The sequence below is a fragment of the Rutilus rutilus genome (genome assembly GCF_951802725.1).
Source record: "Rutilus rutilus genome assembly, chromosome: 16".
NCBI lineage: Eukaryota > Metazoa > Chordata > Actinopteri > Cypriniformes > Leuciscidae > Rutilus > Rutilus rutilus.
This window is the reverse complement of record NC_140224.1, coordinates 24,118,559-24,181,745: the sequence shown is the minus strand read 5'-3', so window position 1 is coordinate 24,181,745 and position 63,187 is coordinate 24,118,559. Positions and strand designations below refer to the sequence as shown.

The 63,187-nt window shown below is 39.1% G+C and overlaps 1 protein-coding gene across 4 annotated transcripts; it reads right to left on the bottom strand.

Annotated features, from left to right (window-relative positions):
* Positions 1–8,425: 8,425 nt before the first annotated feature.
* Positions 8,426–41,251, bottom strand: ppm1bb (protein phosphatase, Mg2+/Mn2+ dependent, 1Bb). 4 transcript variants are annotated; one of them, XM_084433681.1, is made up of 6 exons: positions 40,680–41,251; positions 16,781–17,626; positions 14,681–14,798; positions 14,066–14,177; positions 13,292–13,349; positions 8,426–9,304 (listed from the first exon to the last, which is right to left on the bottom strand). In XM_084433681.1, the coding sequence occupies exons 2-6, from the start codon at positions 17,609–17,611 to the stop codon at positions 9,275–9,277; spliced, it is 1,149 nt and encodes a 382-aa protein (XP_084289807.1). In that variant the 5' UTR covers positions 17,612–17,626; positions 40,680–41,251; the 3' UTR covers positions 8,426–9,274. The 4 variants fall into 4 exon arrangements, with proteins under 4 accessions (XP_084289807.1, XP_084289808.1, XP_084289805.1 ...); XM_084433682.1 differs by lacking the exon at positions 40,680–41,251 and adding an exon at positions 28,080–28,217; XM_084433679.1 differs by lacking the exon at positions 8,426–9,304 and adding an exon at positions 10,515–12,662 and having other exon boundaries at positions 40,680–41,043.
* Positions 41,252–63,187: the final 21,936 nt, after the last annotated feature.

Below are 63,187 nucleotides of genomic sequence, written 5' to 3'. Positions count from 1 at the left end.
TAAATATTCCATTCAAATTAATGGAGTTAAACACTTAAACATGAAATCATTACTTAGAAGTTACAACATTTTTTATATTCAAATTCAGTCAATAGAAATATTTGTTGTGGATGCGATGTTTTTGAACACTTTTCCTGTGGCGTGCTGTTTTAATGTTTTAACCACATAGATAATTGCTTATCATGATAATACCAGATTGTCTGAGAAAATAGTTTCGTGCAAATAATGCCCAAGGCCTATCTGTTTCCATTAAAAAATATAAATCAATTAAAAATACAATTCGGCCAGTGGAAAAGATTGAGAAAAACTTTCTCTGAAATGTATTTTACACTATTTGATTTATGTATTCAAAAACAAGGCAAGGATAGGCAACTACATGATTTTTTATAATGTAATGTGCCTTGTAGGCTACGTTAAACGTTATCACGTGGATGAATAATCATATGCAAATGATATGCAGATGAGGATCTGCATAGTAAAACGTACTTGGTTACTTACGTAACCTCGGTTCCCTTAGAGATAAGGGAACGAGTACTGCGTTGCAAACGCTGTGGGAAAACTCCTTTTCTCGAGAATATTGAAGCCTTTATTTTAAAACGCATTGCTGCAGCATAAGCGAGAGCATCAAGCTCGCGCGAGCTAGCTGATAGGCTGTGCTGCAGGCAACTGCACGAACCAATGGCGAGAGAGCAGAAGCGCGCGAACCAATCAGAGAGCTTGGCGCCCTGCCATACTCGAGCGCGCCAAATAGGGCGTGGCAGGAGAGTATAAATACAGAGAAATCTCGCCATAAAACAGGTCTAATCGACTGAACGAAAATACCTGATGTTCGAGAATAGCACGGCAGGGCAACGCAGTACTCGTTCCCTTATCTCTAAGGGAACCGAGGTTACGTAAGTAACCAAGTACGTTCCCTTACGAGAACGTTCTCTCGTACTGCGTTGCAAACGCTGTGGGAACACTTTTTAAAACGCCGTGCTAAGTCTCGTGACTACTCTAATCCAGGGATCCCGGGATAGAAAGAGTAGCCAGAATACCACAGACCAGAACATCGGGCCTAAAGATATATAGCGTGTACATAGACTAGGGCAAAAAGGCCAGCCTATGTAAAGTTCCCTTACAACTTAGAGAACTAACCTGGATCCAGAGAGCCAGGGTTAGATGGAGAGAACTCGTGCTTGTAAAGCCGGGATCTCTAAGTTATAAAATCTTGCAAATGTGGACGGAGCTGACCAGCCTGCCGCCGCACAAATGTCTTCAATAGGGACACCACTAGTCCAAGCCCACGAGGAGGCGATGCCTCTCGTAGAGTGAGCCCTGACACCTATGGGGCAGGAGAGGCCCAGTGAGGTGTATGCAAGAGCAATAACATCAACTATCCATCTGGATAGCGTGAGTTTCGTGACCGGCAACCCCTTGGTTCGGCCCCCGAAACAGACAAAGAGCTGTTCAGACTGTCTAAATGAGGCTGAACGCTCCAAGTAAATTCTCAACGCTCTAACAGGGCAGAGCGTGTGAGCATCACTGTCTTCCCCCGAAGCTGGGAGAGCTGACAGCGAAATTACCTGTGCTCTGAACGGAGTAGAGAGCACTTTAGGCACATAACCGTGTCTTGGCTTTAAAAGGACTTTAGAGTCGTTAGGGCCAAACTCAAGACAGGAAGCGCTTATGGAAAGCGCGTGTAAGTCCCCTACTCTTTTGACTGACGCCAGTGCCAGTAAAAGAGCGGTTTTCAGGGAAAGGGATTTTAGGTCCGTTGACCTTAAAGGTTCAAAGGGAGGTCCCTTCAGGGCCCGTAGAACCAGTGAAAGATCCCAGGCCGGCACTGAGGGCGGCCGAGGCGGGTTGAGCCTCCTAGCTCCTTTAAGGAAGCGAACAATAAGGTCGCATTTTCCCAAAGAAGAGCCAGCCACCAGAACGTGAAAAGCCGCGATGGCTGCCACGTATACTTTGAGTGTTGACGGGGAACGTCCCGCGTCCAGCATCTCTTGGAGAAAGGAAAGAACCATTGGCACTTCACAAGTGTACGGGTCGAGGTTTCGAGCCTGACACCAGCTGGAAAACACTGACCATTTAAGGTGGTAGAGACGTCTAGTAGACGGAGCTCTAGCCTCCAGAATAGTATTCAGGACGCCCTCTGGGAGGTCCTGGGGTAGCCGTTGAGTGGCCAAGCATGAAGGGCCCACAAGTCGGGACGGGGGTGCCAGATCCTTCTGTTCGCTTGAGCCAATAAGTCGCTCCTCAGAGGAATTGGCCAAGGGTCTGAAACAGACAGCTGCATCAACTCTGGGAACCAAGATCGGGACCGCCAGAGAGGAGCTATCAGGAGGGTCGCACACCCCGTGTTCCTGATCCGTTCGATGACCTGAGGTAACATCGAGACCGGAGGAAACGCGTAAAGGGGACGATTGGGCCAGTCGTGGGCCAGCGCGTCCCTTTTCTTCGAAAAGAAGATTGGGCAGTGACAGTTGTCTTCTGAGGCGAAGAGGTCTACCTCTGCCTGCCCGAAGACTTCCCATAATAGGAGAACTGTCTGGGGGTGGAGTGACCATTCCTCTGGGGGAACGTTGCCCCGAGAGAGCATGTCTGCTCCTATATTCAACGTGCCCGGCACGTGAGCTGCTCTGAGCGAGCGCAGATTGGTCTGAGCCCATAGTAGCAGCTGAGTCGCTATGGCGAACAGATTGCGGGATCTGAGGCCGCCCTGGCGATTTATGTAGGACACCTCCGACATGTTGTCCGTCCGGACCAAGACATGGTGTCCTGCCAGGTGTGGAAGGAAGGTTTTTAGGGCTAGAAAAACTGCTCTCATCTCGAGGCAGTTTATGTGTAGGCGTTTCTCCGAGCTCGACCAGAGGCCGGAGGCAGGCCTGCCCTCGTACAGGGCTCCCCAACCTGAGTTGGAGGCGTCTGTCGAAATGACCCTCCTTTCTGAGACCACTCCCATGCTTACGCCCTGCTGATACCAGCTGGCGTTCATCCAGGGGGCCAGTGCTAGGATGCAATGCTGGTCCACCCTGATATTCAAGATACCTGAACGCCAAGCGTGAGGGGGCACCCGAGGTGCTAGCCACAGCTGAAGAGGACGCATGCGCAGTAGGCCTAGTTGGAGTACTGAAGCTGCCGAAGACATAAGGCCCAAAATCCTCTGATACGTTCGAAGGGGTACATAAGCGCCCTTCGTGAACGACGCGGCGAGCCGCTGGATCGAGAGAGCACGGGTTGATGTGGGCCATGCTCTCATAAGTACGGAGTCTAGAACTGTTCCCAGGAACGTGATACGTTGACTGGGCGACAGAATACTCTTGGAGAAGTTCACCCTGAGCCCCAGGCATTCCAGATGACTGAGAAGCCAGGCTTTGTGAGTATTGGACTCCGCCTCTGACTGAGTCAAAATGAGCCAGTCGTCGAGGTAGTTCAGGATGCGCATTCCCCGCTGTCTTAGGGGGGAGAGAGCCGCATCCATGCATTTCGTGAACGTACGAGGTGCCAGTGCCAGTCCAAAAGGTAGAACTGTGTACTGGTATGTCTGCCCCTCGAAGGCGAATCTCAAGAATGGCCTGTGGTGGGGGTTCACTTGTATGTGAAAGTACGCGTCTTTTAGATCCACTGAGAAGAACCAATCGCCTGGGCGAATTTGCGCCAGGATGTGTTTGGTTGTAAGCATTCTGAACGGCCGTGTCATGAGGGCTTTGTTCAGATGTCTGAGATCTAAAATGGGTCTTAAGCCGCCGTCCTTCTTCGGAACGAGGAAGTAACGGCTGTAAAACCCTGACTCGCTTAGTGCGGCGGGAACTCTCTCGATAGCCCCCTTTGCCAGCAGACCCTGTACTTCGGTGCGGAGGACGTGGGACAATGTGCTCCTTACCGAAGTTTGAATAACAGCTCGAAAGCGTGGTGGTCTGCGGGAGAACTGAAGCGAGTAACCGCGCTTTATAATGTTCATTACCCACTCTGAGACTCCGGGTATGGCCTGCCACGCCATAGCCCGATGAACCAGAGGTATAATCATGTCTGAAGACTGAGCGCCTGGAGACGGGGGCTCGACTAGACATGAAAGTGAAATTTTGCTCGATTTGTGCTTTTTGTGGGTCGCTGTTAAAACAGCGTTTGTGTGCAGAGGTGCATGAAGAATAACAGGCCCTATTTCTGCATTTAAAACCACTCCAGCCGCCTGAGCTGAAGAGGGGGCTGTGAGAAGCGTTCGAGCGATCTTCGGGGCTGGTCCGGCCGCGGCGGGACATGAACCCCTCTTCCTGTCGGTTAGGACGGCTTCTTAGGCTCGTGGTCGAGCGTGAGCTTCGGCCTGGGCCCCTGGCGCTTGGGGAACGGGTACCGTTTCGCCGGCTTTAGGTGCTGACCGGTTTCAGCCGCTGGGCGGGGCTGGTGAACCTGAGGCACTGACTTTTCTGGCCGCGGCGCGCTCTTGGGGCGCCGTGAAGCCGAGCTGGAGCGTTTGGGGAGAAAGTGCTTCATAGCACTTGAAGCCTTCTGTGCTTCAGTGAAACGCTCCGCGAAGCCGTTAACAGATGGGCCGAAGAGACCAGATGTGGAGATCGGAGAATCCAAGAAGGCGGTTCTATCTGCGTCCTTGATCTCCGTCAAGTTGAGCCACAGGTGGCGCTCAAGCACAATCAAACTGGCCATACTGCGGCCGAGGGCTTGTGCGGTGGTCTTCGTGGCCCGAAGCGCCAAATCTGAAGCACTACGGAGGTCTTTCAGGGTGTCCGGGAAAGGGCCTGACTCATCCATGGAGCGGAGGAGCTTTGCTTGGAACGCCTGAAGTGTAGCCATGGCGTGAATCCCCGAAGCAGCTTGGCCAGCGGCGGTATAGGCGCGGGCGGCCAAAGCTGAGGTAGCCCTGCAAGGCTTAGAAGGCAGCGCCATTTTGGACCTCCAACTGCCTGCAGTGGGAGGGCACAAATGAACGGCGACCGCTTCCTCGATGGGGGGAAGAGACACGTAGCCCTTCTCTTCAGCGCCGTCGACAGAGGAGAGAGTATGAGAAGCTGAAGAGCGCGTTCGCGCTGAAAAGGGCGCGCGCCAGCTTTTAGTGAGCTCCTCGTGAACCTCCGGCAGAAAGGGGGCGGCGCGCTGACGGGGGGCCTGTTGGCGGCCCGGCAGGTACCACTCGTCGAGGCGGCCTCTCGTAGGTTCAGCTGGGGAAAGCCAGTTGAGTCCTAGTTCGTCGACAGCGCGAGACATGACACGGAAAAGTTCGGCGTCAATGCTCGCACGTGCGTCAGGACGATCACACAGAGAGGAGGGGGTGGGGTCCGCAGAGCCCGACCATTCCTCGCTCTCAGATGCCGCCACAGAAACTGCGTCATCATCCTCCGCGGATCCGCCAAAGGAAACGAGTCCCACCGCTTCGAGAGAGGGGCGTTGATCGCTCCTCGCGAACAGAACCGGAGATGGGGGGGAGGGAGAAGCACGCGGGGAGAGACCCGGCGTGAGCTCTTCAACCTCACCGCTTTCAGGGATCCTCTGATCTCGTCGCTTCTTCCTACGGGGCTCGTGGGGCGCCGAAGACGGAAGTGAAGCGGGTTCACCCTCTGAAGTAGCGAGGGTGAAACGTGACCGGAGAACCGCCATGGTCATGCTGTCACAGTGTGGACAGCCGCCTTTAGTGAGCGCTGACTCGGTGTGCTCAGGACCGAGGCAGACAGCACACAGTGTGTGTCTATCAGACACGTGCAGGGAAACCCCGCAGGAATCACAAACGGGCATTTGAATCAACGCCGTTTGCGCGCTGTGAAAACAGCGATTTGCTCTTTTGTGAGATAGCAAAAAAGGATACTCGTCGGATGCCACAGGGAAACGCTCAGCCGGCGATGCAATGAAGATCTGCCAAGACGCGAAGCTGTTCCGCTGAAGGGCTTTTCCACGACGAGCGGCTTCTCTCTGGAGATTTCAGCGAAGAGGTGAGTCTCGAAGCTGAAGGAGATTAGATCTGTTTTATGGCGAGATTTCTCTGTATTTATACTCTCCTGCCACGCCCTATTTGGCGCGCTCGAGTATGGCAGGGCGCCAAGCTCTCTGATTGGTTCGCGCGCTTCTGCTCTCTCGCCATTGGTTCGTGCAGTTGCCTGCAGCACAGCCTATCAGCTAGCTCGCGCGAGCTTGATGCTCTCGCTTATGCTGCAGCAATGCGTTTTAAAATAAAGGCTTCAATATTCTCGAGAAAAGGAGTTTTCCCACAGCGTTTGCAACGCAGTACGAGAGAACGTTCTCGTAAGGGAACTAGGCGTTGTAAGCTCCATATATGGTTATTTCGGGGTTGAGACGCATGTGCGCACAATCTTCCGCTGACTGGGATTTATAAAGTGAATTCTGCGCAGGTTCTGGCGTACGAACGGTTTTATAAGTCTGAATATTTTTTTGCGTACGCCTTTTTTGGCTTTCGGGCGCACGTACACTTTTAGTAAGGTTCCTACGCACAGTTTTATAAATGAGACCCCTGGTCAGAGTCCATATTTGAAACCTATAGCGAATATTTGGTCTCACAATAAACTCAAACGAACTGGGAGACATGTGTGTGATTTCATTTAATTTTTTTGCCCAGGAGATGCATTTGTTGAAGCCACCAGCCTATATTCTTCCAATTTATTTATTTTAATTATGTTCAACAGCACAATTCCAGGTGAAAAACATAATTCTGCAAAGAATTCTCCACCAATCAGGGAATCACAAACTAATAGTGACAAAAGACCTCTTAAGCACTCCCTACACTCTCAAATATTTGTGTATATATGCATATTTTGCATTAAACAAACATTGTCAAGTGTAGTTTTCTTTCTTTCTTTCATTAAAGCCGCAAAGCAGACTTTCACCTTTGTCTTCTAATCAGATTTTTGAATAGTTTTTTGCTTCAAGTTTGCAATGTTATGAATCACTTGGTAGCTGGTTGGTTTGGCTGATAGCTTACCTCTTCAAAAAAGACTTTTCAAATATCCCAATGGGAAAATACTTCAGGAACCAAGGCCGCAGAAAACGTAGAACACTGTTGCACTCAACGACAGCTAATGAATCGGAAGTCTCGCTCTTTCATAGAAAACAGCTTCTGCATTGAAAATAAGGTGGCTAGAGGGTTCCTGAGAGGAGAAAAAACACAGTAATTTCACTTTCACTGAATGATTCATGGTGTGAATCCTTCATTCCCTTCCTGAAATAGAGCGAGATAACATTTTAAACACAAGCAAGTCTTTGTGTTAACATCAAACTTTAGCAATCCTTTATTGAGGAGAACAGATCATATTCACTGTTTGCTACTGAAACATCACAACATCATACTGGGGACGTTCATTACATGGGCTTGTCGGGTGGTTAGAAAGAATCAGAGAGAAATAGAGGAAGGACGTGAGAGCAAGAGAATTTGATCACACTCTCCAAAATACAAGGGACAGTAGTTTCCCCCTCCGGTGAAACCCTCTCTTCTCAAGCCATCAGACTTGGAATAAATAAAATACTTTGTTTCGATTCTAATTATTCAACAATAATTGTTGATATACACAATGCAAATGAATGTCCTTGAGCACTCACAGCACAAAATATATCTCTTTACCATCTCAAACTGGAAACAGACTTGATCTATTCATCTTAAAATTAAGCTTTCCAGCATATGGCTACAAATTATGTGTACCAGAAGAGGGGAAAACTGCAAAAATATATATACATACATAAACAATCATCTCATAAAATTCAATTACACACTCATTTTAAAGCTACACACCAGAGCAGGTGAAGTCGATGAATAAACAACAAAAAAGGGAGGAAGAAAAGAAGGCCTCCAAAGCAGGTCTGTCTGAGTGCAGAAAAAAAACGTACGTGAAGTAAATGGAGTAAGAACGTGAACGTATACGATGAAGCTGATCAAACGATAAATGTACATATGAAAGTGTTATGCATGAGCATGTACAAATGGGTGCGTGAAGGTATATGTGTATCAGTGTGAATAAGGGGTACATTCATCCATAGCCGACTGTCCTGTAAGTACACCCTTACAGCATGGTTCACCTTTTTACAGGCACGGTTCAAAAACAATCCTACATTAAGGATTACCAAAAAAAAAATTACAAAAAAAAATTAAAAATCAGAACCACTCATAATGAATATTCAAGTACCTATCAGCCAGTCTGAGGAGAGAGCGTCCCCTCCCACTCTTTCACTCTGCTGTTAAAGGAGAAAAAAAAAATATATAGCTATATACACATACATATTTCTGCAGTTTCACTTTAGAAATACTCTACCTTCTCATAGTTTCTCTTTCATATAGTTTTTAGTATTTTTTGTTTTTCGAAAGCAAATGTGAGTGCAATCAAACAATACCAATTACGCCATATAATCTGTAATAAAAAGAAGAAATTAAAAATGCTGAGTCAAAATGATAGAGGGGGAAACTATTCTAAATTCAAGAAATTTGTTAAGAGAAAACCACAAACCAGAACTCAAGCTGATGGGAGAAACTCGGCAGGGAGAGAGCTGGGGATGAAGAGTACGGAGCAGAAGACGAGTTCAGTTTTTTTATGTACGGTCTCTGCGGCGACTAAAAGGAAGTCACCGTGAAAAGTTCCTCCAAATAAAGTTCTCTCCAATCAGGGTTTGCCATAATCTCCTGCCGTCAAAATGAGTGTCCTTTTATTTATTTTTTTACATTTTCGTGTTAAACAGCAAGCACCAAAATGAATGACACAAGAAGAAATTCGCCTCTGCCCCCAAAAAGAGAAAAAGAAAAATCCACAACAGATACATTATATTTCAGTGGCTGCTGTCCAGCTGGTCGGGTGAGAGTCGCAGGGTTGAAGTAGAGGGTGGCAGAGATCATGCCTCCAAAAAAGCTGCACATGCGTGGTGTGAAGGGGTTAAAAGTGAGCCTTCTGAACGAGGGTCCCTGTCCCCCCTCAGAGCTCGCTGGCCCCGTCCTCCTCCAGCTGAGTTCATGCCTCCAAATTAGCATCCAGCAACTTTTCCTCAAGCAGTCTCGTCGCTGCTCGTAACCGACACAGATTTCAGGAGGGGGGGATGGGGAGGGGAGTAAAAATAAATCTCTCTACCGGTACAATGCAGTTCTAAAAAAAAAAAAAAAAAAAAAATCATCTTAACATTTTTGTAGTTTTCTCATCTTTAAAAACAAGCGTATGTATTCCCAGACTCGTCGTTTAACATTTCCTATGACGCTCTCCGAATCGAAACCAAAAAAAGTGTGCGAGCAAGGGTTTTCTTGTGTGAACTGAGGACATTCTCATGTGGATTCAGAAGCCGTCGGCTGCTCCGGCTACCAGGGGTCGTCCAGGTCACCTCCGCTCTGAAACAGGGGAGAAAACAAGAACGGGAAAGAAATGAGCAAACAGAGTCAAATTAAAAGGGTAGAGCACTCGCTAGTGAGAATCGGGGAAGTAAAAGAAACAGAATGAAACGTGTGAGGATGTGAAAGACAAGAACAGGAGAGAAAGGAAGATTTATTAATGTTTGAATTCCATGTAATGGAAACACGATTACCCACCAAAGTAGTTTTACATACTTCTGATAGAAAATACACTACTGTTCAAAAGTTTAAGGTCAGTCATTTTATTTTATTTTTATTATTACAAGGATGCATTAAACTGATCAAAAGTGACAGTATAGACATTTATAATGTTAAAATTAATCCATTTCAAATGAATCCCGTTCTTTGGAAAAGTTCATTAATCAAAAACACCTGAAAACTTTAAACTTTCCACAAAAACAATTACCATAAGTTGATAGCAAATGTTTCTTCAGCACCAAATCAGCATATTAGAATGATTTATTAGAAGGATCATAAAAACTTGACCAATGAGATCTGCCATTACATTTTAAAACATTCAAATAGAAAACACATTTTAAATTGTAATAAAATGTCATAGTATTACTGTTCGATCAAATAAATGCACCCTTGGTGAGTATAAGAGACTTCTTTCAAAGCATTAACAAATCTTACAGACCTCAAACTTTTCAACAGTAAGTGTAGGTGCCTTCTAACCTACAGGTGACTCCAATGTAGGCAGAGGGCAAAAAAAAAACACACAAAACAAAAACATAAAAACTGCATAAAACCAAAATAGGTGTAGTAGATTTCATTCATTACAAAAAAACCTCAAACATAATACACATAATAATGATAAAAGCTAATGAAAATGTAAAACAACCACAAACAAATGGGTGGAAAAAGACCTGCCAGGCCCAGCCAGCATTTTTAATTTTTTTTAATTTAAAGATGCATTTTCATCTGAAAAGAAAACTTATTTTCCCCCAGCCTAAAGACTGATTTATGCACATTTGAAGCTCACTTACCTCAAGCCTCAAACTTCCACTGAGCTCATGAGTAAGAACATTAGCCATATAGGAGTACATACGGAAATATCGAAGTATGAATGATAGTTAATAGTGCACAAGTTCTTACAAGAGCCATAAAAAGCATTCATGTGATTGTATCTGCATTCTGCGTCACAGAATGAGAAATTATGACATTTAATAATGGCAGCCAAGACAGATATCAATAGTTGAATTTGATTTATTTTGTTCAAAGAACTTCAGAGTGAAACAAAACAAATATAAACCTTTGCCCTGGAAATACTGCTCTATGGACAATTAAGTAAAGCTCTTTGATACTGCTGAGGGGGTATATTAGTAACATGAGTTTAATATAACAATGGCAGCATTATGCATGCACTTACCCTAACTGTTAAGAAGATTACACAGTTTGTATTATGCATTAACTTCCAAATCAACAACGCAATCAGCTTCAAATTGCTTGATAAATCAGCCAAAGAAAACACATCACAAAAGCAGTTTGGAACAGATTTCTTGCGATATGACACACAATCCATGTGGACAGAATTCAGCTTGCTTTCCAAAAACCTGGGTCATAAGAATAAGGTAAGTGCAATAAGAAGCACTGTGCAAATACTGCAGAGTACAGACATTCATGTATGATCATGTAGCAGCGTTGCCTAACTTGTAGATTGCAGTAAGTTAGATTGCACTCCTATAGGTAATGCAGTCCACTTTAACAAATGACTTTTATATTGCAAATGTAAAGTCATTGACTGAATAGAACAGCACAACAGGAGAAACGAGAGTTCGCGAGAACATGTGATTGTGTAAGCTTCTGTAATCTCATATGGTCCATGCTTATAAAGCCAGTGCATTTCCATGTTGTGCTTTTTCCTCAAGGACACACCTGGATAACTGTGAACACTCAAAGAGCAGACACAGGACAATCATATTCAAGAGGTCAGCTCAAGTTATCAACCGATATGAAAGAGATATGGAGAGAGTAGATATACACACACACACACACAGCATTAGAGATCCATTTTAAATGGTGAAAGAATTGCTTTTGAGCAGTTAATCATTTTGCATAATAGGATTTCAAACATTTGATTCATACACACACACACACTAGATAAAGAGCACAAATAAAGCTGTACCTGATGTTTACTACAGTACGTTAATATCCTATAACTATGATCAACCACGAGACAACCCAGGAAAAGGAGTACACATGCATCGCATGGCACGAGAGCAAACAGTTGTGTGTATTCTTGGCACAACCCAGATTGTCCAGTTAAACCATTCCCTCTTACAACTACTTGCATATTAAACTCTTTGGGTGTGAAACAGTGATGGTCAAATCATTCAGGTGTGTGACACAGTTTTCATATCTCCTTAAAGGGACAGTTCACCCAAAAATGTAATCTCATTTAGTCACCTTCAAGTCATTATAAACCTGTATAACTTTTTCTTCTGCAGAACACAAAAAAAGATATTTTCAAGAATATTTTTACTCTATGCAATGAAAGTCAAAGGGATCCAAAAACATGACTTTCATTGTGTGGACAAAACAAAACAAAAAAACAACAATTAAACTAGACAAAACTAAAAACCAAGACATTTTCCAAAATATGGTCCATAGAAAAAAAAATCATTTGGAATGACATGAGAGTGAGTAAAGAAACAATTTTCACATTAAGATGAACTATCCCTTCAACAGATTACTCATCCAGGTCTAATTTTAAAAACACTAGGCTAAGTGCAGAGATACCAGAAAGTGCTTACTGCAGACAGAGCTGGGATATGCCAAGGTTAACCTCACTTGCAGTTGCAGAGCAGGTTTTTAGTGATAAGAATTTTGCGCAAAACTTCCTCTGTAAGCGACTTTTACTGTGAGCAATGCTCACTAAACAAAAAACACCCAAAGAGCTATTTCAAATCCATAAAGACAACCAAAAACCTGCACTGAAACTGCTCTAAGGAGGAACATTGCCGGAAGCAACCTAGCAATGTGGGGAAAAGGGTTTGATAGCAGGGCTGGGTTTAGTGGGTCCTAATCAGGGCCATGCAGTGGGGGCGTCAGAGAGCTTGTCCAGAGATGGTGACGTGGCGGCTTCGTCCTGTCCCTCCTCAGAGCTGAGGGGTTCAGTGGCCGGGGACGGTGGGGGTGAGCGAGGTTCCTCCTGAGGGTCGGTCCGTGTCGTGGCACCTGTCCCGCAGGACAGCCGGTAACTGGAGAGCGCCTGCTCCAGCACGTGGCGGTATTCGCCTCGGTGGCTTAGCCGGAACTGTCGTAGCGCATCCAGCAGTTGGGCGGCAGCAGAGCCGCCTTCTTCCTCCTCACCGCCGGCTGCTCCCCCCTGGCTGTCCTGGTGCAAGACGCCAGTGTCAGTGGACAGAGCAGGTTAAGAGACCCCGCTTAGAGCGGGCCACCTGCCCATGACCTTACAACTGGCCTTTCATTTAGAAAGAAGCACGCTTGAGGAGCGACAAAATAAGCTGTAAGTGGTGGCGAATGTGTGTTCGTCTGTGTGTGCGTGCGAGTGTACAAAAGATGCAGGAGCTTGTCAACACGGGTCTTTTCTCACAAGTCTTAGGAGCAATAAACTTGCTGAAGTAGCATTACCAAGATGCGACCACACAAATACAAACGGTTACAGAGTGGCACAAGCACAGACGGACAAACAAAGCCAAGGCCAGCAAAAAAGCCTTGCATTTACATCTTAAATGCAGAGGCAGTGCTCTTAAAGATAGTGGTGTTTGGATGTTTAACCTGCTCTATATATAAAGCTATCGCTGAGTACCAGTTACACTTGCCTAAGTACGACATTTGCCAATCACTTACTAAATGTATCATTCAAAATATTTGCTGGTGTCTGCATTAAAAGTATTATAAGATGATGAGTAAATGAATGGACTTAAGTCTAAGCAAGAAGACTCAAGTGACCTTTTGTTTTGAATTCTTATAAGAACAAAAAAGTAAGGAAAAAACACTCACCCCATCTTCTTCTCTGTGTGGGTTTAGCCTGTTGTAAACAGCTTCAATTACACTACGTCTGGAAGAGAAGAGAAAAGAGACAGATTAGACAGAACTCTAAAAACCCCAAGGAAGACTCTGACAGGAAAATATTATTTGGTTTACAGCAAAACCTCAGATGTTTAAATTTAGAATAAATCACTATTCACATATTGTTAAGACATTACGCATTCCTATATATTGATATTTCATTTACAGCTGTATTCTCACACCAAGAATCAACATCTTAAGGTAATTTCCACATTAAAATAATTTGATATACTAGGTTATATAATTATATAACAGCAACACTAGAAAATATTTTCACATTTAATGTTTAATTAATATAAAATTCTGGATGATACCAATAGGCCTATAATTACTTTCATGTTATGGACAACAATTGATAGATGGTTCAAATTAAAACTATACTATTGTGTCTAAATCAATGAGAAAAACTGTAAAAACGTAACTTTTATAATTTAGACATTACAACATTTACCATATGTCTAACATATGTTTACAATAAGAAAAACGGATAATCATTTAGACATTTGCTCGAGATTAAGGCTTAAAGTATTCATCTAAATGCAGAAACCGAAACAAAAGAGAAAAGAAAAACAAAGATCTTGGAACAAAATCATGCATAAATACCGCATCACCAAGTGTCTGCTGATTCCCACCCCTAATACAAAAGTAGGGCAATTACAAAACGGCTCTGATCAGCAGAAATGTTACTAAATTTTGGATCCGTACTTGCTAGCGAGACCACCTCCTGGTGGCAGGTTGGGGATGCTCTCAGGGCGAAGGTTATGCATGATGTGGCTTAGATCTGGGATGCCTTCCTCCCCTGACTTCTCCATGATTTCTGCAGAGAAAGACAATTACATTACACATGTGGGATAATGGAAGAGTGTGATAATGGAAGCCTGGAGCATTTATTCCACAATGACTACTGCTGTGAAAACAGTGTAGGCATTGGATCAGCCATCCCACTTATAGACAGAGTGTGAGAAAAATAACATCCAGCTGGAGAAAGAACGCCAAACAGGTTTCATCACAGCTGTCCTGACAACATCTCTAGTGGAAAATACAAGAATTCTTTCAGAATTAATATATTCCCCATCCAGAAAAGTTCCTACGAGCCTCCAGACTGTTCAGAACATGCCAGGAAGTTGACAGAGAAGAAACAGAGGGAGAAGAGGAGGACTGCAATCTAAACAGAACTTACACGGAGAGCGTTTTCAAACCACATGGCAGACACTAAGGTCTTGGCATTAGGACTTTTTGAATTAAAAGATGGCCATTTCCACAACGCTCGATGGACAATGCAGAAAACTGGCTGACAAATAAACAGGTGCCACCTCTTACCTTCCACACGAGCCTCCAGGAACTTGTCCAACTCGGCCTCTCTCTTGACAGCCTCCTCTGATACCTTCGGTGCATTGGGGAAACATACTAGAACAACACTCATGTTGTCTCGGCTTCCCTGGTAAGAAAAAAAAAAGAAAAAAAGATTGTAGGTTAAAGAAAAGACAGTTCACTGGACAAAAGTCCAACCTGTTGAGCAAGTGTTTATAACATCACAAGCTTCTATTGTAAACCACTATAAATCTAGACCGCTTCCAATTTTGCCAATATTTACCTCAGATGGAAATTTGTGACATCTATTCATACTCAGACACTAAGCAGACCATCGTAGAGAAACATCTTTCAATTGAAGGGGGGGGCTTAGTTTCCAATGTATATATGAGCCATACATCATGAAAATGTATGAAGAAGGTTACAGACTAATACGGAAAGCCCTGACATCGACTTGAGCAAATCCATGCCAGATCCAGAGCTGTGACATCACTCACAAGGTCCCTGGCTCTGTCTGATCATCTGGAAAGCTGGTGTCAACAAAGGCAGAGGGCTGAAGTGTTTTTTTTTTTTTTTAAAGGGTATTGGAGGGGTTTTGGATTCTTGAATGCCATGAGACAAAAAAAATAAATAAAAAAATGCTACGCTTAAATGCAGCATGGAAAAGGGGAGTGGGGATTGTTTTTATAAAATCATGAATTACACACAGCTGGTTTGTCTAATGAGACTAGCAGGACTAGCGATTATGTAAAGACTCAATGATTCAACTTCATAAAGCTGTACAACTAATGAAAAACAGAACAAATAGACTAAAAAGGTACGAAATTACGGCAAAAAGATTTAAAAGGAAGAAAAAAAATTCAACCAAAAATGCCATTTACTCTATTTGACACGAAGCAAACAGCGCAAACCATGATGAAATTCAAGGACAGCTTGAGCCATAACCATCATGAACTCTAATATGCACTGATCCCTCTCTGCTACATAAATACATACACACACAGTCTCAGGGTGCTATTTTTCGACATTCACTTTGCCCACGAACATGTTTAGTGCAATATATTCTTAGTGCAATATTTACATTTGACTACAAACTGTTTATTTTTGTAATATACGTTTAATATGTGTCATATGTAATATTGTTTTTGTTGGTTGTATAATTTTTCTGGCACCAAGGGAAGCACTTACTAATTTCTTCATACGCGAGTATAATGACAATAAAGGCTTTCTATTCTATTCTATTCTATTCTATTCTATTCTATTCTATTCTATTCTATTCTATTCTATTCTGTCCAATTTGTAAACAAATGACTGATTGCCAACAGTTTTTTTTAAGTCAGTCAAAAAGATTCAAGTAACAGCTTTGAACTTGCTTGCAAGTTGGCAGTTTGAATAACAGCGAAAAACCATGATGTCCGATTAGAGAAAAAAAATGACTTGTCTGAACAGTTAAAAAAGATAGTCAGTGCATTATTCAGAGCCACAACCGACCAATTAGAAATTAAATTAACATTAACATGAGACTTACAAATAATGTATACTGGCTGGTCATATGACAATGTGTAATTAAAAACATACACAACATTGTTTTGCTGTAAAAATGAAATGGTATTTATTAATTAATGAACACCTACTCATGGATTACCCTGCTTATACCATGGTCACCTTGCCAGCAGTGACAAACAGAGCTAGTGTAAGTTACCTGCATCTGTGCAGAGTTTCTCTACTAACAATGAAGCTGTGAGTTTAATTGCTTCAAAAACAGCAACGTTACTGAAACAATATTATTTAGCAATTCAGTAGTGAAGCTACTTTGGTCACGGGACAGTATTGACAAACAAGTATTTGTGCTCCTAAATGTTTTTGTGTGTGTGCAGTGCGATCTCCCATCTCTGTGCGCGAGTGCAATTAAGGTTAACACACACTTACCAACCAAAAATATATATATAAAAAAAAAAAACAAGCATTCAGATCATGGTATGAAATGAAATATTTCATAAAAAATAGTTATTGTAAGTTTAAATCGAAACAAGGTGTTATATTCTTCTAAAACAGTCATTTTTGTATGGCACTAATCATCACTAGAGACATCTGTTGTGATCTCCTCACCTTATGTAAACAGGTGTCCACCACAGAGTTGCAGATCTTCTCCAAATCATCCCACACCTCCAGCCGAGAGCGTACAAAATCACACAGCTCCTCATTAGTCATCACATCCCAGATACCGTCGCAGGCGAGCACCACAAATTCATCCTCTTCTGAAACGCGTGGGATTTCGAACACCTCCGGTTCCGGAGATACCAGCTGCTCAGTGGGGCCCTTTCCATCCACACACTTGTAGTCATAGTCCCCCAGTGCGCGCGACACTGCAAGAGAACCATTCACCCTTTGGATCATCACAGAACCTCCTGCGTTCTGAATGCGCTCTTTCTCACGTGGATTGCACGGCTTGTGGTCTTGTGTGGAGAACCGGACCTGTCCGGCGCGGCTTAGCACGGCACGCGAGTCTCCGCAGTTGATGAAATAGAGGTGCTCAGGGGACACCAGCACGCCAACCGCCGTGGAGCCACTACGGTCCATGCCGTTACGTAGATCTGAGAAGTTGCGCATGTACTCGTCGATCTTCAGGAAGCCAGAACGAATGCCGATTTTAACGCCCTCCACGGAGTCGGGGCCAGAACGGAAGTCCTCGCTGCTGGTTATGATGTGCTCCAGCAGGTGTTTGGAGCAATAGTTGGCCACGCGGGAGCCAGCGTGACCGTCGTACACCGCGAAGAAGGACCAGTCGTCCAGGCCGTGAGGCAGACCCACTGCGGCCGTGTGTGCATCCTCCATCTCTACCCGCCAGCCCTGCATGCTACTCAGGCCAAAGAGCAGACCGTTGCCCGCCCCATGAGCATTGTGTTTCTCTGTCTTCGGTTTGTCCAAGAAGGCCCCCATGGCTCAGGACACCGTCTGCAAGAGAAAGAGTGAGTAATGCGAAGTTGCTTTACATGTCAAAAAGCATTTTATGATGCTTAAGTATTACAACAACAAAAGCATTTTGAGAGGTTAAAGGCATAGTTTCCCCAAAAATTTAAATAGTCATTATTTACTTACCCTCATGTCATTCCATTAAAACTTTGGTTAATCGTCAAACGAATTACGATATTTTAAATGAAACCTGGTTTCTTTAAAAAAATATCTTAATTTGTGTTTTAAAGATGACGTAAGATGAGTAAATAATGATAGAATTTTCATTTTTGGGTGAACTAACCCTTAAACAATATCATGCCATGTTATACTAAACATGTTACTGGCAAGTTAATCCACAAACACAGGTTGGGCTTTTTTGGGACATCAGCCAAACAAACACTTGAGCACACCAGGAAAGCCGTTGCATTGACGACAGTGTTCTTTAGTATTACACAGTCAACAATCCTCTTTTGTTCATAAAACAGTGCATGTAAAAATGTATGAGAGTGAAGGCTATGAAAGTGACAACTGCCTACGGAGTTACTGACAGATCTTGATGTGATCTAAAGGCAACTGTAACAGCAGATATGAAGATAATAACAAACTGCCAAAAGCTCATCAAAAGCACATAAATACTTCAAACAAACCTCAGCAATTATGTTAATTAAGACCAATTAAGTACAATGAGCATACAAGCATATATGACTAAATAAGTCATAATTCACTGAGTAGGCAGAAAAAATAACCGAACACATTAAATAGCCTACTTTTGAAACATTTGGCATGACGTTCAATGAGAAAATCGTTGCAGAAGTGACTTATCACTGGTTAACTAGATCCATATCATCATAACCCACCATGAAAGGCACTATGCAATGTAAAATGTGCAGGTGTGTTCAAATGGAGCATTTAGGCTATGTGATAAAAATACACTAAGGCGGCAATCCCAATTCTATTTTATACCCCTTTCACCTACCCCTAACCCTTCGCCTACCCCTAACCCTTGCCCCTTGAAACAGAGTGCCAAGGCGTAGGGGTGAAAATATTCCCCTAAGAAATGGGACACCACTACTACACCGTTTCATTATACGTCGTCGCTATATATAGCGCCTACGTCACAGGAAATGCGCCAATGTTTATCACAAACTTCCAAGATGCCGTCGTCAGCTGTAGTCTTGCGTGAGTTACAGCTATTTTTTGCATTTTTCTTCTGAAGTTCGCAGAAAACAACGGAGATGACGATATCTTCGACGCCTAATGCTGCCGCGTTCACACCAAACGTGAATAGAGCGTCTGGCGCGAGTGATTTCAATGTTAACGCGTGTTTAAGCGCGTCTGGAGGTCTTGCGGCGCGAATGAGACGTTTGGCGCGGCGCGGTGGACGCGAATTCGCCTCATTCGCGCGTCCACGTCGCTTCAAACTGCTTTTTACACGCGTCATATTGTTAACGAACTTTAGCGTTTTTTTGCAACCGTTTCTTTGAAGAACATGACCGTAAATATGAACACAAGATTGAATGTGACAAAGAAAATGATTATTGGCAGTCATGTTGCCTCTGTAGCCGGTGTATGCAGGTACATTTTTCATACCCCTTCGTTTGAAGTGTGGTCCCGAAAAATCTTCGTTTCAAGGGCTATCTGGCCCTTCCCCTTACCCCTACCCCTCCAACCAAAAGAGAATTGAGACATCCCTACCCCTTCACGGGAACGCGCAAAACAGAGGGGTAGGGCCAAGGGGTGAATTGGGATTGAGCCTAAAACTGTATTATTGTGAAAAAACTACAAAATGTAAGAGTGTTTGTAAGATAGTTGTGAGCATGACTGTAGGACTTCAGTGAAGGGGTCGCTCAGAGAAATAGCATGAATGAAAGTTTCCTGTCAAAAGTTGGATCTAAACCCTCACAGTATTATAAGAGAAGCAGCGCCTAAATGAAAGCATATAAGGATGTCAAAAAAGGCTTCTGGACACATAATCTACACAGACAGATGGGGTGTGTCCGGACTCCGGACGGTAACTCAAGCTCCTGCATCACATTTCATCTTGAGTTTCATCTCTACCATGAGCAACGCTTGGAAAAAAAACAAAACAAAAAACAAACTGGCTTTGGCTATCTAACCTCATCCTCAAGACAAGCAAGCACACAGACATCAAATGCATTTGTGTACTGCACAAACGCAGCATGCATGCAAAGCGCACTTTAAAGGAGCTTAGCAGAACTTACAAGACCAGAGGAAAAATGTATTATTGATTACAAACTACCGAGACAGAAGGCAAAATGTATTTTTCATAAGTCTGATTCCCCATCTGAATGCAGGATTAGAAAGTGTGGAACAGCTTTAAGCCGCTTTGGGCAAACCCCAACCGTAAGACCATTACATGACTCCAGGAATAGCCACTGAAATGTATTACAAGCCCAAATAAGCCATTAGACAAATGGAACGAGAGCTGCCTCGTAAGCTATGCGATCACAACTTGGGACCTTGACCTAGCAAACCCAAAAAAGCCAGTAGGCTACTAACTAGAAACGAGTCAAGGTTTGCCAATAGATATTACAAGCAGGGTCATGGGAGAGGTCAAATTACAGTTTCTCTCATTCTCTTGAAGCGTCCCTCTTCACAGGTCTGTTTATCCATTGGGAGAATGAGAACTGGCAGTGGTCAGCAGGGCCGGGATCCAGTGAAAGTTCCAGCATTCAGAGGATCATTGCCTCGTCCAAACCTGAGCATGTGGCCCATCAGGGACTAAACTAGACTTACCCAGAAGGGTGGTGCCCATGGCCAGATATTTGCTCACTACTCCACACATGACAGGCATGGAAGGCATGTGACCAAAAAAGGTGGTTGGGAGCTGGAGTGTGTGTTTGTGTGTGTGTGTGGTTGGATGAGGGCACAGGTTGTTGTGCAGTGTCATGGCTCGGCTGGCCAGGCTGTCGGTTTGGCAGGTCCTCCCCCTCTGAGCATGGCTCTATTTATATCCCTTCAAACTCAGATTGGGTTACTTGCTTCTGAAAGTGGGCAGGGGCGAAGTGGTGCATCCTTATGGCTGTTATTCATGGGGGGGAACGGGGCTTCTTCCCAACATTCATGTTCAGACGTCCTTGTCAGATCCTCTTCATTCTGAGGCCTTGAGGCTGGGATGATCTCCGTCAACAGTAAAAGGGCTGATCCATCATGCAGCGCTCGCTTTGATCAAACCCTGCCATTAGCATGGCAGATACACTCAAGAGGAAGCTTTGTTAATGCTCAGGCTTCAAAACAAGAGCACAAGACCAGGTGCAGTAAACGCACGAATGTATCAGATCAAACGTTAATAAACAGGCACAACAGCAGGAAATGAGGGGGGTTTGGAAAGGTGGCTGGATGTGGACCTGAGGAAGGGATGGTTGAAACTGGACAGTTTACCTTCATCTCCACACCACACACTAAAGGCAAGATTAAACATGAATGTCTGGCACAACTAAATGAAAGAAATTATTTTCAGTTTACTGCAAATGCTATGTATAGACACCAGTGTTTCCCCTACCATAATATAAGGGGGGCGCCCCGCCCTCCTAACGGCTCCCCCCGCCCCCCTTGGAGGTCAAGTAAATTTGATTTGATTTTCTTTATAGCGACAGATTACAATTTGTTATTTTATAAAAAAAAAAAACTAAATGGCCCTTAAGTAATATGTTATTTATCTTATTTCCACGATGGCATGTCTTTTCTGTCTGTGTTTACAATTATCCCAATGAGTGCGCACACTCACACACAAACAAACACTTGCGTCACATATAGTTGAGCACTAGCGGACAGAGAGCGCGGCTGGAAATGTGTCGCTGAACTGAAGATGGCAACACTCGCTCTACTGCGAGTAGCAGCCGGAGTAGCTCTCCTGCTCCAAGTCTAACGCCCGTTTCACATATATTTCGTTTGCGGTGAGTATTTTTTTTCCGTACCCATGTTAACAGAGCTTTCACACTGCACGAGGATGCAGTCCGTCGATGATCGATCTGTTCCAGTTGCGGTGCGTATACAGCAGTGCAGAGATCGTTTCTGCACCGAGTTTATTTCTGCTGTGCTGCAAACGCTGAATTAAAGTGACAGCGCATGTTTCGTGGTCAAAATGAACACCGATTGACCTGAAAATGTAGTAATTTCACCATAAGTGCGATTAATTAAATAAAATGTAGTAATCTCACCATAAATTTATTTAATTAATTACTACTTTTTTCACTTTAAGACTGAGTTAAAGCAAGGAAAACTACAATTTACCTCAACAAGGCGACATAATGAACAACACTCGTCTTATTCGTGGAGGTGGAAAAACAAGTTCTTTGTGACATGCAAGATTTATTGTATTAAAATTTAAATACAAAAGATTTTAATATAAGTACATGGTTAAATATTTTACCACTTGCTTGAGCAACTTAATATATAATTATATAGAAGTAATGTATTGAATAATACATTGTTTAAATTGTGTTTACGTGAACGCGCGTTCACAGCAGTGGTGCATCTGACAGGATTATTCTCTCCAATAAATGCATCATAGAAATAAAAACTTCTCATAAAAAAAGCCCATTTAAAATTTATATATATATTGGTTAGTATTTATAAATCTTTTTTTTTAGTTGTTAGTTAAAAAATAAAACTATTTAAGCTCTGGTCCATTAATATTAACAAATACTTCTATAAATTTAACAAAGGTTATTTGCAAAAGTCAATTTTAAAAAGATTTAAATCTGTTTATTTATTTTTTTAAAGAGATATCTTATGTTAACATTTAACTTTTACAAACCATTACCCTCCCAGACAACCAATTTATGTGACAGATAGATAGATAGATTTGATAGATCAAAAATTTGACCCAGGGAAGTTTCCAAAATTTGGTTGATTTGACACTGAATGATCCAGTAGCCTCTCGAATACTGTCTGTATGAACGTGCAACGATGTTTTGTTGTAATAGCTTACACAGCACAGGGAGGCTTAATTGGAATTGTTGAACTACATTTACATAAAGACAAGTTAACAGTAATAAAATAAGAACAAATAAACAAACTTCAAACAATAGCACAAATAAATACAATAGAAATAGGCAAATGAAATAAATATGGCTTCAAGTTTAACAGTGTAAGAAATACTACAGAAATGAAAGTAATCAAACAGTAAAATAACACTGGACAGTTTTCGCTGTAAAAATTAAATACAGATTAATGCTTACAATTAAAGTTACAAAAAAGTTATTCAGTCAAGAGCAGCGAGTGATTTTCTCTGACTTTTGCAGCAGGTTTATTAGTCTGCTATCACTTTAAGAGCTTATGCACAGATCCAATATACCGTTACAGTGTTTACGTTCTAAAACTGACTATTTACCTGAATACTCTGCAAGACGGCCATTTTGACATAATTTTGTATGTATTTGACTGTTTAAGCGCAATATGCCATGAAAAAAAAAATCTATTTGGTAAAAATGTACTCGCAAGCTCTTTGGGGCGACTTTATGAGAGCGCCACTTATACCTATAAATCAGTGGTGCATGTGCTTTTGGTTAAGTGTGAAACCTGCGGAAATTACTAAAATTATGTGCAATACAAGCACATACAACCAGAGCGAATGAGGAGGCGGGTGTGTGTCAATTTGCCGTCGGAGAAAAGAAAGAGTAAGAAAGCACAGCTGGTATCGGTGTGCCCTGAAAAAAACTGCTAAAAAGAGGTGCAGAAAACTAACACAAAGAAAACCTTCCAACATGGATTATGAAAATATTAATTTAAAAAAATTGACAACAAAGCTAACCTATGCAGTTGAGTCATAGTTCAGTAGACATCAGCAGGACAAGATGCACTATACAAATACATTTTTGCATAGCCACTGAAAATACAGTGAAACGATGACGATATTTTAAAAAGAGAGCTGAAGGACTATTTTTACTCAGTCCTACTAAAGGTTCATAAAACTAATCTGTGAAATTACATTTAGTGTATGACATGTAATTAAGGAGACACTTTCCATAATCAAATAAATCATAATCAAATAAAAAAAAAAAAAAAAAAAAACACAAATGGATTAAAACAGAATTATGCAGGAAATGCTGTAGCACACCATAAGGATTCACAAGGATCACTACTGCTATAGCAACTGTGCAATAAAGAGCTTCAAAGAGAAGCACAGAACACAATTGATTTACTGCTGTAGCAACACATTGTGAAGAATTGAGATGTTGAAAGTGATATTCTGATGCTAAGGTATTTTTTCTTAGTCTAATTAGACCTAGTGTATATTCAAGTACATGGACATAGAAAAAAAAAGGTCCAAATTGATGTCATAACATCCTCCCACCCTCATCTTGTTGAGGCACAATTATAACCCCCCCATTTTCTATACAAGACTCCATTCTAAAAATAAAGTAAACACTGTGGCGTCACCAAGCAACTCCAGTGCCGCACTGTAAACAGGGGGCTTAGCTTCATTCAGTGACCTAGCTGCAAGCTCTGCATCTTCTCGGGACGAGATGACCCCCACACATTTCCGCTTTGGCTCTGCATGAAAACAGGCATCGAGCTTAACCTCTGGTATAGAGTAGGCAACTGATAGGATTCTAACTAAATAACTTAGCTTTCTGTTTTGATATGATGAACAATGAGCAAGTTGACAGTATTTGCCAGTCAACTGCTGGTGTTCTGAGTGCCTGCAAGCCACACTAATGCTTATAACACTGTACAGAGGCTAGGGTTGGCCGGTATGACGATATATATCGTGGTGGCGAAATAAACTGTCTATTGTTAGAGATTTTGCTACATCATAGGCCTATATCATGGTATGCAAATATATATTACACGTAAAAGATACAATTCAAGTTTATTTGGGCTTTTGACAGCTCCAGGGCTTTCATGAAAACTACAGATTGCACTTCCACATTTTGTATCCCCACCCACGGACAGTCGGATCAACAGAGGGTTAATAACAAAAAAAGTTGTTTTGTAACAGTAGGTTTATTACAGAAAATGTTATCACTCATGGTGCAAAGAACCCTAGGTTGATTTTACTCCGAACCATCCCTTTAAGACATGAGCAAACGAGGATACTGGCCGAGGCTGGCATTTTGACATAATTTTCACACAGAAAACAGCGCAGGTGTTCCCAACTGATTTGTCTTTTGCGTCATCTTGTGCTTAAATACTTTAAACTTGCTTGAATATTTTAACGGACAGGACTTAAAACAGAATAAACCTGGTCTTCCTTATACATTTTTTGTTTAAAAATAAATACAAAAATAAAAAAAACCACGCAAATCGTAATTTTAACTAGAAAAATCACAATTCGTTCCCCTCCCCCCCAAAATCATTCAGCCCTAAGAAATACTCAAATTCAAGCCAACAAACCCCACCAATATGGTACCATGTGCTCAATCTGTAAACATTATCTTCTCAACAAATAAAAGGTCACACTTACATTTGTTCAAATAAAATTCGCAGACAAAATCCAGTCATTGCAATAGGAATCCACGTGATCGGGAATTTCGCATGAGGGTAAAATATCTCTCGGATATCATATCACAACAGGTTCAAGTTGGTCACATCTCACATGGATTTGCCCTTTTGACCAACAGAAAGCTGTGAGCTGTGTTTTATACATTGCTATGCTATTGAAAATAGATTAGACAATGGACCTTTTTTGCTTGCAAAATTTTGTTGATGTGACCACAAATTTAGACTGGCTAGACTGACACAAAACTAGACCAATACCCTAAAAATGAATGACTGGAAAAGTCAAATGCAGTCCTCTGAAACAGTGGCACCACACTCACTTTGAATTATGGCTGCACACTTGTTTCTCTGGCGCATAAGGTCTATGGGTGCATATCATTCGTTTGTCAAAATGAAATGTTAAATGATTAGTCGGTATCTGTTAGTCCCGCCCACAATATCCTCTTACAACGCAAGGTTGTAAAACTAGTTATAGTAAGAATTGCACATTTGAGGAGTTGAATTTGAAAATGGCGAGGCAAATATTAATCAGCTGATACTTTAAAACGCCTACATTGGAAACCCGAATTGTACTGCTGCAAAAAACCAAGGCTAGCAATGAATCTGGGCGATTTCTTTAATTTAATGAGTTCATCTCAGTTTTTGACCAGAAGTATCTATCACTAATATTGAGGGGTGCACCTCTGGTCTGAAATAAAAAAATTCCCTAGGGGAAATACTTTTCAAATAAAAATGACAATGAAATTACCACTATAACCAGTAGATGGCAGCAGAGAAGCACTCGTTAGCTCGCTTGCCATTGCCACTTCCTAATGTAGTTCTTTTCACGTTTTGCTTTTGGATTTATTATAAAATAGTAGGGCTGTACTGTCCTAGTCGATTAGTCGATTAGTTGGTCGATACGTTCTGGTTCGACCAAAATTCTGATTGGTCGATTTTCTGCCGCGTTTATTTCATCAGTTTTGCCGCGCTGAGGCGCGCTCATTTCATCAGGTGGAAAGCACTAACTGCTAATGGGGGTGTTTTCAGAATACCCTTGTTTCACTGTAACAGTCTGTCTTCAAAACACCCCCCTTGTTTTCACCTTTTTTGGATTAGTCCAACCCAAGAGAGAGCGTCGAGCGTAGAAGGCTTGTTGATGCTGAATATTATTTATTTAATTGTGAGAGCGTTTAATAGTCAGTCCTCTTCTAACATGTCAACAACAAAGAAATCGACAGTGTGGCAGCATTTTGTTAAAATTGATAACAGGAAAAAGGTCGAATGCAAAGTTTGCAAGCAACAGTTTTCCACAACTTGACGACAAACATGACATATCATCTACTGTAAAAGTGGTAAGCTCACTTGTCTGCGTTAGCTTGCCCTGTCTGTTTTGAGTAAGCTATGAACATATCAGAATTTGCATATTTCAATGTTTTAGTGTGATAACCTAACTTTTTTTTTTTTTTTTGGAGCCTAATGCGCAATTGCGCTGTGCTGTTGGTTGTGTTAGTTTTGAGCCTAGGATGCTTTATTTTTCAGTTATGGACTTTATTTCGTTTCTGCTCTTGATCTGGTTTGTTTAATAAATATTCTTTTTTTATTAAAGTGGACGTGCCCTTTGTGTTTATTAAGAGTAAAAGCTTTAAGTTAATAGTCTATTCGTGTCTCAGCTGCGAAGCTAACGTTAAGCTCATCAGCCTCGCTCGGTGCGAGGACATGCACGGTGAAATGATAGTGTGACTTTGTGTGAACTTATTATTATAACATATGACAAAAATAATTGTCTAAATTATGTTGCATATTCCTCAACAGTTCTTGTGATGATATCACTAGGCCTAGTTGAAAACATAGTACTATTTTCGGAAATCATAAGCTATGATATTGCGCAGGTGCACGTGATGCAGCGCTGTCAGAGCTGACAGACTCAAGTGTCAGACTCATTTCAGTGCAAAATAATTAGGTCAAAAACGATTTAATATACTGCAAATAGCCTACTAGTTGTTTATGTTTATTTATAATTCATTTAGGCGGACAACAAGGCTACCAAGTACTGCGCACAGTGCACATCTAATTAATTTAACGTTTTTTTTTCTAACGTCATTTTTAGTCGATTTTTAGTCGAAAATTTCAGGACTTCAGTCGACCAAGATTTTCTTTGGTTGAGTACAGCCCTATAAAATAGCTATAATGACAAATGATTTAGGCTATGCTAATACGTAAATGCATCAAATACTTTCAAATATTTTTTAGATTTAATAAAAAAAAAAAAAGAAAAAAAAAAGCGCTAAATCTTTAAACAGTCTTGTTTTCTTATACTCGTTTATGTTACTGCAGGTCTATTAGTCTGCATTTACACTACAGCACTAAATGCATACTTGCATAGGACTATTTTGACAAATGTTTTGTTCCGTCTGTTGCTGCGGTTATCACTGACGATCATAGCAATTTCAGGAGCTATTCGCAGAACAATGTAGCGGATTCACTCCTTATATTTCATAAGCTACGCTTTGCCAACCCTGTTTTATAAAGGCCCACCCACTTAAACATTTCTGGCCTCGCCCCTGCTCTGTATGCAGCGCTGTACAGCGGCTTCAGCTACTTTATGTTCCCCGTCCAACTAAAATAACATTTCATATTCAAATTGTGAAAGGTTTATAAACAGACTATGATGCATGATGTGTATTTATAGGCAGGTTATGTAGTAAGAAAGGCAGTTACATCATTGTTTGGTGATCAAATCAGTGGATAGTGAGACATGAGCCAGTTCTGACAGTGTTTTAAGGATAGCACACAAGAGCCGTTACAAAAAGGTGTTTATGTGGTTAGAGTGCAACAAAGGATCCAGATCATACAGTTTCAGGGCACTCCCTAAGCTAAAGGAAGATGTGTTGCATTACAAGGCACCAAAACAAAAGAAGCGCAACAAGGCCCTGTATGGAGAGAGCTATATCTGTCCAGCTAGCCTCAGCTGAGTAAACACAGAGTTAGGAGAATGACAACCTACCCCTCTTCTATCACTCATACCATATGTGGCCTCTGCTCTACTGGAGGCAGGATGAAAGATGCGACGTCGGGTTCCTCTCCCCATGCACACATGTAAAGCACAGAAGAGCTCTCACATCTACTGTACGAGTTATCCGCCCCCTCACAGACACACTGTAACTCCCACACCGCCCTATCACAGTTGGAACCGCAAACTTTCGCCATCTTTCCCCTCGAAACTGTTGTCACTGGCCAGTCATTTGTATCAAAACCACACGGTGAAACCTAAAGCGCAGGCCTGTACTGCAAAAACCGAGCCAAAATACATTGTATCGGCGTAAGAGGGAAGTGGATTTTGGCAGACTTACACAACCACCGAGGGTGTGAGCTGACAGTCTGCTCGCTAAAAGGTCTAAAAGGTCTGTGCAAGGGGAATAAGAGACAACCGAGGGTAAAAAAAATGAAGGGAAAGTTCCAAATCAATGACAATTAACTACCTGAAACTCTTTGGTACAAGGCACTGCACAACTGGAGACTCAGCAAAACCTGATTTTATTTGAAATCTTCATTGAAAGACTCGAGACAAGCATCATCTTGTGGAAATCGCTGGTCTCCGCAGGAGCAGCAGTTGCGATCACAGCATGTGAACAAAAAGGTATATAGAAGTACAACAAACAATAGTGAGCAATACTGAGTCCCGCTGATGGTACAGCAAAGCAACACGTATTTGAGTAGGAGCTTGAGATAAAGTTCAATGCAAACTGTGTACCTAAGATTCAAAAAACATTCAAGTCGTGACATTTTTTTGTCCCATAATGACAATACTTCAAAAATTCACTTTTCTTTTGCAATTGCATATTCACCACATGTGCTTTTCATTTTTATGGATTTCACTGACCTCAGTGCTGTTAGGTTCACGTATAAATATTTCCAACTATCGGCTTACAATCAATCCTAGAAATTGGGCAAAAGCCAATCAAGATTGGTAGCGATGAGCCATTTTTGTATGCAATATGCATCAGACGATCTGTGGGCCTGACGCCTGAGGGTTAGACTACAATAAGATCAAAAACAGATACCTAGCACCAGTAATACAGATTAACACAGCTTTAACCACAGCTTAGTCTTACTTCACTAATGGTGTGCTCACACTTGGCATGTTTAGTTCGATTAAAACAAACCCTGGTGCGAATGCGCTGTTAGTGCGGTTCATTTGAATAAGTGTGAACGCTGCAACCCAAACCCTGGTGCACACCAAACAAGCTGACTGAGACCGCTGAAAAGATGGGTCTTGGTCCGATTACAAACTCAGGTGTGGTTCGAATGATATATGAACGCAACAGGGACCAAAAACATGTAAACAAACCAAAAACGGGACACGATATCACAAGATGCCAGTCGCAAATTTGACCATCACAGTTCGGTACAGGCATCAGAGCCGCGTCTCCTCACTGCAGATCTTCATTAGTGTGTGTGATGTTGGGATTCCTGCCACTGTTTTGACTCCTTTAAACATTTTATAAGCACTTCTCAGCTGGTCAAAATACCATCATATGTAGCAGGTTGTGAACATATTCCAATGCCTTTAGGTTTGGTGTTAAAATGCCACTGTGAACACCAAACGTTTTTGGTCCGGACCAAACAAACTGAGAATGAACACACCCTAAATGTTTATGATATTGGCAGAGCTCCAGACAAAAATAAATCATCAAAATTCACTTATTATTTAAGTGCCACAAAAGAATAAACATGTTTTATTTTGTCACACCTGCCCTCGTTTTACAGCATCAGCAATTTTATCCATCTTGTGGATGTCCTGGGAACTAAAATCCACTTATAGTAGTAACTGAATTGCTTTTCCAACTTAATATTCATATTTTTGATCGCAGTCTAGAGCCCTGTATTGGTCACACAAAACAACACACTCGCAGCAGACGCTCGTTTCCTTCTCGCCACAATGGTGGTGCTCCGACACGCAAAGAAGAAGTTCCTATGTGAACCAAATGGTTTGCTGAGGAAGACAAATACAACATGAGCAGAAAAGCAGACAACTTTGTGCTGTACGAAAGAAGAAAGTGAAACTTTGTTTGCACGATAGACAAGACCATAAGATCCTCATAAAGAGTCATGAAGACGCCATCGTATAGGCTACATCAAAAACCAGCGATGGCTTCCTTCTATTATAAGCCCTGCAATGATCTGCTACTTGTAAAGGCAATATTTCATCATAATATTCATAATAATTTCAACCACTGTCAAATAAAATGGTAAACAAAAAGATAAAGAAAGGTTTATAATGGCTTAGAATCTAGAAGTTACTACTGACTTCCATTGTACAGACAAAAAAAACAAACCTCAAAATATTCTCAAAATGTAATTGTATGTTCCACAGAATAAAAGAAAGTCATTCAGATTTGGAAAAACATGAGGGAGAGCAAATAATGATGAGTTTCCAGTTTTGGGTAAACTATCTATCAAAGGTGTAGCCTATAGATTTACTAAGAGAGGCCAAGCGAATATGAAGAGACATCATCTTAGAAGCCAATGTAACTTCTGAATCAAGGTCTAATGAAAAACAGTCCATGCACTTGGCATCAGTCAGTCAACCAAGCAAACCTGCTGTTACCTAAAAAAAATATCCACTTCATACGTCTATACAAACTAAAGACAAAGAGCAGAACTGTTACATTCTATAAAAGTATTATCAACTGGGATAAACACTGTAGTAGCATTGCTATGAATCAAATAATCTGCATAAGAAATGATTATTGATTTCAAATATGGTTAGGCTACTTAACATCCATTAGTGAATTTACCATCATTGCATATACAAGGCAGGGAGCCTGAACCTGCTTTTTATAGCTACCTGAGCTATTGCTTTTACTGAACCACCCATAGAGCCGACTCAGAAATAATCCACAACCTCCGGCTATCAAAACACAGCTGGTAGATTCCATTAAGGTGTTAAGCAATTGGACCAAGCCAAGTTTTTACCTTGAAACTGTAACATAATACAATTATGCAAATGCAATTACTTGTATCTGAGAACACAATCTGAACATTTTAAATAAAGTTATGACCAATTAATAGTCAAAATCAAGGCAAATCAAGGCAAAAAAAATTATCAATATTTGTAAACGATTTTGAGAGAAGACTCTTATTAAGGCAGCATTTATTTGATCAAAAATCCAGTAAAAACAGTAAATTATGAAATTAACATTTAGATAACCTTTTTACTTTATTATATTATAAAATGTATAATTTACTCCTGTGACGCAAAGCTGAATTTCAAAAGAACAGAACTTATTTGAAGTAGAAATCTTTTGTAACATTATAAATGTCTTTACTGCAAGTTGATCAATTTATTGCATCCTTGTTGAAAGAAAAAAAGTTGAATGCATTTAGGCTAGGCCTAACTAAAGCTTCTCTTTACGTCAGACGTTCAGCGCAAACACTTGTGCACGCCTCTCACACGCCCACAAGGAAGAGGCGAGGAAAGAGTTAATCCTGAGTCATTCTGAACACCACCCTGCCAAACCCATAAAACATACAAATACTCTCAAAGCATAGGAAACATCTTGCATGTATTCACACACTGTCGTAGTCCTCACACACCACCTATTCGGGCCTCTTGACATTAATCCCCTGACATTAGTCTGTGAGCTGGAGAGCTGGTTCAGCGATGACAGCAATAAGAGGGTGATCCACACGACCTGATTGTGACCCATACACATATTAAGACCATGCCAAGAAAATTAAGAGCGCTACCTGTGACTGTCATTACGATGATGCATATTTAAACATGATAATCTACATAGTCTCAATCCAATCATCTGAAAAGTTTTTGAATCATTCTTAACTTTTTTCCACCACTTCTGTCTACTGCCATGTAATGACACCAACCATTATGAATCAATGAACACCTCAGCCTCTGTGGCTGGGTTGTCAAACGTACCGGTATTTTGGTACTAAGGCTATTGATTTCGATTCAGAAGCTTGCGATGCGATTCGATTCAGATTCAATATCGATTAATTTGGATTTATATCAGGTACAGTACTCAACTAATGCTGTAAACAGGGAGTCAACTTGGTACTACATCAATATTGAAGCTTAAAATGAACTGATTTGTATTCAAACACAAACTACACACAAGGAAGTTATAATACTAACTTTATAATTACATAATTATGTTTCTACTCCAATTCGTTCTTTAAAATATAAACATTTAAATGGTGGTTGTCTTAAAAACTTGACTGATTGATTCAAACATACATTAAATATTGAAGAAAAAAAGAATATGTAATATGGTGCATATATTTAGCAAAATGCACCACTGTATAGTTCATTTTTCTAGCTGACTGATGAGTTTATGACAACTGAATGGCTTTTCTGAGATATAAGTGTGACGTTACATGATATTGTTCACAAGCCGTTTTATTTATGTCTTCGCAGTTGAAAAACTGATTGCTTCACGCTGCTGCTTAGCTTGAACTGAGGAAGCAAAAGCCAATTGTCACAACACATTTAAAGAGCGGTTTGAATTTCGTAATAAAATTGACAACCCATAGATAAATAATTCCATAGATATTTGAACATAGATGTTCATATAGGCCTAGATATTTTTTACCCAGCCCTATTCAGTACCAAGTCGATACTTAAATATTAAAAGAGTAATGGCACAAGTCTTTCTGCAGTACCGGCAGTACAGAGCACCAGGTCCATCAAGTACCTGCTGATAGGCGGCCGCTTTCAAATTTGTGTGAGCGCTCAAAGCGTCAAAGGTTTCTATTTATAACGTGTTTACAGCATTGAAGCCAATCACACGTTTGTTGAGTATATGAACGCAGTGGCCAATCAGTGGAATTTAAGTTCGTCAGAATACGCTCAATTCAGTTTTCACACGACGTAAGACCCTTATAGACATTGACCACCAGTGATTTTTTTGCCAGGTTTGTACTAAGAACTAATATAGTAAGACAGTGACATTAAAAGACACAATTTTAGAATGTTTTTGAATGTAGAATATATAAAATATTGCTGAATGTGCCATATATGGATCACAAGCAGATGCATTTTTTCCACATACTTTTGTTTTAATAATTTACTCCTTTGAGATGGCAAAGGCCTAACTGAAAACTATGAATACACCAAAGTTTAATCTGCGTGAGCTCTGCACACTCACGATATAGTTCCATCATAATCAACAGAATATAAAGATTTAAGATTTACAGCGCAGTATAGGCCGATTGTTTTTTACTATACTATTCAATTCAAATCACAATACTGATCTTGATACGATACTATCACAATATTTTAAGCCAATATATATATTTTTTTATTAATTTATAATTATTATTATTATTATTAAAGCTGCAGTCTGTAGTGTTTCCTCTTTGTCACCATCGCAATTGCAGTTATTCGCGGAATTATCAACTTTACGTGGGTTGTGCCTCGGCACGGCACAACGCGGAGGAGTCCAATGTTTTGAGGAGAATGTGCGTCTGTCAGTCACCGCGCCGGTGTGGATGCTGTCATTCGGAATCACAGATTCTACTTTTTGGAAAAATGTCATCTGAACAAGTAAGTAACATTCACTTTTGTGAATTTGATTAAATCTAACGATCGCTTATCCTATCACGTCAAACCGTGCAAATGATACTTTGTTCTCAAATTGTTAATATTAACAACATCAGCATAGCGTGACTACATTTAATGCCCTTAAAGGCGGGGGAAGTGCTATTTCATGCATACTGAGTTTTTTTACACTGTTAAAGAGTTGGATTCCCATGCTAAACATGGACAAAGTAAAAAAAAATTAATTGTACGTTTGATGGAGTATTTCTGTGCCAAAAATACTCCTTCCGGTTTGTCAAGTTTCGGAAAGTTTTTTTCGAGTAGGGGCGTGTGTGACGTCAGATGCGGCGGAATTTCCTTATACAGGTCCTAAGGGCACTTCTCTCGGAAGGGTGCGCGCGCACCCGTAGACCAGAGCGAGAGAGCGAAAGCAGTACGCCCATCAAAGCGCTGTGCTCGGCTTTAGGGAAGTCATCGGCTGCTTTTTATGAAGACAGTGCTAAAGTACATTTAGTAAGCTAATTGTATGCTATCATATTAAGTCTTACAAACTACAACTTTACACATTATAATGCATTTCAAGACATAAGTATAACCGGTTCTATTTCTTGGCAGCAAACGTTTTCCGCCTCAGTTGGCATCAAACTGCACTTCCCACATGTACACCTTTAAAGAAAAAAGAAAAAATACGACAAAATAAAGTGGAAATTAGTCATTTACAAAAACTGCTAAGCAAATACAGTTCCAGTTCACACCACATAGACACGTCCTGCTGTAGTCGTTGCTGCTGCTGCTCGTGTTCAATTTCAGCCTCAGGATCTGATTCTGGATCATAAATGTATGGCTGAATCTGATTGTTAGCCATGGTTTGTTTTGGATAAAATTTTTTTCCTCACGGTAAAGGATGTCACAGCTTCCAGACGCTCTCAACGCAAAAGTTGCGCGCGCTCGTGATTCTTTAGCTCCGCCCACACGGCACGCCTCCAGCCGCTCGGTTTTTTCCGGAAAGACTCTGTACAGCCTATCTTTCTTTTATAAATATAATAAAACTAAAGACTTTTTGGAGATATGAAGGATGCAATACTACGCTATAGGTACTCAAGATTAACATGAGATTGACTGAAACTGAGTGTTTCACCCCCCCTTTAATATTATCCTTGTTTTCGCATGGGCCCGGTTGCAGTCTCTTTTTTTCTGTAGCCACTCCAAAGTCCGAATGAAATCTTTTGCATTTTACAACGGGTGAATCTCCAGTTGTCACTGGTGATTGTCGTTTGAACCTTTCTGGATCCGCCATCAAATTGATATGTTTAATTATATCAAGTGCTGTGAGAAAAGGCTATAAATCTCCACCTCCAACATTTTCACATGCAATATAGCCTACTTGCCGGGACATCTTTATGTGTACAGATGTAACGTAAAGACGCAAAGACATGCTCGAATTTCCCGCGGAAATCCAATCCTTACCGTTTTGAATTGAGCTAAGGCAAGCAGATAGTTTTGAACACTGGCTGGTTATGTACTTGCTCAATTTCATTTTGGATAATTTTTAACCCAAAAAAGTTACGGACTGCAGCTTTAAATAATTATATTATTTTATTATTATTATTATTATCAGGACCACACAAATATTCCCCCACTGCATTACACATTATATTCAACATTATATATAGTAGTTGTATGTAGTAATGTCACTAAACTCTGTAAACTTTCATTTTTGGCAAACATATGAAAGTCCGTGTTTACTATATGCACGCTGTTGTAAATCTGTTCTAGGGTTGGGCCGATAGACGATGCCATCGTCCATCGCGATGGCTGACAGACATCACGACGTTGAGCCGGAATTGCAATACAAATTTCTGTGTGAGGAAAAAAACTGAATTCTACAGAGTTTTAGTGTCAGTACTACATTAAACTGCTATATACAATGTTGAATATAACATATAATAATGCAATGGGGGAATATTTGTGGGTCCTGATAATGCGAAATGTATTATGTTAGCAGTAAAAAGTGGCCTACATTATTTTAAATATATCTAGTAGTCAGTGAGAGGGCTCGTCTAAAATGATTCTGTTTTCAGCTTTAGAATCATGAATATATTTTATTCTGGTGTCACCATTGTCCTGTGCATTGGGTAATCAGCACACAGTCCAAGCCTATTAATTTCCACCCAAATTAAGTATTTTAATCAACAGTACATTTTTGTTAACCTTTTATCATACGTCTTGGAGTATCGTAATAATATCGTATTGTGAGTTCAGTACCGTGATATGTATCAGATCATGACATGAGGGTATTGTTACACTCCTAACTTTTCATTAGATTTTTTTGGAATGTTTATTTAACTGAACAACATATGAACGCTAGATATATTTGCTAAGGCACCAAAATTGGTACGGAGAACCACGAAATTTGACTGGTATTGGTAACGACTACTGAAATTGTTGTGGCACCATGACAACCCTACACAGCAGTAACCCGAAAATTAAAATTCTTTGACCATTTACTCACCCTCATGGCGTTGCTAACCTGTATGACTTCGTTTTCATTTGTAGAATACAAAAGATGATATTTTGAAGAACTGTTCTTATCTTTTTGTGTTCCACATAAGAAAATCAACATGACATTTTTCGTTTTCACATGAACTACCCCATTCACATGTACAGCAAGTGATAAAGGAGGGAGTTTACGACTTCCACAAGCGCGCACCCACAGTGCCCGGGTATTTTCCCACAGAGCTCGCCATTCCATCTCCATCACAAGATCTGCACGGTAGACCTGCGCTTCAGTTCCTGCCAATACTGGACGGACTTTAAGGAAGCCACTGAGCAAAGAAAGGGGTCCACTCATCTGTCCTCCACACTTGTGCAGATCCATCCTCAGACCTGCAAACTCCTCAGACTAAAAAAGGTGACAGTGTCGCCGGGGGGGGGGGGGGGGGGGGGGGGGGGGATGGCATGTTTTTTTTTTTTGCTACATGCCATGGGATTAATCAATGCATGCTGATGAACAATGTATAATAATAATAATAATAATAATAATAATAATTAATCTGCATACCCTAGTTTTGCACTGATGTAAAAAGACTGACAGTGACACAATAAGACCTCATGTTAGCAAAATGTTTTAATCTTTTAACTCTTAAAAAAAAAAACTCTTAAAAAAAACATGTATGTTCTTTAATGTTTGATTATAATTTTACGGTCTTCACATAGGGATGGGAATTGATAAGATTTTATCAATAATAATGCCACTGACGATTCTGATTATCGATCCAATTCTTTATCGATTCTCTTATCGATTCTTGATAGCACTGTGTGGAAAAATGTAGTCATATGCTTTTTTTTTTTTAAAACAAGTGGTTTTCTTTATTTTGAAGTTTAAGCTTGAGTTAGCAAACTGTACTTTTTTATATAATTTATGTAATAAATATAACCTTATTGTAAAGTGTTACTGATTAGTTACACCGATTCAGACGTCACCTCAGTTCACTGTTGGAAAGATTAGTTGTTTTAACCAGGGTTCGAAATGACTTAGGACTCTTGGGGGGTCCCCTAAAATTAAATTATTAAATTATTAAAAATTCTGAAGACTACCTTGCTACACTATATACTGTAGGCAAAATTATATGGAGCAATGTTGAAGTGTTCAAGGTGGGATAATGGTCTTGGGATGTTTTTCATGGTTTGGGCCAGGCCCAGTATTGTAGTGGTGTCTTTTTTTTCTCGCAATTGCGACTTTATTTCATGCAAATCTGACTTTATAACACATAGGCCTAATTGCGAGTTTATATCACGAAATTCTGACTTTATAAGCAAAGCAATTCTGACTTTATTATTTTTTTTTACCTCAGAATTATATCTCACAATTCAGATTTTATAACATGCAATTCTGACTTTATATCTCCCAATTGCATATTATAAAGTCAGAATTGCGAGATATAAACATGCAATTCTGAGAAAAAAAAGTATATTTCAAGTATATTTCTCGCAATTGCGAGTTTATATCTCATAATTCTGACTTTATAACACGCAATTGCGACTTTATATCACGCAATTTTGACTTAATAACACATAATTGCGACTTTATATCATGCAATTCTGACTTTATAACCTGCAATTGCGACTTTATATCACGTAATTCTGAGATAAAACGTCAGAATTACCTTTTTTATTTTTCACTCTGTGGCGGAAACAAGTTTCCATAGTCTGCTGTTAGCTGGCAGATAATTTGCCTTCATACACATACTTAGCTAACAAGAAACGTTGACAAACGTACTCTTCTAATCATTACACTGCGTATCTAGTTAATGCAACTTTTGAGGAACTCGAACTCCTAATATTTTACTATAAGCAATTATAGAGATATAAATATAATCGAAGCACTTACAGGATTTCACTCTTTGTGAGGTTTCGTTTTGCCGCGTTCAGCTACAGTGCGTGTCTGCGGGAGCACCATAACAACAATCTGTGATGCTGTATAGAAACTCACTCAGCTAATAGCTGCCTCGCGCTAGGAAATAAATGAATTACTGTTATAAATATAAAACGTCACTAAAGACCTATAATTTTCACAATTATTTTTAATGTTAAAATATATTTGTCGGGGACCCCCCAAAATCCAAAAATAAATTCTTATGGGGGGTCCCTAATGACTTATGGAGGGTCCGGGACCCCCCCCAGTCCCCCTTAATTTCGAACCCTGGTTTTAACCATTCATTAAAATGAATCGGTTTAAAGGAGTCATTAGTTCGCGAATTGGACGTGTCGTGCGCGTTGTGTGATTATGCCAGCAGTTAGGACACTGACATCCAAGATTTGTGTCAACATAAAAACATTTCATCACTGTATAGTTTTATTTCGTTTAATTAAAGTGTTGTTTAAGTCAGCTGAATGTCCAGAACGCTTTTCAGAGAAGATAAGGAAACTTATTTAGCAAAATTCACACCCAGCAGTAATTCAGAAAAAAAAAAGGTCTTTCGACCTTTTACCACCGTGTCGATTTATTTTTGATTAATATGTGCGAGCGAGGGAGAGAGAGCAACACAGCGCCTAGTTTGGAGACGGTGAAGTCGTTTACACAGAGAGTGCGCGCGCGCGACCGGCTCTCTCTCTCTCTGCTCGTTCTTTCAGTTAAACATACACTCTGTCACAAACGCAGCCGTTCATCTACATTACTCACCGATCAAATAAGACTTTGGCGGGACAAAAAATCATTTTGGTGGGCGCTAAAATGCAGGAAAATTCATGCGCGAGTTTCCATTAGACTCGCACGGTAGCCAGGCGTCTCATCAAATGGCGAGCTCAGCTCAGTTGACGCTGTGTGCTTCAAGATTCTGACGCAAGTCCTAAGATTCCAATTGGCCAAGAGAAAAAGTGCTAAGATTCCGATTGGCCCAGAGAAATGTCAATTATAAGAATTATCCAATAATGTTTCGCAATTCTAGCCTGCATGGCAGTTACTGTGAGAAACAATACCCCCCCCCCCCCCCCCCCCTCGGAAAAAAAACTCTCCGGTTCTACGCGATTCACGTAAATGACCCAATTGACCAAGAAAACGGCGATTGTCGCCGAAAAGCGACAAGTTTGCAGGTATGCATCCTTTAGCAATCAGCATTAGATGAACAACTGCAAACTCAGCACACTCTCTGAACAGCAGGCTTGGTCAAAGTTTCACACAGTGTTCAATCATGATAAAGAAAGCATCATTAACTGCTGTCGTCATGTCTACAGTCCACAGTTATACCGATCGAGTTAACAAGTGGTGACCCAAAACCCTTTATCTACAGTTATAATCAGACCTTTAATCTCTCTGCAGATGAGCACTGTGTCAAGTGTGTGTTTCAGTTACTCTAACATTATAAATGGCTATACTGTCACTTTTAATCAATTTAATGCATCCTTGCTAAATAAAAGTATATTCTTTAAAAAAAAAAAGTCTTACTGACCCTAAACTTTGGTAGTGTATCAGAGAACACATTCTGAAAGTTAACTCATAGTTAAACTCAGTCAAGAAATCATCCCACATGAGATATGAAACCGCACTTGCAAAAGGCCACTAAACTATACATTTTTAAGCATGTATGTATTATGATGTATGATATACATGATGTATTAATTAAGATGTATTAAGTATTACTATGAAATTAAGATTTCTAATCAGAAATTATACTTACAAACTGTATCAGAGATAAAACAAAATAAAAAATAAAGAGTGTATATGACATGCACCACAAAACCTGAGGTAATGGAAGAACAGAAGACAGTCACTCAAAGTTGTCGTCACCATTCGACTTTAAGCCAGATATTTCATGTAAAAGTTTTGTTAATCATCATGAACGACTCCAAATTTATATCCATTCAAGCTTTTGCTAATTGCTACTTCTGATATCAGTTAGGAGACATATATTACCAACACTTTATCTGAAGTATGAATCACATTATATTGTAGCAAAGGAAAACTAGCTGTGAAAATAATATTAGTAAATATTATAAATTACGAGGCCTTGCTAGAGCTAAACTGCAAAGATTTCAGCATAAATCAGGCCGTCCTTGCAAACACCCAGTTAGACAAAAGTAACCAACTATGGTAAGCATGAAACCAAGGGGAAATGTGAGTAGGTTTAAAGGACAAATGAAACGTCAAGTTTGAGTGAGAAAGGCTTCAAACATGTCAGAGAAACATAAGGAAAGCTGACAGGAGCCGAGTTGATTACATAATGCACTGAATTCTTACTAACAGTGAGCACGAGCCGATGGGATTATTTCTGACGCGCGCTTGTTTATCTGTCGCAGCTACCGGACAAACAAAAGCAATAAAACTCGGAACCTACACACAATAACAACAACAGTGGTTCTTTGTTCTATTCAAACGGAAAGTGGGCGGTAATGTCAGTCTAATATCGTTATAGCTGCGCTTCTGTGTCAACTCGCTGGTTACACAACAAGCCTCATACTTAGCAATGAAATCACGCGCAGGCTCGCGCTGGTTAGCTTAGCACGAGCTCTCGTCGAACAAACCCGAGGCCCACACGTCCCCATACTTACATTTCCAGATATTCGGTGGATGTCAGCGTTCGTTCCCACTTCGGTCTCTTGGTTGCGGATATTTTCGGAGTCGATATGCTTGTCGCTTCCTTTAAAAACTAACAATCAGGGTGACTTCACGTGAGAAACGATCATTCCGTTTACGGTGATTCTCTGCTTTGATAGCGTGAATTTTTGCGCATGTTTGACGCCAACGCAGATGTCCCTGAACAAATCTATCCACTTGTTGTCTAAATCTTTCTAAGTTTCGTATCAATATGGGATCATGGTGTGGGATAAATCATTACATAGATCCGAATAATCAGCTTCTGTAGGGAGGCCAAGATATCCTTTGGTTCAGAGTCTTGTGCGTCTTGATGGAGGGGAGGGATAGTTTCTTCAAGTGGCTCGATGATTGGCCAAAACTCCACAAGGCGTGTTTGCTAATTGGATTATTTTGCTGACAGCAGAGACTACAGATGGCCAATCCCACGATTTGATTGGCTTTCGTCTTGTCATTTACCGTCGTGACGCTTGAACAGTTTACATTACGCACAAAACGCAGCGCTTAGTTTGTCATGCTGAGTGTCTCCATCCATCTCGAGGTCACAGTTGGGGCGATGTGCTTTATTTACAGTATTAAGCCAACAGTAGGTTAGTAATTTATTATATACAATATTATTTAATATACACTAGGCTACTGTTCAATGTTTTTATTTTATTTTATGAAATAAGTCTCTTATGCTCACCACGGCTGCATTTATTGCATCAAAAATACAGTAAAAACCAGCAATATTGTGAAATATGATTACAAATTAAAATAACTGTTTTCTATTTAAATATATTTTAAAATGTAATTTATCCCTGCATGTGTTGGCAAAGCTGAATTTTAAACAGCCATTACTCCAGTGTTCAGTCACATGATCTTTAAAAAAAATCATTCTAATATGCTGATTTGCTGCTCAGGAAACGTTCCTTATTATTATCAATGTTTATAAAACAGCTGTGCTGCTTAATCATTCTGTGTAAACCGCTTTTCCAGTAGCCCTATTTTTATTCAGCAGGGATGCATTAAATTGATCAAAAGTGAGAGTAAAGATTTATTTATTTTAATAAAATAAAGTTCTCTCATGAAACTCTAGATGGCATATAGGCTAATATGTCCTTAAAACCTTGCAATCACATCATTCTCTATATAGTCCAGTCATTTTATGAAAAAAGGTTGAACAAATTGCAACAGAAGCAAACTCAACTGATTTTGTATCCTCAATATGTCCTGAGTAAGGAAAAAAAAAGTCCAGAAGAATCCCATTAGGGGAAAGCATACGCCTCTTCATTCTTTTTTTTTTTTACGTGAATAGGGTAAAAATCTTAACCTTTAGATATCACCATGAAAATTACTGAGTTGATTACTTGCATCAAGACAAACAAAATATGTATTACAAGTTTTTTGAAATGGTTTGTTAACATGGACAAACGGTGCATAATCTAATTATGTATGTGCTAATTTGCAAATAAATAATTTTTAAGAGATGGGGTTTGTGGCTGGGTCCGTGGAACTGTTTATGGGGGACGAGTCTGAGGGAAGAACAGGAGACAATGGTAAGGAGAATGCAGAAGACAAAAGGCAGGCAAAATAAAAAGTGAATCCCCAGAAAAAGTCCCATGCACGGGCCCAGCCCCAAACGCCATCTCTGCAATAATATTTAATAAAGGGCTGGTTTCTAAAGTACTTCTTCCTGCCTCTATGTATTAATGCTCATGGGTAGCCTAAATGGGTTCCATTCAGACCTTAACATTACTGTTATGTGTCAACAAGACATTTTCACCTGGCTATACCCAATGTTTACATACGTAATTAGATTATACACCGTTTGTCCATGTTAACAAACCATTTCAAAAAACTTGTAATGCATTTTTTGTTTGTCTTGATGCAAGTAATCAAGTAATTTTCATGGTGATATCTAAAGGTTAAAATTTTTACCCTATTCACATAAGAAAAAGAATGAATAGGCGTATGAATAGGCTATATTTGGGTCTTTTTCGAAACTTTCCCCTAATGCGATTCTTCGGGACTTTTTTTTTTTCCTTATTCAGGACATATTGAGGATACAAAATCAGTTGAGTTTGCTTCTGTTGCAATTTGTTCAAGGTTGACCCCCATTTTGGCTTAAAATGACTGGACTAATAGGGCACAGCACAGGCACAGCTGATTGGTCCTGCTGAATCAGTATATGAGCCTGCATGCTCAACCTTCAAATACATTTACATTTACAGCACGCTTTCAGAAACCCTCCACCTTCCTCAGCTCCACCTGTATAGACAACGCTATTTCGCGACCAATTTGTACAAATTCGTACGAGTGAGTAAAAGGTGGCTAATTCGCACAACCTCACTCATACGTATTCGTACGATTTGTCTAAACCCCAGTGATGGGTAGGTTTAGGGGCGGGGTCAGGGGTAGGTCATTCGAACGAATTCATACGAATTGGGCAACTCGTAAAATATGTACGATTTAGCAAAAATCGTAGGAGTGAGGTCGTATGAATTCGTACGAATTAGCCACCTCGTAAAATTTGTGCATCGCTGTAAGATCGGGTTGGCATAGATCTGCTACGGGTAATTTGTGTAATTTGCTATATTGTACAGTGAGTGTCGTACTTGCTCACAGCAGCGTATTGTGTATTTATTGGCAGTAGCAAGTCCCGTACTTGCTCTGCAGCAGCGGTAATAACAGCAGCAGTAGCGTCGCAGATCTATTCCACCAAGACCAAATATATTATAACATTGTCATATATTATAACATTGTCATATTGTCATAATCAAAGAATCAAAACAAAAATATTAACCAGCACAACTGTTTTCAACATTGATAAGTATTGATAATACGAATACATTTTTCTTATGCATATTTGAGTGATTTATGAAGAATCCTGTGACACTGAAGACTAGAGTAATGGCTGCTGAAAATACGGCTTTGCCAACACATGAATAAATACATTTTTTTTAACATATTCAAATAGAAAACAGTAATTTTAAATTGTAATAATATTTCACGATATTACAGTTTTTTACTGTATTTTTGATCCAACAAATGCAGCTGTGGTGAGCATAAGAGACTTACGTGAGGCAATGGGTGAGCAAAAGAAAAAACGTACTGACCCAAACTTTTGAATATGGATATGGATGTAGGCTATGTATGCCTATAGTTTTAGATATATAAACAAAGATATATTTATTTATAGGGTTATATATATATATATATATATATATGTGTGTGTGTGTGTGTGTGTGTGTGTGTGTGTGTGTGTATGTATATATATTACTCTTCTGATTATTAGTCATTATTTTGTAATAAAATGTTTTTGTCCCAGACTTGTTGATTGAATCATTCTTTACAAAGGAGTCTAAACAATGACTTCAATACATGAAGTCAAATGTATGGGTAAATGAAATGTAGGATTAAATTATCATTATAAAAAGTAGAGAACAATGGATGCATTGTCTTTCTTTTTTTAATAAATCTTTATTTGTTTTTAACAGGAAACAGTAAGATCATCATGCAGACTTAAATTAGATCAAATCAAAACAAACAAACCACCCTCAAATAGCACATCAGATCAGATACACGGCTTAGGAAACAAAAGGAGACTGAATATGTCTAAAGGTATAGTATCTATATTTTCCCTTTTAAGTGAAGCACTAAATCTCTCAAACGGAAGCATTTTGAAGATCTTCTCAAACAAATCAAAGAGGGTTTATTCTTGATCCAACTAAGTAAAATGCATTTTTGGCAAACAAATAGCAGCTTTTGAGTGCAAGTGTCAGATTGCTATGTCTATAAAGAGCCATGAGTCCAAGGTATAACCAAATAGCCTACAGTGCCTTTTCCCAGTGATCTTGCTCCAAAACCAATGTATTCTCTTTCAACCTTCGTGAAACACTTCTGCCTCAGTGCTTCTTGTAGATGCACCAGCTGATGTCCACTGTGTGCACATCATGCTGTGTTAACCGTCCAGAGACACAAATGCCTTCATGTCTTGAGATCTGAATGGTTAGGTGTCCTTATGCTGTTTTATGAATCTTTTATCAAGTTCTGAAAGTACAGACCACCATTGGTTGCTTGACAGCACCATCAAGTGGTCACCGGCAGCGGTTCTCTTTCACTGAAAAGCAAAAAGAATCAAGATTTGGTGACTTTATGCTTAAAACAAGCAACAACAAGAAACTGCCAATGGGGTAAGAAAAATAAACTAAATTTAAAATGAAAACAAGTTTATTTTTCTTACCCCATTGGCAGACGGTTTTGCTTTAAGTGTGAAGTCATTTCATTTTAATACCTTTTTCAGAAAACAAGACTTGCTAAATGATGTCTTTTGTTTCTCAGTTAACTGCATTTTGATTTAAGAATGTTTACTAAAAAAAAAGAGACAAAAACGGATTGAGGATGAAAATTAGTTTTTGCAGTGTTAGGACTCTACAGAGGGAAATACCCAGAGCATGTCTTTATGAGTCTAAACTTAAGTTGTTAGTAACTGCAAATGATTAAACAAATAATTAAACGTATATGTTAGCAAGTTGTGCAGTCCGATTACTAAGAGTTCTAAAAGCCGAGTGAACATTCCAACACTCTCTTCCTCTGAAGGAAGTGCTGCTCTGAGGCAGAGTTAGATCATTATTACTGGTGACATCATGCAGCTGTTGCTGACTGGACAGTTTTGCCTGGAAGCAACATCATGTTTAAATATTTGTGAATGTCTGCATTAATGCATCTAGTATGCATGGTTAATTATGTATTACATGCGTGTGTGCGTACAGAGGAGGTGGTGCGATATGGGCAGTCATTCAAACCCCTTTCTGATTTCTATTTCACGAGATCTCGTATAGGCTATACTCAATTTGACCCTCACTCTTTCTTCATAGATAATGTCTGATTTAATTCTTTGTGAATTTTGAACGCTTTGAGGGGATTCACTTCACATTAAGCACGCCGTCCACACAGCGTTAAATATTGAGCGAGTGTGTCGTTTTGTTTTTATAATTTCTCTTGCCACAGGTGCTGTTGGCAGCACTAGCTTGGAGACCTCGAGAGGTAACTGCATTTTGATGAGCCGTCAAATGAGTGAACAAAGCAGGCTGGAGGCTTTAGTCAGGCAGGCTAGTTTATTTCATCGCTTGTGACACAGAGCATGCACACGCAGGGGCGTAGCACAAGATCCCGGGCCCTATGTATAGGCAGTCCTGATGGGCCCCCATGTTCCAAATAAAATATATTCCAGACTTTTCAAGGGCCCTCTCTCCCCTTGGGGCCCTGGTAATCAGTACTGGTTTTACCCCCAGTCCGACGCCCCTGTGCACACGGATAGTCAACACTTCCCAGCCTGCCTTTGTTTCTGGCCACTTTTGCGCTTGTGAAAGTCTCTTTCTCATTCACCATTGTGCCATATTTTCCCTAAGTCACAATGAAATCAAAATGAACAATTCTTGTTTTTATAGAATATTGTTGTATTTTTTATAAATTAGTTATCCGTGCACATCATTATTAAAAATAATAATAATAATGTGCCCTCATAATCTTTAATCGCATTCTTGCAATGGCACTGATGAAGTGTTTACTAGTGTGAGGGCGGGACAAACTGTCACTTACATGACATCACAGCAACAGGACAACTATCCAATCAAATTCCGATAGACAAAATGAAAGTCAATCGCCGACTTTAAAGGGATAGTTTACCTCAAAATTAAAATGTTGTCATCATTTACTCACCCTCATGTTGTTCCAAGGCTGTATGAGTTTCTTTCTTCTGTTGAACACAAAAGAAGATATTTTGAAGAATGTTGGTTACCAGACAGTCAACGGTAGCCATAGTCTTTCATATTATGGAAGTCAATGGCTACCGTCGACTGTTTGATTGCACATTCTTCAAAATATCTTGTTTTGTTTTCAACAGAAGAAAGAAACTCATACAGGTTTGGAACAACATGAGGGTGAGTAGCCTAAATGATGACAACAATTCAATTTTTGGGTGAACTATCCATTAAATAATTTTGCTTGTCACGTAAATGTATCTTGATTTAAGAATGTTTAGACATTCATACTGCAAAACAAGTCAAAAATACTGAGTAAGAAAATTTTTTTTTAGAGTGCACTGTGCCAAACCAAGAAGGAAATGCTGGATTGTGGTGCGGTGGGAAGAAATCAACAACTTGATTCTAGAGTGTAAAGGTCCAGGTCAGTCTGCTTTCATATTTGGTTGGTTAACGTGTGAATGAATGGATGGCAGTCCATTGAGATATGGAAGGGGCATGTTATGTATAACTGCTAGTTCTTAATACACATGCTTTCCAGATCCCCTTTCCCCCAAAACATTTTAGCGGCACCATAGAGTATAAAAGCAAATTCATCTTTTATTCACCGCAGGCTGAATATTCAAACTGCGAGATGTTAAAGCAGCGGAGGTCAGTGTTTAGCAGGATTCTCTTTCTCTGAAATGCTGAAACAGAGTATGCACTTGCTTGAACCAAGGTTCATGGAAGCACATTAAAACGTTTCGCATTTTGAACAAGAAGCGGGCCGAAGCCATAGCCCATAGACCCTGCTGCATATGCATTAGGTTCTGTGCTACAAAGGCTAGGGGCGCTTATTCACCATGGATTGTCTTCAGGCGAGGCCCTCGATGTGAAGGCCTTGATCTCGGGTGTGCTGGGGGGGCCCAGACGCACTTAATGGTGTGAATCAGTGGACCAGTGATGTGATGAGTGTATGGTTGATCTCACTTCTTACCCTTTGGCATCTCCAGTCTCCTTGAGGCGTGTATGATGAACATATTTTACCCCTTAATACTGATGGAACAATTAACAGTACGTTTGGCGGTTGCCATTAAAACTCTTAAAAGGGGCGCTGGTGTCAGAGTCTATTCTACAATCAGTCTACAATATTCATAATAAAGGGATAGTTCACACAAAAATTTAAATTCTGTAAATCATTTACTCACCTTCATGTCATTCCGAACCTGTGAGACTTTTGTTAATCTTCAGAACACAAATGAAGATATTTGTAATGAAATCTGAGAGATTTCTGTACCTCCTCTGAAAGTCTATGCAACTACCAGTTTGGTGCTTCAAAAAGTTCATAAAGAGATCATAAAACTAATTCATATGAATTGAGCTGTTAAGTCCATATTTTCTGAAGAGAAACAATCACTTTATATGATGAACAGATTTAATATAGGCTTTTTTTCACATATAAACATTCATCATCGCACACATCAGCTGTGGTAAACAGGAGCTCCAGCATTTGCTTGATGTGTGAGAAGAACCAATGAGGTTCATTCTCGTGTTACGCAGAATGTTTGAGCTTTAACTTTAATGAATGTTGAGATTATAATTTTAGCTTGATGGTGACATATTGATGTGTAGGGTGTACTGTGTCTTACTCAAAAGCATGCACATAAAACGTGTCATCAGAGAAGCAGGCCTGGCTCCAGCAAAGGCTTGGGTGGGACTGGCCTGCCTAAATATGATCTTGGCCCACGCTGGCAACCACCACTCACCCGTTGCCCCAATTGTTCAGCCCACCCTGAGAGTCCTATGGCACACCTTACAGATGGAACCAGGCCTCCAGCAAAATACAGCAAGGGTTTGGTGCATAGGCATCAACAATTAAAATCATACATCCGCGCCATTATTTATAATCTGTTGAATTGATATATATTGGAGTAAAACAATTATCCATATTTTTTATTGATTTAAATGTTTAAAAATGTTTTTAGTTGCGGTTCACATTTTGCTCCTGTTAAATAATGTATGATTTCCCCCATAAAAAAACACAACATTCTTAAATATTGTGACAGAACATAATTTAAGTAAAGTAAATGATCTCAATCCATTTTCTCAGTTTTAACACATATTAAAGCAAAGGTATATGAAAAAGGTCAAAACATGTTCTAAATATAATTTCATCCATACCAAACCAACCTTTGGTCCCAAACAAGCTGCTCTTCACTGCACTGGCTAAACTTTAATCCATTCATGGTATGTAATTTTTGTGTGTTTGTATTACTTGTATACATTTTATTTTATTTAAGAATATCACGAATCAGGATTTAAAAAAAAAAAATCTGAAAGGTCCCACATCTTGCTTTCTACCTCAGGCTGACAAACAGCATTTTCTAAATGTTAGGCACCCCCTTTCACTGATCATTAGCTGAAAAGCCATCCCTAGTAATGATTTCTCTAAGTCAACCACTCATTTGGTGTAATGGGATGTGAAAACCTATTTGTTTTCATGTTCTCCACAGAGTGTTTTTTGTTCACTTCTGCCCCCTGCAGGAGTATGCCTGAATAGCAATCATTATCGTGGAGGCAGAGACTCATCTGTGGATTTCACCTTACATGAGCATATATAGACTTTCTTATATTATTTATTTAAATAATAAACCTATTTATTCATAATCAGCGAATCAAATATAATCAATGGGATATTCCAACCCAAAATAAAAATGTTGTCATCATTTACTCACCCTCATGTCGTTCCAAACCTGTAAGATATTCTATCTTCTCTGGAACACAAAATAAGAGATTTTGAAGAATGTTGGTGACCAAGTGATTTGGTTCCCATTCACTTCCATTGTATGGTTAAAATTATAACGAAAGTGATTGGAATCAAAACTGTTTGGTAATGAGCATTCTTTAAAATTTCTTCTTTTTTGTGACACAGAAGAAAGTCATACAGGTTTGGAACGACATGAGGGTGAGTAAATGACAGAACTGGTGGACTATCCCTTTAAATAGGCCTACATAAAATTCTCAGAGTCTCTAAAAACATACGTCTCATTGCTTATTTTCTAATATTTTGCTATTAATCACATTAAATAAGCTGTTTCAGAAAATCTGAATGACATGTAACCATAACGAAAAGCATTAATTAGCGGATAAATGAACATATAGGCCTACTCTGCTAATCTCTCCTCTTTCTGCCTGCTGTATATGAAAGGCCAACAGGACCAAAACGTTTTGGCCCTTTTGGCCTTCCATAGCCATATTCCTTCTGCTCTGCCGTCTTAACACTTCTGTGTGACTGCGACTTAGATGGTAATGGGAGAATGTTTTGAACATTTCACACACTCCAAGTCCACATAGAGCCAAGCGTTGCATTCTCAGGCGGCGTAGCCATTAGCCTGGCTGCCGACCAGCAGACCTGTCACCCTTGTTTAATGTGCCTCACTGGGCGTGAGTGTGGGGGAGTTTGTACGCAGACACAGAGATGGGCATTTCTGAGGAGGAGTCCGGGCCGGTGCGGCTTTGCAAACCCACAGGCTGAGGGTTAATAGCATCTGCGCCTATTCTGCCACCTCCAGACGTCAGGAACACACACCGTCACCCACTTAGCTCAGAGGGTCGCGTACAGAGCGCTCGATGCCGCTCTTTGGCAGTGTCAGGACCGATTTAAATGAATTTCTGCATGTGCTAATTGAGTGATCTCTAACCATCCACTCAACCACCTGGGCAGAGCTCCAGCGGTCCGTTCATCTTCCTCGGCGGCGGAGCTCCGGCATGTCCTACTTTACTGTTTAATGACCCTCTGATAGATCAAGACCGTGCCAAAAAGCAAACAAAAGCGGGAGCTTTAAAACCCAGCATGACCCAGATGATGCCCCCCTCTGTGCCCGTTCTCATTGTTCTGACAGGAGAAAGAAGCGGTGCTTCATTTGCATAATAAATGGGAATGCAACAGCAAGAGAGTGTGCCGCTCCTCACCGTAAAACAGTGCCTGTTACAACATGCAAATGATCTCCTTCATAATCCCATCATCATTCAAGGATTCGCTTGAGTTGATGGGAACTACATACACGTACACTTAAATGATATGAGAAATGATCCGTATGTTCTGTTTCAGCTATGATGAAGAATTACCTTCCATAAAAATAAAAGTACATGTCTCACATTTTCCATTTTGTTTTTGTGAAACCCCTCTTCTTTATGGCTCTCTCCTTTCTAATTTAACCCAAAAATGGAAATTTGCACGGGAGCTGCAGTTACGTCTTTGTCAGCTGCACAATTTCTGGTGCAAGATGGCAAGGTTAAACGTTTCATCAGTTGTATTTGGTTGCCATGTGGTCAAAAACATTCCCGACAACAGCCATTCAGAAGTACCCTGGATATTAGGGCTCTTGACGAGATGTTTTGTCAGATTGGGGCCTTTTATTTGATGTTTAAATTATAATTGCCTTCCAGGCCTCATAATATGTTGTCAGATGGGTCAGTTAAAGAGAGAACGTTCCTTTCATTCGTCTGGGGACTGATTAAGGATACAGCACACTATTTATTTTGAAACCAATATTTTTAATGGAAGCACATATTTGAATGGCGCTTACATGCACTTTTTTTTCTCATTAGCAGAGTTTAATTGTTGCACAGCATTTAGGTGGTTTTGTGTGCATGTGTGGGCTTTAGATCCTTACAGACAATGTGCTAGAGCTGGGATTACATTCGTGTCACGCCAAGATTATTCTCCTTGCCTTATCCTTGCAGAAATATGATTATTATTGTCATTGTCATTTTGTGTTATTCCTGTTTATATAGTGCGATTAAGTCAGGTCTTAATAATGAAAAACTCATCGGATGTCAGCTCCTGCTCATGCAGGATAAGAAAATGTTTATGAGACAGAGGGCAAAGCTGGGAAAGGTCCCTGAGAGATTTGCAACGTTTAAATACATGCCAGGCCTGAATAATTCTGTCTGCATGGATCAGAGATTCAAGTTTACAGGATAAGCCATCACGGGCGTCTCAGGGCAGGGTTGTAGTGACTGAAGTCTCACTTCTGCAGAACATGCTCTCTATACTCACAGTGGAATGCTGTTCTTTAACATCAGAAAGCTGAACAATGCAGTCACATCCAAAGAGTGTTTGTGTTTTATATTGTTTGATTATAAATCAGACATGGTATAGTATACAATGGCCAAAACACTTCAAAAATGAATAAATTATATATATATATATTCATTTTAGAGTGCACTGAGTTTCATTAGAGTTTCATTTTATATTGCAAATAATATATTATTTTAATATAATATTTAATAAGATTATAAAAATATACAAAAACATTTAATGTAATTATATATATAATATAAATATATTATAATTATATAAAATTTTATGTTAATACTAAATATAAAATTTTATAATTTAGAATCATATGCATTTCTTATATATATATATATATATATATATATATATATATATACACATTATATATATATATGTATACTGGTATATAATTCTAAAGACAAAATTATATTATTATAAAACTTTATATATGGTATTATTATTTATTAACATTTAATTTTATATAATTATATATAATATATTTATATTATATATCATTACATGAAATATTATTAATGTTTTTATATATTTTTATAATCTTATATAACTATATATATATATATATAATATTGATAAAAAGTAATATATATATTACTTTTATTCGGATTATATTTTATATAATTTATGTATGTTAAATATGTGTTAAATATTATAAATGTTTTAAAAAATGTATAATGGTATATTTTAAATATTATAAAAAAAAAATTATATATAAAAAGTATTATATTACATTTTTACGTTTTTGGACATAACATAACATAAATTAAATCATGCAATTTGTAATGTGTGTTTGTGTGCCTCAAACCAGTGTGATGTTGTTTTTATTTATGTGTGGTACAGATTTAAAGTTTCATTTGAGCAACAACAGCATTGTTGCAGGATTCTAAATTTGCACCAGTTTAATTTGTAATGTGCCAGTGATTCCCATGATCCTCTTCTCTTGTGGTTCTCATCTCTGATTGCTCAAACCCTGATTTGGCTTCTTCTTATAAGAATTTCAGACCCTATGCTATAAAAAGACAGTGGAGGCATTATCGACTTATAAAACGGATTCAGAAACAAATTAAAAATTGTCATGTCTAATCTTCTTTGACCAAAAGTACCAAGTGCAAGTGGTACATGTTCTTAAATCTGTGGCCTGATCCAAGTTGTTTACAGTGCTAAGCCTCAGAAGGGATCTGGTTGCTCATAAATCTGGGGCTCTGATTATGTCACAGTGGAGACGAGACACAAAGCCACACTCTCATTTTCACTTCCTCCTGACAGAAGACATACATTTAGGTCAGATGTATATATAGCATGTTTGTCCATGCACATATGCAACTATATCTGTCTAATGCACATATACTCTCCAAACAGAAAAAAAAAAGGCAAGGAACTATGTTTTTTTTTTGCGAAAACGGTGCAACGTGAATGCGTATTACGTGTTCAATCTATAGGTTGTGTTTCTTTACAAAATGACCACCAAATATTGGCCTGGCAGCATAATACAGCGTTTTTAGTCGTTTTCATGGATCCGTGGGACAATTGTGTCACCTGTATGCAAAAACAAAACATCGTTGTCATGTAAACGTACCATTAGGTCATTCATTTACACGACAACTGCATTTTGGGGGCCTGAAAACGGGTTTCAAAGTGCAAGTTTTTGATAACGATACTGTTATCGTTTCCGTGTAAACTATTAAAACACGAATTTGTGAAAACAGTGAAGTCATGTGCATGCGTATTACGTGTTCAGTCTGTATGCGCGTAGTGTTTCTTTACAAAGTGACATCGCTAACTACTGGCCTGGCAGTATAATACAGCGTTTTTAGTTGTTATCGTGGTGTTGTCTGAGTGGTGCATGTATGACGTCACGTTGTAGGCCAATCGCAGTTAGCATCACACTGGTTTCCTCGACAAAAACCCAATAGGATTTTTCCATAGTCTTTTGGATTATCATAAAAAAACAAGCTCTGTGATCAACAAAAGTTTATAATACTTGCATGTTTTGTCCATCAAGATAATTTTCACAGATAAACACAACTTTTATGTATTTTGAAGCCTAAATGCAGTCGCCAGAAGTAAAAAGCTAAAGGAAGGCTATAAACAAACAACACGGTCACATGACTCGCAACTTCACCATCACTAAGCTTCTCTTTAAGTTTTGATCTAAAAAACGTTTTCCCAGAAAGTTAGACTTAAAATAGTTTATAAGAGCACAATTTTAAGCGAACTGAGTTTACATGTTCGGCTGAAGATGTTTAATCACCTCGACTGCCTCTGTAGTCCCATTTAGCCACTTGTTAGCAACCGCATTTTTCAAGACACATAACAGCTTGAAAAATGGAAGTGGGGTATAATGTTTCATACAAAATTGAAGCTTCCCCAGGCGCCGCCATTGATTAGCAGACCCTCACCTGCTGTTAGCATTCCATTGACTCCCATTCATTTTGGCGTCACTTTGACAGCGAATAACTTTACATCTGAGGCGTTTAAAGACTCCATTTGTCCATTATTTATTTCTAAAGAAACACGAAAATGTATAAAAGGCTCCATTACCTTGTATCTTACGTTATGGCCCCGTAGAAGCATTTTTTGTAAAAATAGGCTAACGATTGCGGCATAACCACGCGACTCTCTGTCGCACAGTGGAGAAATTACCGTATGGACAGGAGGAGAAGCTCGCAGGCAATCGGGGGGACGTGGAGGCAAAATGACAAAATAATAAATCAGAATACTTAGCAAAAGTTTCTCCTGCTCCTAGCTCATGGACAGCTCCTACTCACACTCTCCGTCTCTGCAAGTTTTGGAAGGGAATGATTCAGATTTCTCTTGGCACAGCTACTAGAAGACAGACAGGTTGCTCACGTCACATCTACGTCGTCAAGCTCAGTTTGAGTCTGCGCAGTACGCTCAGCCATCAGGAAGTGAGTGCTTCTAATTGACTTCACTTTTCTCCGTTGAATCCAATGGGGTCGCTGTGTCCATTTCTTTTACTGTCTATGGGTAATACCAATGTATTTTATGCCGTAGAATAAAACGTGAAAGTGTCTTGAGCTTGTGTTCACCACAGACCTTATTTCAGCCATTTAACCAGAAACCCATTAAAAGAAATCATTGACTTCAGGACGATGGTACCGGAAGTGCTAAAATGCTAACTCGCTTCCACGTTTTGGCCTAAAGAAATTAGGCCAAAACGATGTTTAAAAGCTGTTAAAGATGTTTACCACAGGCTTTATTTTACACATAAATCGAAAAACCCCAATTATAAAACCCCATTGGAAAATCTCGAAGGAACCAGCGGCAAATTATTCTTCTGGGTTCTAAACCAGTTGTAGGAAGTCCTGATGGTGGCACATTCACACAGATCTGTTTGGTATAATATTGTTTTTAAAGTAAATGAGCAGATTATATTTTTCAAATCTAACAATTTTCCACACTTTCTTGTATCGTCTTAATGGGTGAGCTTATGTTTTCAAATAGTTTTGAAAGCAGCTACAGAGTCTCCAATTTGCCCTGATTTTACCTGGATTGTGTATGTTTGTTTATGAATAGGCTATGAATAATATACAGTATAGCTCCAAAAAGTATTTGGTCATTTAACCCAAACTTAAAAGTATGAATTATTTCCTTACATCCTTACATTCATTTTGAAGAATGAAAGCACAAGCAAAACATTCAAAAAGTTTGATCAAATAAATAATATTATATATTTTAAATAATATTTCAAAACGACAACAACGATATAAATATCACATTTTATTAAATAACATCACATTACATTTTCAAAAGTAGGCCTATTTATTGTCTTTTAATAAATGCAAATAAATGAGAAGATATTCGTCGTCTTTACACTTTCTTTGACGTGGATTGTTTGACATGAAAACAGACTCGTCTTAATGGATGAGTTTAATTCTTCAAATGGTTTTGAAAGACATGGTGTCGATAACTCATTTTGGTGATCATGATCCATATGTGTGTTTGTTTGCATGTCTATTCATGTGTTTACATACGGGAGCCATGTCAATTGACCCCATTTTAATTACTGGACAGGATAAACATGTTTGACACACAGTGCACCCCAGCTCTGCTCTTTTTTTTTTTTCTTTTTTTCTTTTATTAATGCTCTGAAGAAGCAGCTGAACTGAGCAGCGCAGAGGCTTACTGAATGATTACAGAGATTGCCGGTGCCATCCAGAGCCCACTGGAACACACGAGTCAAGTGGCCTGGCAGCAGGGCGAGTTTTTTTTCTTGGGATTGTGTGGAATTATACACAGTATTAATTCAGGTCCCTGCAGGATTCTGTGGGAGGCAACGGCTGGCCGGTCAATACGGCAATGATAAGGATAAGGAGCAGCTGCTGATGCTCAGTTCAGCAACCCGATTAATCCGCTGAGACTCTGTATTAAAAAAATAAGGCACAGAGCAAGTTTGATTGAGACTTAAGCTCAGGGAAAACCGAAGGGATCTGGATGCTGCATGTATGGGGGGGGGGTTTCTCTAGTTTCATCATAAAAAAACACTCCCTAATCTATATTTGAGATGTACTGGATCTTTATCTGGGAAAGATTATTCTTTCCATGATATTTCAGTTAAATAACACATTGTATATGGTTTTGTAGCGTTTCCTAAGCAGCTTGGCAACGGCTTAGCTGAAAAATGTGTTGGAGCATATTTAGAGCACGGCAAATGGCATAATGAGAATGAAAATTGCAGTGGGGGAATTTATTTTGTGTATCAAATGAAATCCTGTTTGTCTATGTAGTTCGCAAGACTTCGGACTCTCAGTGAATTAAAGAAACATTACGGGTTCAGTACAACTTAAGCTGTCAGTTGACAGCATTTGAGGCATAATGTTGATTGCCACAAAAATGAATTACCACTTCTCTCTCTCCTTTTATTAAAAACGAAACTGTGTGACAGTTACTGTGTCACACTTACAATGGAAGCAAATGGGGCAGATTTGTAAAGAAAAACTTCAATAGTTTCAATAGTAGAAAAAAAAAAAGATAGGGATGCATGACATATCGGCCACAATATCAGTAGTGGCCAATATATGTTCATTTTTGTTATCGTTATCCACCCAATTAGAAAATTAGGCCAATATAGTAAAGCCAATAAATAATAGATTATTTCCATGAGCTGAGGCACTTCAGATGCGCACTGTTTCCCATTATGTTTTTGAACTGCTTAAAATATTATTGGAATCACTTCAAAAAAGGAAAATACAGTTAAGTGCAACATGCTGTCATATAGGCTGTCATACATTAAATTATAATGAGAACATTACAATTGTGTGTACATGGCTTTAAATGGTGAGACTTTTGTTTTTGTAGTAATCAGGCTCTCAAAAATGATAAAAATTTGGATTTAGATTTATCGGCTAATATATCGGTTATCGGCTTTCAAATATAAAGAAATATCAGTTATCGGCCAAAATTTTCATATCGGTGCATCCTGAAAAAAGATTCTATATAACCCAAAAGTTCTTGACTCAACTTTAAAGAACCATTTATTCCATAAAATAAATATCAAGAGAAATGTATTAAATGATTGCATATTACTTTCATGTTTAACAAGTTATTGTATTTATTTACTAATTAATTAAAACTAAATCTGACTGAACCCTTTAAGGTTCCATATAGAACCTTTTCTATAGAGTGAGATGCGTTACCCTGACTTTAGTGTAAAAAAATCGCTAAATAACATTGTCTGTGTAAAGATATATTCAATTTGACAAACTTGTCACCATGACAATGCTTTGCCATAAACCTAAAACAACTGCAAAATTTATTTAAACATATTTACAGCTTAAATACTACTACTATTGCTGAATAGCTATTAAACTCCTCCAAAAATTGCCCTTTGCCATAAAGCTTTTTTTAATAAGAAATTATTTATTTTGTGGTAATCAGCATTATATATAGGCTACCATAAATGCGGTCAGTGGCATCAAATATGCATTAAACCTGGACTATTTCTTTAAACTGGGTTAGGTGCCCATGGCTTTGAAGGAAAACGGCCTGGCACTGTGCAAACCCCCTAATCCACCAAACATAAATACACATATAGACCACACACGCATAAACGCATCACTACCCTCCATCACTACTTTCCGAGCACCCCATCCCCTCTCGCAGCTATGAATATTGAAGCGAAACACTAATAACAACATGTTTGCATTGTTGCGACTGCTCGGTCTGAATTATTTACTGGTGGACTCTTAATGTGACCACGTTGGGCTACAGACCAGCGCACAGCCTTTCCCTCAGTCAGCTCTGCTCTGCCATGTCACCTTGACCGTGTCACTACAGCTTAGGCGCAGACGGAGGTCAGAGTTCACTCTGCCAGGTTGCATGAGTTTGCGAGGAGGTGAGGTCCAATCAAGCATGAGACAGCTTTTCACTTCCAGTGTCCGTTAGAACCAGCTCCCTCGCCCTGCACATTAATCCACTCAGCAGCATTAATGTGTCGAATGAAAGTTTTATGTGCCGAATAGTCAGCAAATAGTCACTGCTTTTAAGGCACAAATAAAGCCAGGGCAAGCAGTTGTGTGAACATGGTTTGCTTCAGTTATTACTTGTTTTAATTGTTTATGTTGAGATATTTTTCAACTCTAGCTCACAGCCTCACACCAAATTGAGATGTTTCTTCAAACTCATTTATGACCAGCACCAAAATATGTTGATGTGCAAAAATCTAAGACAATTTTGACTTTTGGGATTTCTAACTTAAATCTGGTAATAAACTGTAAAACAAAGATTGTAAATAAAACAATTGTAAATTGTTATATATTGTAAATAATATTCCTTCATATTATGATGCTTTATTTATTTAATAAATGTATTTCAGATTCGGCGCTATGTTAATAGCGGTAATAAATTGAAAATTGTAATATTGAAAAAAATTATAATTAAACAAAGAACATTATTATAGTATTATTGTAAATAGTATTTCTTAATATTATTAAACCTTTTAAAACTAATAAATATTTCAAATTCTGCACTATTTAGGTAATAGCGATAATAAATTAAACATATTAGGTTTGTGAACAATGTAAAACAAAGAGCATTATTATAGTAAATAACAATCATTATTATTTGTATTATTTATTTATTTTTTAATAAATATTTCAGATGTATGTAGTTAATAGTGAGTAATATTAAATACACATTTTTAGTAGGCGTTGTTCAAAAAAATTAATTGTAATATTCATTAATATTATTGTATTTATATTTATTTACTTAATAAATATTTCATAATTTATGCTATTTCTATACACAGTAAAAAAAATGGTAGAAAACTGTAAAAAAGCAACAAATAAGACATGTTAATTGCTTAACAGTATGTACCCTTACTGTATACAGTGAAAAACTGTAATAGCTCTCACGGGACATTTCATGTAATTTTACAGTAAAATACTGTTAAATGTACGGATTTTGGAAGTACACTGTAAAAAAAACCTTACCGTTCCATTTACCGTACCTTACCGTAAAAAAATACAGTAGCAATTTTTATGTTTTACATAATTGAATTCAAATTCATGCTGAAAAACTGGCAGCTGTGGTTGCAAGTACTTTACTGTAAAAAATATGCTAGGAATATTTATGTTTTACGGCATTGTTCTAAAGTTTACAGTAAAAAACTGGCAGCTGGTTGCAAGCGATTTACCCTAAAAAAATATATATTAGGTTTTACAGCAGTGATCTAAAGATTACGGTAAAAAACTGGCAGCTGTGGTTGCCAGTACTTTACCGTTAAAGATACGGTAGAAATATAAAAAAAAATTACGGCACTGAACTAAAGTTTACAATAAAAAACTGGCTGCTAGTTGCAAGTGCTTTACTGTAAAAAAAATATGGTTGTAATATTTTAGGTTTTATGGCATTGAACTTCAGTTTATGGTAAAAAATAAATAAAAAAAACTGCCAGCTGTGGTTGCCTGTAATTTAAAAATATTGTATTACAAACCAATTTGTCATAAAAGTTATTATTGAGAATTACCAGAGGTTTAGACGTTGATGTTTTATTGAAAATGATAAAGTTTAGGATAAAGTCGCCATTATGGAGATCAGTGTTTGCTTTAGTTGGGCTCTTGACCCTTGACTTTCTAACTTTAGATTTTCTCTGGCTGCTTTTACTGAGTGTTTATAAAACACATTCATTATGGCGTGAAAATCAGAGAGAAAATGTGATCAGGTGTTGTTGGCTATTTATTGATGATGACATAATCGTCATGTAGTGGCCTGATTCACTAATCTCATAAAAAGTCTTATCTTTCACTGTATGAGGAATGTTTAATACTAATTTATTTCACGTTTTTGAGTACAATATTTCTATGACCCTACCGCATGCGAGCCAGCGGTGACAAACAGATAATCAGAAGAACTTTAAAAACACATGGTGTACAAAAAAAGGTTTTCAACTATTTTTCAATTTAGACCAACACAGACATCAAGAATCAGTGTTTGAATCTCAACAACGGTGACAATCAACAAAATAATCAAATAAAACTCTGACCATCACAAAACAAGCTACTAAAAAGTTGCAAAAAAAAAAAAGCAGATAATAATAATAAAAGAAAATACAGCATAATTTATTCATGCTGCAATACATATTGGGAAATATTGACGACTTGTGATGGATCATGGCTCCCATCATGCTCTGCACTTTTATCATCACCGTTGTTGAGATTCATATGCTGATTCTTGATGTCTGTGTGTGTCTGAAAGATACAGTAGTTCAAACCTTTATTGTGTACAATGTTTTTAAAATTCTTCAGATTATCACAACACTGATGGATCACATGCTGTAGAATCATAGGGCTAGAAAGTCAAGGGTATAAATAAATAAAACAATAAATCATCAACATCTAAACCTCTGTCAATTCTCAAACAGAACTGATGTATGACAGAAATAAAGTCAATCTGGTTAGTAATAAGTGAAGCTGGTAAAGCTGTTTGTGGAGTTGTTTAATCCTCTGATGAGATCTTGAGAGATTTCATGTTCTTTATCTTCAGTTGATTTCATCTAAGGATGTGGCCGAAGTCAGTTGTAGTTCTTGTGCTTCTGCTCATCTCATTCTTGTTGTTTTTCTAAATTGAGATTCCCAGAATTCCCTGCGTGCACTTCACATTTGATGTTATTTCATTTAAACAATTATGTTTCTTCTTAGTTTTTGTTATCAGTTATGTACATTTGGGGTTTATATTACACCATACATTGTTAAATGAATGTTTATGGCATTATTTGGAGTCATGTGTGTCATCATGATGGTGTTTTGTATTTGTGTGTATGACACTGTGCACCTTCTTTATATTAATATGTGCCTCAGCTTGTGGAAAACTAATGGTGGTGAACTTTGAATCATCACGTGGTTTTCTATTTTACCGCCATGTATTTTTATGGTGGTTATGTGTATATTTCAAAGGTATAAAGCAGATTTTAATACTTAGTGAAATTGAATGATAACGTTTATCAGTTAATGAAATATAAGGGTTGTCCTTGAAAAACTAAAATGTTACTACTGTATTTTTTATGGTATAAAAACCACTGGAAACCACAGCTGATGTTTTTTTTACCACACACCAACACGTCTTGCTGAGGTTTTTTTTTTTTTTTGCCGTAAATTTAAGTCCATTAAGGTTGCTACCATATATTTATTTACGGTAAAATATTGGCAACCAAGCTGTTGTTTTTCTACCGTAAATTTTACTGGTTTTTTTTACATTGACGTTTTTTTTTGCCCATAAATTTAAGTCCCGTAAAACATAAAAGGTTGCCATCATATTTTTTACGGTAAAATACTGGCAACCACAGCTGCCGTTTTTTTTACCGTAAATTTCACAGTTTTTTTTTAGGTAACCTATCAACCTAGGTAACAAAAGTAAATTAGTGACAGTCAACTCCTTTGTACAGACGTTCAGATGTTCTTCCATTGATGCACAAGATGCTTACATGATCATTCTTAAATCATGCTGGTGAACATGATCATCTTCATGCAGCTCCAGCGCTGCTGTCATTAAAACAGAAGAGAGATAAACCAAATAAGACTTACCTTTCAAATAGTAAGGATGACTGCAAATGTTCTTAAAAGCAGTTTTTTAACACATTTGACTATTGTAAGGACATCACAAGTATAGCCATGTTTTCCTCATGGGGACCAAAAAATGTCCCCAAATGGACAAGGATTTCAGATATGGTCATTTTTGTGGGGACATAATGTGGGGTTTACCAGGACACACACACACACACACACACACACACATACACACACACACTTTGATGTAAAAAGTGCCATACTGCCCTCTGGTGACCGGTATAATATTGACATGCAGGTAAAACAGAATCAAATAGGCTATGTAATATTTTGATAAAAACGATTAATAAATTCAAACTCTACCCACAACATTGACCCTTATATTTTTAATTTTGACAGAGTCAAATTGCCAACTTTTAGCTGCGGGCACACTTTATCTCTTTAATTATGCAACTTTAATTCTTCCTGTTATTATAAGGTATTCTATATTGTTATAATACCACAAAGCTGAAATAGCTGATATAGTCTCACTCATTACAGTATGAATGTATAATATGTATGCCCTTTTTAACAAAGCAGGCTACTTATGGAATGTGAAAGGAAGGATCTGCCTTGCACGCTTTATTTCATCAGCAGAGGGCGTTGTAGTTCCAGCCATGACATTCATTCATCCAGTTTCCAAACTGCTTGTCCTCTTTAGGGTGGGTCGCCCAGCAGCATCATAACACATAGAAACACCCGGGTCCTGGGCAAATGGCCAGTCCATCACAGGCCCATACATGTCAGGTTGAAAAGATTTTGTGAATGACAGTAAAAGTAATTGCATATTGTTATTTTCTCATTAAACCTCACAAATTGTCACAGTAAAAATGATTGCATGTCAAATAAAAAGGAAACAAGTTAATATCATTAAATCATGCTACAACAAGGACAGCTCTCAAGCTTTAGATTTAGAAGTGATTCAGCTACCAGTTATCTCCGTTGTTGACGTATACAGAGAAGCGAGTTGCTGGGCACACTATGGGGTGTGGTGATGGTGTCTTCGATGGGGATGTCCAAGGCACCTCCTTTGGCTAGCGTAATGAAAGGCTGCCTGGCTGTGGCGAGGCCAATAGGGCACACTGAAACCCAGAATACTAGCTCTGTGGCATGACCAGGAGGGAGGAACAGCACCAGTTTAGGAGAGACTCCCAAAATGTAATCTGAAAACAAGGGCGGGTACATTAGTAGATAAGTATAAATTTGACAAAAATCGATACAATTCTAATAGAAAATTGTCTTATGAGTCAAAATGACAAAATATAGATATTTTAATGTTTTTTGCTCCTTTTAATATTCTTTGTTAAATATTTTTTATATTCACCATAAAATTGACATGAAATTCGGCTATTTGATAAATTTGATAAAATGCTAATAGAAAGTTGTCTTATGAGTGAAAATGACAGTCAAAAGGACCTCCCAAAAAGATAAGTTTTCCTCCTTTTTTATATTATTTGTTAAATATTTTCTTATTTCTTATTTAATTGATTTCATATTTCATCTAAAATTATATGCTTATAGAAAATTATTCTATAAGTGAAAAATGACAGTCAAATTTTATTTTTTACAATGTGTTTTCC

Bases quoted from the DNA above. Each gene is read 5' to 3' on its own strand.
- ppm1bb (XM_084433679.1), bottom strand. From the start codon at position 17,611: ATGGGGGCCTTCTTGGACAAACCGAAGACAGAGAAACACAATGCTCAT. The intron at 14,799-16,780 runs GTGAGGAGATCA...TTTTCTTACCAG, and splicing joins TGGACACCTGTTTACATAAG to GGAAGCCGAGACAACATGAG. The intron at 12,663-13,291 runs GTGAGTGTTTTT...GTCTTGCACCAG, and splicing joins CACACAGAGAAGAAGATGGG to GACAGCCAGGGGGGAGCAGC.